Source organism: Capsicum annuum, chromosome 5 (assembly GCF_002878395.1).
Source record: "Capsicum annuum cultivar UCD-10X-F1 chromosome 5, UCD10Xv1.1, whole genome shotgun sequence".
Taxonomy (NCBI): domain Eukaryota; kingdom Viridiplantae; phylum Streptophyta; class Magnoliopsida; order Solanales; family Solanaceae; genus Capsicum; species Capsicum annuum.
The window spans coordinates 137,970,625-138,042,713 of NC_061115.1; the positions used below are offsets into that span (position 1 = coordinate 137,970,625).

General features: G+C 34.3%; 1 long non-coding RNA gene across 1 annotated transcript; it reads left to right on the top strand.

Annotated features, from left to right (window-relative positions):
- The first annotated feature begins 32,087 nt into the window (after positions 1 to 32,087).
- On the top strand, positions 32,088 to 51,538 carry LOC124898923. The gene is made up of 3 exons (XR_007055905.1): positions 32,088 to 32,244; positions 32,327 to 32,396; positions 50,572 to 51,538. It is a non-coding gene; the product is annotated as an uncharacterized LOC124898923 (long non-coding RNA).
- Positions 51,539 to 72,089: the final 20,551 nt, after the last annotated feature.

Genomic DNA, 72,089 nt, shown 5'->3' on the forward strand with positions numbered 1-72,089 from the left:
CATGTGAAAATCACCACTATTATCATGTATAAACACAATTCTAAGAAAGAACAAACATTACTCATCATTTGACAACAAAACCCTTTTTCATTTGATTTCAAAATCTCCAGGTACACTAATAATACAATTGTGAAATACATGGGTTTTTAGTTAATTAACAAGGAAAAGAGTTACATTCCTTATACAACTTGATTCTTTAAGAATCTTGACTTCCCTTTGCCCCATAAAGATCACCCTTGAAACGCTAACCTTCAATTCTTCAAGAATGAGTTTGAGAGAGTGTTTAGGGTATTTGATCCATCAAAAATGGATGTTTAGGATATTTGATCCATCAAAAATGGATGTTTAGGATGCTACAAACACTTATACAATGAGGGGACTTAGGTTTTTGGGTGTAGGAAATGAACATAAGGTCCTCAACTTAAAGCTGGAAAATGAGCCCGTGCAAGGATCGACTCACTTAAGGAACCATACCCTAGGGTATGAATAGTACCCTAACTAGTACCCTAGGCTTCTCCTAGGTCATCTATACTAGTTAGGGTACGACTACCTACCATTGAGTCATATCTAAAGGGTACGAATCATAACCTCACTCGTACACTTGTCATATACCAAAAACACCCCACTCCAAGTTAAGACCATACTATATACGATTGGGTTGTGTATGACTCGTACACTTAGATACAATTGGGAGGAGTCTCACTCATACCTAGGATAGTGAGCAACCCTTACCACACTGCCTAGGGTACAAGAGGGGAGGGAAAGGTGGATACGAATCGTATCTAAGTGGTACGACTCATGCCCTTAGTCATACCCACCCTAGTGACATCAAATGAAGAAATTTCTCAATGGTTCAAAGCCTAGGTGTTTCAATTCTCCCCCACTTGGATCATTCGTCCGTGAATGACGGGTAAGGCAATAATAAACATAACTTAACACATTTATTACATATCAAACCATCTTTTTAAACAAGTTAGGAATAAGCACACAACAAGGTACGACACATATCATGCTCATTATCAATCGACTATTCATTTTATTGACTTTGGTACTCAAACCCACTACTATCAAAGCACTTACTCATTTCACAACTTAGGGACTTTGACCCATCAACTTATCAAAGATTCTTGCTCAATTCAAGGACTAAGGACTCGAACCCGTCATATATCGAAGACATGAATCAATTCAAAGTACTAGGGACTTTGACCCATTACAACAAGGACACATATAATTTCAAGGCATTAAGGACTTGAACCTGTGGTCTAACGAGACCTAAATCAATTTAAAGCTTAGGGAATTTAACCCATTATCTAAACAAGGCATAACTCAATTCAAAACATTAGGGACTTCAACCCATTGTCTATCAAGATATAAATCAAGGTAAGAAGATTAACACATACCTTCATCACAAGTTCCCATACTGGGAAACAAATGATAATACTTGGACTTCATGTCCTCTTCCGCCTCCCAAGTAGCTTCCTTAAACTTTTGGTTCCTCCATAGAACCTTTACTGATGCCACTTCTTCCGTTTGCAATCGACGAACTTGCTGATCCAAGATCCTAACCTGGATCTCTTCATAGGACAAAGAGTTCGAGAAGCCAACATCCCCTAAGGGAACAACCAACGAAGGATCACCCACATATTTTTGCAATATAGAGACATAGAAAATCGAGTGAATGGAGTTCATGCTAGAAGGCAACTCCAACTCATAGGCAATATTGCCAACCCTCTTCACAATCAAGTAGGGAACAATATACCGGGGACTAAGCTTTCTATTTTTACCAAACAGTGTCACTCCTTTCATGGAATACACTTTCAGGAATACCCAATCACCAACACTAAACTCTAAGTCCCTAATCCTCACATTTGTATAGAACTTTTGGTGACTTTGAGCAATTTTTAATCTATCACGAATCACCTTCACCTTCTCTAAGGCTTGGTGAACTAAATCGGGGCCAAGTAACTTACCCTCTCCAACCTCGTACCACCCAATAGGAGATCAACATCTCCTACCATACAATACCTCAAAAGGGGCCATGTCAATACTAAAGTGGCAACTATTATTATAAGCAAACTCAATCAACGGAAATTGGTCATAGAGACTACTACCATAATCAATCAAATAAGCCTGCAATATAACCTCTAATGTTTAGATGGTCTTCTCTGCTTGCCCATCCATTTGCAGGTGGAAAGCAGTACTAAGGCGCACTCTAGTACCCAACCTTTTTGGAACGACTTACAAATGTGATATGAAAATGGAGGGCCACAATCCTAGATGATCAAAACTAAAGCATCATGCAACTTCACTATCTCAACAATATACAACTTAGCATAATCTTCCGTCAAGTAATTAGTACTCATGGGAAAAAAGTGATCGAACTTGGTCATTCTATCAATAATGACCCAAATAGAATTACATTGATTTCGAGATCGAGGAAGATCAGTAATGAAGTCCATATTAATTGCCTCCCACTTTCATTCGGGCAACATAATTTCTTGGTATAAACAATCGGGCCTCATATGCTCAACTTTCACATGTTAGCACACCATATACTTGGCCACATAACTAACCACATCACGTTTCATATTACCCAACTAATAGAACTCTCTTAGATCATAAAACATCTTGGTGGAACCGGGGTGAATAGCATAAAGGGATCCATGAGCCTCGTCCATGACCCTTTCCCTCAGTCCATTGACATTAGGAATACATAGCCTACCTTGGTATCTCAAGATACCATCACCACCAATTACAAAGTCCGTAACTATGTGCTGACCCACATTTTTCTTGACCTTCACCAAGTCGGGGTCCAATACTTGCTTTTCCTTTATCTCAATAACAAGAGATGACTGAGATACCGGATGCACAAATATGCCACCATCCTCGGAGTCCGCAAGTCAAACTCTAAGATTATCCAAACGGTGAATGTCCTTCACCAATTCCTTTTTATCCTTATCTACATAGGCCAAACATCCTATGGATAATCTACTAAGGGCATCGGTGACTACATTAGCTTTACCCAGATGGTAATAAAGACTCATATCATAGTCTTTCAATAACTCTAGCCACCTCCTTTGTTGGAGATTCAACTCATTTTGAGTAAACACATACTGAAGGCTTTTATGATTGGAAAAGATATCTACATGAATACTATAGAGATAATGTCGCCAAATCTTCAAAAAAAACCCACGGCTAACAATTCTAAGTCATAGGTAGGGTAGTTCTTTTCATGATCTTTCAATTACCTAGAAGCATAGGCTACCACCCTACCATGTTGCATCAACATATAACTAAGATCGATACAAAAAGTATCATAATGTACTATAAAACTATCATTACCCTCGTGCAAGGTCAAAACCAGAGCCTAACTTAATTTATCTTTCAACTTCTCAAAACTACTCTCACATGCATCCGACCATAAGAACTTAACCTTCTTTTGGGTCAACTTGGTCAATGGGGAAGCAATAGTTGAGAAACTCTCTACAAACATTCTATAGTAACTGGCTAGACCCAAGAAGCTCTAAATATCAGTTGGATTCGTAGGTCTAGGCCACTTCTTAATCACCGCAACCTTTTGGAAATCTACCATGATTCTTTCACTAGAGATAACATGACCAAGAAAAGTTATGGCCCTCAACCAAAACTCGCCCTTAGAGAACTTGACATATAAACAATGATTCTTCAAGTTTTGTAACACGGCACAGAGATAATCGACATGATCTGCCTCACTCTTAGAATAGACCAAGATATCATTAATAAAGATAATGACAAACATGTCCAAAAATAGATGGAAGACCTTATTCATCAAGTCCATGAATGTTGTTGGGGCATTGGTCAACCCAAAAGACATGACAAGGAACTCGTTCTGGCCATACCAGGTTCAAAAGACAGTCTTAGGGATATCTGCATCCCTAATCTTAAGTTGATGATAACCCATTCTAAGATCAATCTTAGAGAAACACTTCGCACCCTGAAGTTGATCTAACAAATCCTCTATCCTAGGAAAAGGATATTTATTCTTTATGGTCACTTTGTTCAACTGAAGATAATCAATAAACATACGAAGGGAATCATCCTTCTTGCGTATAAACAAAATGGGAGAATCCCAAGGAGACACACAAAGATTTATGAATCCTTTATCTATAAGGTCCTTCAATTTCTCCTTAAGCTCCTTTAGCTCCACCAGAGCTATTCTATAAGGAGGGATATAAATTGGACGAGTGTCCAGAACAAGATTAAATGCAAAATCAATTTCCCTAGCAGGAGAAATACCGAGAAGATCATTGGGGAAAACCTAAGGAAACTCATTAACCCTGAGAATGGATTCTAGAGAAGGCTTTTCCAAGTTAGAATCTTTAACTCGGACCATATGATACAAACAACCCTTTGAGATAAACTTTTGTGCTTTAAGATAGGAAATGAACCTTCCCTTAGGCACTAAAAAACCACCTTCCTATACAATGGCTGGCTCATTAGGGAATTTAAATATGACCCTATGGGTCCGACAATCTAAGGAAGCATAATACGAATGCAACCAATCCATCCCTATAATAACATCAAAATCAACCATGTCCAACTTCATCAAGTCTACAAGAGTATCTATACCACCAACAGATACAACACACCCCTTGTCGACTCTTTTCACAACCATGAAGTCTCTTATCGAGGTAAAAATAGAAAAAGGAACCGACATACTCTTGAGATCACAATCAAGATGCACAGTCATATACGAGGTCACATAAGAAAAGGTAAACCCTGGATCAAGAAAATAATATACATCACGGGAGAAAAGTCTCAACATACCCATGAAAATATTGGGAGATACCTCAGAATCGTAGCGAGTAGCAAAAGCATACAAGTGGTTCCAACCAGTGCCAATGCCAGGAATAAAAGCAGAAACAGACATAGAACCCTTTGGTACGAGAGTAAATAGAGTGGAAATAAGAGCCCTATTGTCCCAAGAAGCTGTTAGAGAGGCCCATTCATTCTACATGTGCCCGATCTGACCACAACTAAAACATCTATTTCTCCCCTTTTTATACTGGCCATGATAACTCTAACCACAAAATCTGCAAGGAGGGTAGGGTGAAGCTGCCTGAACACCATTAGCTTAACATTGGGCACCTGTGCCTAAAAAATACCACTAAACTGAGATCGATGATCACCCAACGACTTTGGGTAAGGAGAGTGAACACTAGCTGAGGAGAAAGTCCCCGAACTCCTCTATTTTTTTTGTGGCCACTTATCCCCATCTCTACCACTATGCTCAGAAGACTTAGACTTCTTCCCTTGCCTTTCACTAAACTCAGCTTAATTCTTTTTCTCTTTACCCACTTATTTCATATACATAATCAACATAGAGATGTCCATATTTTTAATGAACAAAGTTGTCTTGCTCTCAAGGACTAACTTACAGTACAATTCCGAAACAAACTTACACATTTTATCCCTCATTCTAGAAACTATCTCGGGAGCATACCTTGACAATTTATGGAATTTCAAGGCATACTCATGAATGGACATCCTCTATTTCTTCAAGTTTACAAACTCTCCCCCCTTTGTTTCCCTCAACTCTTGAGGAAAAAAGCAGTCTAAGAAAGCCTTGGAGAAATCCTCCCACATAGTGGTACTAGCATCTACACCTATACACAACTCCTACCCCTCGAACCATTGGTATGCTACATCTTTCAATTGGTAGGAAGCAAACTCAACGGCCTCAATCTTCGAAGCATGCATGATTCGGAAGATTTTCTCTATTTCATCAACAAAGCCTTAAGGATCTTCCTCAACCTTCGTACCCGTAAACATAGGAGGTCTCAATCTCATAAATTTGCTAATTCATACCCAAACTCATTGTTACAGCTTCTAGGCATTTTCCATACAACTTCTAAGGGTTTTTTGGTCCTTTTCCACTCCTTTAACCCTAAAACTACGACGTTTCACACTCCAAACAACAGTTATCAAGCATAAAAACTACCCTAATCAATCATAACTCAAAAATCATCCATCACAAAGAAAAAAGGGCAATTTCTTTCTCCGCAAAACCAACTAGGGTTCATCAAATTCGAGTTCAATACCAAGAAATTTATCCAAGGCTTTAATATTCAGGTATGTGGGGTATTCATCAATGGGTTTCTTTCACCCATTGAGTCCCAAAAATCCTTTTTTTTCAAGTATGGATTTTAACCTTCTTTTGAGAAATTATCCATGTAAATCATGAATTTAATCTATATCTTCTTAGAAATTTGAATTCAAGCTATGTTAATATGTCTTTCCATGTAAATTAGGTTACTCTATGTTTTAAATTTCAATTACTAACATGACGCAAAATTGGGACATATTGTATGGGAACCTCAAACCCACATGAATTGGAGGTCGCCCTGATAACCCAACCTAATCATCATATCAATCACAAGGATCGGGTAGATCCCAACCATATAATAAGATAGAGAAAAATATACTACAAGTAATAACTTAAACATGTCTAAACACTTCATTAGATTCGTCAAACTAACCAAAGTACCTAAGTCTACAATCATCTACAATACCTCTATATAAACCAACGTTTATAAATATATATATCGGGAAAAGCCCCCGATAATAGCCAAACTAAGTCAAAATAAGACTAAGTATAAAGGTAGAAGACCAAGAATAAATGTCTTCCAAAATAAGGAAGCTCACCACTCTATAGTCAATGCACGAACCACTTCAATCACCTAATCACTGTTCAGGAAAAGAAGATAATGTTCTAGCACCTATGTCGCATGGGGACATAGCGTTCGGAGATAATTAGCGATTAGAGCGCTAGCATATAACTAAAGGATAAGGATAAAGTAGCATCATCAATTAACAATAAGTCAATATATCATATTCAACCATATTCATGAACTTATCAATACATATAGGTATATCACATTCCAAACAAGTAAACAAGTCATAACAACATTCTCAAAGAACTCAATCATGAGACATAAAGTGGAGGACTCCGACCCTCCATACTTGGATTCAAACAACTCTTATTAGGTATAGGACTTCAACCACATTCACATATTACTTAGACGAAGGACTATAACCATGTATACACTCATTAAGCAAGGGACTCTAACCACATACACATCTATTTAAGCAAAGAAAATTTAACCCCACACACACATTTATTTAGGCAAGGGACTATAACTACATGCCCATACATTAGGCAAGGGACTCTAACCTAATGCCACATTAGATAGGGGAATCTAACCCAAGCCATTTCATTTGGAAAAGCACTTAAACCTCAAGAGATCTCATTGTGCAAGGGACTTTAACCACAAAAAATTTCACTAGGCAAGGGACTTTAACCTCAAACCCTTTAATTTGGAATGGGACTTTAACTTTAATCCATTACGACTATCATTACTCGACATTGAGACTCTAACCCTTTATCCGTACATCATCATATATTTAATTCAAACATCTAGACTTTAACCCATTTAGACAATTCAACATTATACATGGCCACATGGTGCTTATGGGAGCCTTTGTTGCTCAACCATTTCAATAGGACAATGCCATAATTTAATTTATCATACAATTTAATTTATGGTCATTAAGACCCTCACAAACTATTCATATTTCATTAGCAATCATATACCATATTCTTATAACACTTTTATTTAACACACAATTCAAGTTCATTTTCATGTTTAGGGACTTCAACCCCTTACTAGTCATTAGCCCAACAAAGTCATGAATTATACAATACAGGACTCTTATACCTTTACAATATCATTTATCAACCATTCATACATATTAGGCCATTTCCCTTATTCAAAAAATCACCAACATGTAACTAGACAATTCACTGAGACATTTTCACAACACCTTGACTACATGCCTTTACCAAGGCCATTTTCATGGTAGAAATCTAAATATTAAGGTTACTCAAGACCCACATGTTAAACCACATACAACAAGCACCCACATCTGCAAATCACCACTATTATCATGTATAAATAGAAGTCTACACAAGAACAAACATTACTCATCATTTGACAACAAAACTCTTTTTTATTTAATTTAAAATCCCTATGTACACTTATAATCCAAGTTTGAATTACATGGATTTTTAGTTAATTAACAAAGAAGAGAGTTATATGCCTTATACAACTTGATTCTTCAAGAATCTTGACTTCACTTTGCTTCTTGAAGATCACCCTTAAAATGCTAGCCTTCAATTCTTCACGAATGAGTTTGAGACAGTGTTTAGGGTGTTTGATCCATCAAAAAATGGATGCTTAGGAGGCAAAAAACACTTATATAGTGAGGGTAATTCGGTGTTTGGGTGTAGTAAATAACCATAAGGTCCTCAACTTAAAGATGGAAAATGAGCCCTTTAAGGTACAACTCTCTCAAGGAACCGTACCCTAGGGTATGAGTGGTACCCTAAATCATACACTAGGATTATCCTAGGTCATATATAATATTTAGGAAATGAATTCCCACCATTAATTCATATCTAAGGGGTATGACTCATGCCTTTACTCGTATACTTCACTCGTACCAAAAATAGCCCAGTCCAAGTTAAGACCTCACTCTATACGATTGGGTTGTGTAAGACTCGTAAACTAAGATATGATTGGGAGGAATCTCACTCTTACCTAGGATAGTGAGTAACCCTTAGCACACTTCTTAGGATATGAGAGAGAAGGGGGAGGAGGATACGACCCATATCCAAGGGGTAAAACTCATGCCTCTAATTTACCCACCCCAGTGACATCAAATTAAGAAATTTCTAAATGGTTCAAAGCCTAGGTGTTTTAATTACCTATGTCATGTTCAATTGATTTCAAGCTAAAATATCAGGTTATGAATTTAACCATGTAAATATATTTTCCTCTCAAATTCAACACATTCCCATGATCAAATTCATGTTTCTCACTCATTAGTTGAAATATCTTATATTTTAGGTCTAGGAACTATGACATTATATCACTATTTTAAATATTATTCTAATATTTTATTTGTAATTATTTTTTATTAGAGAGTTATGAATACCCAATACCTATCTATTTATATATGTCTTTATTCTCATGTTACAAGTCAGCCAAACCATGACTTTATTCCTATATTCAGAATATTATGTTCATGATGAGCACTCATGGGTATAGTACCACATCATGTTAGATCCATTATAATACCAATGTTATTCAGTTGGGAGTAGGATTTAGTAGACCGAGTGAACCTAGGTATGGGGGCTTACCCGCTAGTTAGGACTGAGTCCTTAGTTGTAGTCCCTAAGTTCCAGAACTATGTAGCTAACGTAGGATAATGAGATTTCATCTGCCAGATTAAGACTGACTCCTTAGTCCTTTGGGATATCATCCTTGTGGATCCACATCATCAGCTATGTGTTAGTACTCGTGGCAAAGTACTTGCACTTTTTTGGATGAGGTTACAGGTTGGACCTTGATTTGCTCATATTAGGGCATGCCAGATACTTGATAAATCCCACAGTTTCAGTCAATACTCAATCTATATCAGTTCAGGTTTGTATGACCAAGTAATTAGATTTTTAGTCATCTAATTAGTCAGTTTTGTAGATTATTTCAGTACATGCTTACTTGGTCTTGCATTCTTAATTTTACTTGTTCATGCAACTATGTTCAATTTCCACATGTATTTTAGTTAGTCTTTACCTCATGTACCAGTACATTCAAAGTACTGATCGCATACTTTTATCTTGCGCTATGATTTCTTATAACATAGGTTCAGACATATAGTTTCCCAACAATCCCTAGAAAGCTCACCAATTCCCCACAGCAGTTGTGGTGAGTTCTCATCCATCGAGGACATGACATATTATTTTAATTATTTTATTATTTATTTATGTTTAGTCAGTTGGAGTTAGTTGGGGGCTTGTCCTATCAACTCTTTATGTTTTAGAGGATTTCGGACAGACAACCTAGTTTCCAGTATTTATTAGATCTTCAAACATGCCATTTTATATATTTTAGTATTTTAATTGATAGCATTTTATTATTTTATCTTCCGTACATGTTGTTTTATTATTATTTTATTCAGTGCTCACAGTAGTTACCAGACCATGGGTTAGCTTGGGGTTATTTGTGGCCTTAAGCACCATGTCACGACTAGGGGTAGCCTCGGATTATAAAAAAACTTAGTATGAGAGACTAAGGTATTAAAGTATCCTAGGGTGTCTGGAAGTCACATTTAGTAGAGTCTTATGCATGGGTGTGAAGAACGCATGGACAAGAGGCTACGAGATATTTTTAGGAAAGTTTCCCTTCTTTCAGTATTCATGTCGTACGAAAGAGCATGAGCTCTATTGAATTCCTTTTTATCACTCATACTTTATCTTATTTACTAATAATGCCTTCCAGAAGAAACCACAAAAGAAGAAATAGGGGCTATCTTTACCACCACCTATTCAGAAAGATCCCCTGAATGACCATGTTTCTCACACTGAGTTTAGGGCTATTTTCACAGTTTTAGCCTATTTCGTGGCTACTTAGAAAAACTAGAAGGATATTGCTCTATCCAATCCATTGTTGAATACAGTTGCATCCAGGATTTGAGACTTCACTAGAATGAATCCCTCTTTTTTTTATATCCAAGTCTGAGGAGGATCCACAAGAGTTCCTGGATAGGGTGCATAAAGTGATTAACATCATGGGTGTCATTTTGAGTGAGAGTGCAGACATAGCTAGTTACCAGTTGTAGATAGTAGCTCATACCTGGTTCAAGCAGTGGAAGGATAACAAGGGTTTTGATGGAGGACCTATAGACTGGGAGGAGTTTTCTACGGCTTTCTTAGATAGGTTCTTCCCACTAAAGTTGAGGGAATCTAAGGTTCAAGAGTTTATAAATTTGATGCAGCGTGGCATGAGTGTGAAGAGTACTCTCTCAAGTTTAATCAGTTGTTAAGGTATGCTCTGACTATGGTGGCTGACTCTAGGTCCAGGATGAGTAAGTTTTTTTCTGGTGTATCTGAAAGTGTAGTCAAGAAGTATAGGACTACCATGCTTATTACGGAGATGGACCTTTCTAGACTGATGGCTCATGCTCAACAAATTGAGAAGTAAAAGCTCAAAGAGAAGGAAATAGAAAATAATTAGGCTAGAATAGGTAGTTTCAACTTCTCTCAGCCAAGGTCGGAAAGCAGTAACCATTCTTAATTTTGCCAAAAAAATTTATCCCCAGCTCCATCTTCATCCAGCGTGCTCATGCCTAAGTTTAGGCAGGACAGTCAGGATAGAGTGTCAGGCTCCAATTCTTAGGGTAGTATGAATAATGGTCATATTAATTTGCTCTGTAAAAAGTGTCGTAAGAATCATCATGGTGAGTTTAGGGCAGGTAGCGATATGTATTTTTTATGTAGCAAGCTAGGCCATAGGATCTGAGAGTATCCAATGGTTGCTTTGTGGTTAAATGACCCGCACCAATAGGTCCAGTATAATTTTTCATCAACTCCAGTAGGTCATCCAACTCAGTAGTGTGCTACCTCCAGTACCACCAGTGGGCAGCACCAGAATAGGTTGTATGCTCTCTAGACTTGGCATAATCAGTAAAGTTCTCCTGATGTGCTTATGGGTACATTACAGGTCTTTCATCTCCATGTCCCTAGAGCTTTACTTTCCTTTGTGACTTCTTATATAGCTATAGATTTTTGTATCAGTCCCAAAACCTTAGTAGAAACTTTCTTAGTGTTTACCCCATTAGGTAAGTTTAATACCCCAACTTAGGAAGGAGTCCTACATCAGGAAAATATAGAAGGGATGTTGGGTATATAAGTAAGCAAGCCTTACTTCCTAGTGACATGTTTTAAAATTATTTGGGCCTGTTCCTAGAGCAGATAATATTACTAGTGGGTTGAGGAAGATACTCGTCATGGCTAAAGCCTCGGGTCAGGTCATGACTGAAGGGTATCAAAGCTGCTCCTGTGTCAGCCTGTCAATGTGGGCCAGAGTTTAAACTGAGTATAGGCAAATCCTGGTAATGTGGGGCAAACCTTAGTCATGAGTTTAGAAAAATCCCATTCGGTGGGTCAAACCTCAACGAGGACACTAAGTCCATAAGGGGGGTGTATGTAATACCCCAACTTAGGAAGGAGTCCCACATCGGCAAAATACAAGAGGGATGCTGGGTATATAAGTAAGCAATCCTTACTCCCTAGTGACATATTTTAAAGCCATGTGGGCATGGGCCCAGAGCAAACAATATCACTAGTAGGTTGACTAGGATGCCCGTCATGGCTAAGTACTCGGGTTGGGTCATGACAGTAAGTCGATTGTATCTAGACGAGTATACAAAAATTTCCAGATCATAGTATCTCATAAAGTTACTTTGGTTGATCTTGGGATTTAGAGATAACAGATTTAAAAGTCATTCTACGTGGATTGGCTTCACTCATGGTATGCCTCAATTGACTATAGAAATAGAATTCCTTAGTTCCAATTTTCTAATGAACCAGTTATTGAATGGAGGGGTAGTACTTCAGTGCTTAAGGGCCAGTTTATTACATATCTTAAGGAAAGAAGGATGTTATCCAAGGGGTGTATTTACTATCTCGTTCGAGTCAAGGACTCAAATTCTAAAACTCTGAGTCTTAAGTCAGTTCTGGTAGTAAATGAATTTCCAGATGTGTTTCCTGAAAATCTTCCCAGAGTTCCTCCCAAAAGTAGAATGACTTCACAATAGATCTCCTTCCAAACACATGGCCTATCTCTATTCCACCTTATATAATGGCTCTAGCTGAGCTTAAGGAACTAAAAAAACAATTTAAGGATCTCTTAGATAAGGGTTTCATCAGGCCTAGTGTTTCCCCATAGGGTGCTCCAGTTTTATTCGTGCATAAGAAAGACGGTTCTCTCAGAATGTGCATACTACTGTCAGTTAAACAAAGTCATAATCAAGAATAAATATCTTCTCCCCTTGATTTATGATAAATTCAACCATCTTTAGGGTGAAAACTATTTATCTAATATTGACTTTAGATCCATCTATCATCAGTTTAGAGTTAGAGAATATGACATTCTAAAAACAGACTTCACAACTCGGTATGGTCACTTTGAATTCATAGTTATGTCTTTTCCACTAACGAATGCCTCTGCAGCTTTCATGGACTTAATAAATAGGGTGTTCAAGTAGTACTTGGACATATTTGTCATAGTCATAATTAATGATATCCTTGTGTATTTTCGTAGTAAGAGTAATCATACTGACTATTTGAGGGTTGTATTATAGACCCTAAAGGATCACTAGTTATTTGCTAAGTTTAGAAAGTGCAAATTTTGGCTAAGATCAGTAGCTTTCCTTGGTCATATTATTTTCGATGATGGCATTCGAGTTGATCCTCAAAAGACTGAAGCAGTGAGAAACTAGCCTAGACCCATCTCTCCATCAGATATCAGGAGTTTCTTGGGTTTAGCTAGCAATTATAAATGATTTTTCAAAGAATTTTTCTTTATTGCTTCTCCCATGTCTCAATTGACTCAAAAAAAGTGAAATTTCAGTGGTCAGATTCCTACAAGAATAGTTTTTAGGAGTTGAAAACTTGACTCACTTCCGCTCTAATCTTGACATTACTAAAAGGTACACATGGGTTTGTAGTGTATTATGATTCTAAGTTGGTCTTGGTTGTATATTAATGTAGATAAGTAAGGCCATAGTCTATGCCTCTAGACAGCTTAAACCCCATGAAGAGGATTATCTAACCCATGATTTTGAGTTGGCAGTTGTTGTCTTTATCTTAAAGATTTAGAGGCATTACCTTTATGAGGTTCATATTGATGTGTTCACGGATCATAAGAGTTTACAATATATGTTCAAGCAAAAAGACCTGAATCTTTTTAGAGAAGAAAGCTTGAATTATTGAAAGACTATGATATAAGTGTGCTGTATTTTTCAGTCAAGGCCAATGTAGTGGCGAATGCCCTTAGTAGATTGTTTGTGGGTAGTGTTGCCCATATAGAGGATGATAAGAAGGAGTTAGTCTGTAAGGTTCATCATCTTTCTAGGTTAGGAGTTCGGTTAGTTGATTTGGCCGAAGGTAGTATATTGGTTCAAAATGGTTCAAAATCTTCATTGGTTGTTAAAGTAAAAGAAAAGCAAGACAGGGACCCTAATTTGGTTAAGCAGAAAGAGGCAGTTAGAGGTTAGGAGGTGGAAGTTTTCTCCCAAAGGGGAGATGGTGTGCTTTATTATTAAAGCAGACTATGTGTTCCATGTGGTGATGGTCTAAGACAGCAAATATTAGCTGAGGTGCATGGTATGTGATACTCTATCCAACCAGGAGCTACTAAGATGTACTATAATTTGAAGAAAATCTATTGGTGGAGTGGTATAAAGAAGGATATTGCAGACTTGATGGCTAAGTATTCAAATTATCAGCGGGTTAAGGTTGAGCATCAAACGCGTAGTGGTACACTGTAGGAGTTTAGCATCCCCACTTAGAAGTGGAAGGTCGTGAACATAGATTTTGTGATAAGATTGCCTTATATCCATCGTCTTCATGATTTGATATGGGTCATTATAGATATAATGACCAAGTTAGCTTATTTCTTGCCAGTTCATACTTCATTTTCAACTGAGGATTATGCTAGACTCTATCTTAGGGAGTTGGTGAAGTTGCATGGGGTTGTCTATCATTTCATATAGAAGTACTCAGTTTATCTCTCATTTTTGGAAGGCTTTTCAAAAGGGTCTTGGTACCCAAGTTTACCTTAGTACAGTATTTCAGCTTAGACAAATAGTCAAGCAGATAGGACCATTCATACTTTAGAGGACATATTGAGGGACTGTGTTTTTTACTTTAAGGGTAGTTGGGATGACCACTTACCTTTGATTGAGTTTTCCTACAACAATAGTTATCACTCCAGTATTCAGATGGCTCCACTTGAGGCTCTCTATGGAAGGAGATGAAGATCTCCTATTGGTTGGTTTAAAGTAGGAGAGGCTATTTTGATAGGGCCCGCTTTAGCTTACAAGGTGATGGAGAAACTTTAGTTGATTTGGAAAAGGCTGAAGACAGCCCAAATTCATTAGAAATCTTATGCAGATATAGGGTAAAGAGATCTTGAGTTTGATATTAGTGACCTAGTTTATTTGAAGATTTCACCCATGAAAGGGGTGAAGAGATTTAACAGGAAGGGGAAGCTCAGTCCCCACTATGTTGGCCCATATAAAATTTTGAGTGGTTTTGGGAAGTTAGCTTATGAGTTGGATTTGCCTGTAGAATTGGCATCAGTGCATCCAACATTTCATGTCTCTTTATTAAAGAAATGCATTAGTGACCTAGCTTCAGTCATTCCCTTAGAGAGTGTAGATGTGAAAGATAGTCTCTCCTATAAATAAATCGCAGTTGAGATCCTTGACCATATGATTCGTAGGTTGAGGAATAACGAAGTCCCCTTGGTTAAGTTTCTATAGAGGAATCAGTCCGTTAAGGGAGCTACTTGGGAAGCACAAGAAGATATGAAAGCCAAGTATCCCCATCTCTTTTCTATAAATTCCGATTCATCTTGAGGTAATGGTTTCCCTTATTGATTTCTCATTTTCTATCTCAGATATATAACCAGCCTCATGTCATATCATGCATTCATGAATTTAGTTCATTCCCCGTATTATGTTTTAGATTCAGTTTTTTAATCACGATTCATCTCATGGGCATTTATGCACGATCTTAGCTTTCCTAGTACCTCAGCTCGAACAGTTTTATTTGAGGATGAATGATACCAAGGGGGAGATATTGTAACACTCTATTTCTAAATACTATTGTACAACATATGACTTGTCTTCTTAAGTCGGATAAACAACATACGAGTCGCATGCTGGAGTTATACCTATAATGGTGTAGAGTAGTTGAAGTCTATTGTGGATACAATTTTACCCTAGAAGTCATCAAGGCATGGTACGAGTCGTATGAAGTGGAGTCATAAGGGTAATAGCCTAGGTTCCGTATGTTTCTTTCCAGCTTACGAGTAGTGACTACAAGTCATATTGACTTGTTATGAGTCATAAGATATGACTTGTATCCTAACTAGTAAAGGATCCAAGAATCAAGCCTCGTGTTTTGATTGCTTTATAAGTTATTTGGACATATATTAAGTTCTCAAATGGCTCATAACTCATGAACAAGTCAAAACATCCCTTAGCTATTAAGTTCTTTTGAAGAATATAACTATAGTCATATTCAAACTATCACAACTTCTGTTTTACTAAGCATTTCTACGATCAAGACCTATCAATAGATATATAATTTAATTATCTTTCCAACTATACCAATTTTGCCTTAATCTGATATCGGGGTGAAAAGTTATGGCCAAATTACTGAAGCACTGTCAAAGCTACCAGTGGGTTCGACTTACTGATGATGAATCATAAGCAGATCATACAACTCGTTAGGAGGAGTCATAACCATGACATTAGGGATCAAAATTTAGGTTCCTAGTGATGACTCAAAGTACAACTCATACCAAAACTTATGAGTCGTACCCAAACTCGTCGGGATGGCTTCCAAACATTTTCTAGACGATTTATAAGGGTTTTTTTGGGGTCTTTTTCCACTATTTTAACCCTAAAACTATATCATTTCACCCTCCAAACAACATTTATCAAGCTTAAAAACTACCTTAACCTATCATAACTCAGAAATCATCCATCATAGAGTAAAAAAAGGCAATTTGTTTCTCCCTAAAACCAACTAGGGTTCATCAAATTCAAGTTCAACATCAAGAAATTTATCCAAGTCTTCAACATTCATGTAACGCCCCACATTTTAGAGCTAGAAATTGAATCATCGTCCCTACGTGTGTAAGCTCTAATTCAATGGTTTATTTTTAGATTCATGTGTCATGATCTTTTGCCTAGTATATGAAGTGATTATGAGGTGAAAAATGTCCATGGAAATGGCTTAGAGCAAAGTTGAGCTAAGAATCATTCATTCATTCAAAATTGGATATTCAATTCTACAAGGGTCTACTTTGAATATGTATAAATTTTGATACACATAGAATTTTTCAGCTCAATACCAACTAAATTGTAGATAATTGAATTAGCTTTCCAACGATACCTATTTCGCCAAAATCCGATGATCGAGAGAAAAGTTATGACATTTTTCGTGTGAGGCAGTAATCCGACGTGATGTCAACGTGACATGTCGGCCAACGCATTACATAACTATTTCACTCGTTAAACCAATTTCTAATGGGTCTAGGGGCATTTTGGTCACTTTTCCTCACCCAAAATCCATCCATAACATAAGATTTATGTCCCAAAAAACCATAATACGCTCTGTAATTCAGTTTTTCTCTCAAATCAAAACCCTAACTTCTTCCCCAAAGATCAAGAACTCATCTCTAGGATCAAGAATTCCAAGAAGACTGATTAAGATTTGGATTCCATTCTTCTAACTACAAAATCTAAGGTATGTTAGGTTTTCCTAAAACTACATGGGCTGGTTTAAACACTTTGAATATGATTTAAAGTTTAGAATTCATGAGCTTACAAAGGGGTTTTGAAATTTACATTTCGATTGTGCATTATGGACTCTTAAATGGAGTTATTGTTTTGGTCTTGAGGTCTTTCCCCCAAATTAATTTTTGATCTTATATATGTATGTATGAAATTGAGTTGAATATTTAATTGAGAGTATGACTATTTACGCTCCCTCTCATTTTGCAACACTTCTTGATTTTAGAATGCTATGAGTTGAAGAATATTATTTAGAAGCATGGTATCAATTTTCTTAACTATTGTTGAATGATTTAAGATTGATTTTCAAATTAACGAGAGGGAGTTTTTGCATGTTGATAAATGTTGAATACATATAATGAAAGAATTGTATGGTTTGCTAAAATTACATGACCACCAAATGTTTGTTGAAATGATTGAAAGGAATGATCTTTGCATAATTTGATAAATGCATTTAAGAATGAATCTTCTTGAATTATTTGAAGTAAACAGAAAACTGTGATATGATTTTATAGCTCAGAACATGACTTACAAGTCTTGGTATGACGATACCAATACAGGTAATGCCATGTGATTTAGAATAGAACAGCATGCAGAGTTTCAGATTTTGAACTTAGAACCATGCATGTTCAGAAAAGGTTTAAAATGGGCATAAAGAGATGTTAGGTGGTTACCCGAATAAGGCACGATTTCAGATAACTCATTGCCCAAAATGTTGTTTGGCCGATACGGGTTATTATATCCCCTAGAGGGATTATATACTGACCTAGTGCCCTGTGGCGTATTAGAATCAGAAACTCCAGCTCTTGCAGCAACTTGGGTTGGGGGCTTGGCCACCGAGTTAAAGGCAAACTACATATAGCCCTTGGAGTTGTAGAATTGTAGGGTGGACCACCTAACTCAGAAATAATACAAAGAATAGAACTGCATTGACAAGAATTTTTTATGATTATCAAAGAATTGCCCATGTACTTTAAACTATATCATGCATGATATTTTATGACCTTCTCTCATCTGTTTTATATATATAAATGCATTATTTTGGATTGCTCTGCATACCAGTACTTTTGTATTGACTCCCTATATTTCAGGGTCTGAAACTCAGTCCAGGGGTCCCACTAAATCGTAGATGTGTCAGACAACAGTGCGCAGTTGGTGAGCCTTCTTTCTTTCGAAATACCTATTCTAGAGCATGGTTATTATATTTTATTTTTAGGTCTGACTGGGGGCCTTGTCCCAATTTTGTTTCAGACTTATGATGGATCTTGTAATGTTAGAGATTTCGTAGACGGGTGTCATATGTCTAGAATATTCAGAACTTCTTTCAAATTGTTCAAGTTTATGAGTTTAACCATGGTACTGTTTTGTATTATTTTCTGCAAATTTTCTTATGCTATATGAATATTGTGCATGATTACCAGATTTAGAAGAGCGCTCGGGACTCTATGATTTGGGATGCTCGTTACGGCCAGGGCCCCGGCTAGGGTCATGACAATTCAGGTATGTGGGGTATTCATCAATGGGTTCCTTTCACCCATTGACTCCCCAAAATACCTTTTTCTTCAAGTATGGATTTTAACCTTCTTTTGAGAAATTATCCATGTAAATCATGAATTTAATCCATGTCTTCTCAGAAATTTGAATTCAGGCCATGTTAAAATCTCTTTCCATGTAAATTAGGTTACTTCATGTTTTAAATTTCAAGTACCCATGTCATGTTCAATTTATCTCATGATAAATCATCAGGTTATGAATTTAACCATGTAAATATGTTTTCCTCTCAAATTTAACACATTCCCATGATCAAATTCATGTTTCTCACTCATTCATTGAAATGTCTTAAATTTTGGGCCTTAGAACTATGACTTTATATCACTATTTTAAATATTTTTATCGTATATATTTGTAATCATTCTATCCTGGAGGTTCATGAACACCCAATACCTATATGTTTAAACATGTCTATATTCTCATGTTACAAGTCAGTCAGACCATAACTTTATTACTACATTCAGAACATAATGTTCATGCTGAGCACTCATGGATACAGTACCACATCATGTTAAACCCATAATAATACCAGTGTCACTCAGTTGGAAGTAAGATTTAGCACCGAGTGAACCTAGGAATGGGGGATCACCTGCCAGTTAGGACTCAGTCCTTAGCAGTAGTCCCTAAGTTCCAGAACTATGTAGCCAGCATAGGATTATGAGATGTCACCCGCCAGTTTAGGACTAGCACTCTCTGAGGAGACACCTGCCAGTTTAGGATTGAATCCCTAGAACTTTGGGAAATCATCCTTGTGGATCCAAATCATCAGCCATATTTTAGTACCCGTGGCAAGGTACTGATAACCTTCTAGTCGGGGTTACAGTCGGGGTTACAAGTTTGACCCTGATTTGCTCAGATTGGGGAATGTCGGTTACATGATAGCTCCATAATTTTAGTTAGTACAAATCTATATCAGTTCAGGTTTGTTTGACCAAGTAATCAGATTTTTAGTCATTTAATCAGTCAGTTTTGTAGATTATTTTAGTACATGCTTACTTGGTCTTGCATTCTCAGTTTTACATGTTCATGCAACTATGTTCAGTTTCCACATGTATTTTAGTTAGTCTTTACCTCACCAAAGTACTGATCGCATACTTTTATATTGCACTATGATTTCTTATAACATAGGTTTGGATGCACAGTTTCCCAACCATCTCTTGACATCTCAGCAGTTCCCCAAAGTAGTTGCGGTGAGTCCTCATCCATCAAGGACTTGATATGTTATTTCATTATTTCTTAATGTTCAGTTAGTTGGAGTTACTTAGGGGTTTGTCCTATCAACTCCTTATGTTTTAGAGGCTTTCAGATAGACAGTCTAGTTTCCAGTATTTATTAGATACTTTAAACACGTCATTTTATATATTTCAGTATTCCATTTAATAGAACTTTAGCAGTTTATCTTTTTCACATGTTATTTTATTATCATTTTATATAGTGCTCATAAAAGGTACCAGACCATGGGTTAGCTTGGGGTCACTTGTGGTCATAATCACCGTGCCACAAGGATAGCCTCGGGTCATGAAAAAACTTGTTATTAGAGCCTAAGGTTTTAATGTGTCTTAGGGTGTCTGAAAGCCACGTTGAGTGGATCCTTGTGCATGGGTGTGAAGCACGCCACATTTATGGAAAAAAGGCTACGAGATATTTTTAGAAAAGTTTCCCTTCTTTCAGTATTTATGTCATGCAAAAGAGAATGAGCTCTATTGAATTACTTTTTCTAATATACCCTTCATTCTATTTACTAACAATGCTCCCAGAAGAAATAATGGAAGAAGAAACGGGGGTCAACCCACACCACCACTAGTTCAGGAAGATCCCCTAAACAACTATGTTTCTCACGCTGAGTTCAGGGTTATTTTCACAATTTTAGCCCATTCTGTAGCTACTCAGAATAGCCAGTAGTTTGTTTCTCCATCCAATCCAATGTTGAATACAGCTATAGCCAGTATTTGAGACTTTACTCGAATGAATCCCCTCTTTTTAGATCCAAGTCTGAAGAGGATCTGCAGGAGTTCCTAGATAGGCTACAAAAAGTGACTGCTATCATGGGTGTCACTTTGAGTAAAAGTGCAGACTTAGAGGCTTACAAATTGAAGGGAATAGCTTACACCCGGTTCAAGTAGTGGAAGGAGGACAAGGGTGTTGATGTAGGACTTATAGACTGGGAGGAGTTTGGCATGGCTTTCTTAGATGGGTTCTTCCCACTAGAGTTGAGGAAAGCTAAGGTTTAAGATTTTATAAATTTGAAGCAGGGTGGCATGAGTATGAGGGAGTACTCGCTCAAGTTCACTCTGGTTGCAAGGTATGCTCCAACTATGGTGGCTGACTCTAGGTCCACGATGACTAAGTTTGTGTCTGGTATATCTGATAGTATAGTCAAGGAGTGTAGGACTGTTATGTTGATTAAGGAGAGGATCTTTATAGACTGATAGTTCATGCTTAGCAGATTGAGGAACAAAAGCTCAAAGAGAGAATAAGAGGACCATAATAGGTAGTTTTAACTTTTCTCACAAAAGATCGAAAGGCAATAATCGTTCTCAGTTCTGCCAAAAATTTTTAGCCCCATCTCCATCTTTAGCCAGCGCACCGTTGACTAAGTTTAGGCAGGACAGTCGGGATAGAGCGCCAGGATCTAAGTCCTAAGGTAGTGTAAATAGTGGTCATACCAATTTTCTCTGTAGAAAGTACGGTAAGAATCATTATGGTAAGTACAGAGTAGGAAGTGATACGTGTTTCAGGTTTGGCAAGACAGGACATAGGATCAGGTAGTATCTAATGGTTTCTTTGAAGGGAAAAGACCCGCGCCAATAGGGCCAGTCAAATTTTTTGTCAGCTCTAGCAGGTCACCCGACTCAGTAGGGTGCTACCTCTAGTTCCACCAGTGAGTACCACCAGAATAGGTTGTATTCTCTCCAGACTCGACATGATTAGAAATGTTCTCCTCATGTGGTTACGGATATATTACAAGTCTTTCATCTCCATGTTTATGCATTGTTAGACCCCATAGCTTTACTTTCTTTTGTGACTCCTTATATAGCTTCAAACTTTGGTATCAGTCCCAAAATATTAGTAGAGCCTTTATCAATGTCTATCTCAGTAGGTAAGTCGATTGTAGCCAGACGAGTATACAAAAATTGCTCGATCATAGCATCTCACAAAGTTACTTCAACTGATCTTGTGGAGTTAGAGATGACTAATTTTAACATCATTCTCGGTATAGATTGGCTCCACTCATGATATGCCTCAGTTGACTATATAAATAGAATTATCCAGTTCCAGTTTCCAACCAGTTATTGAATGAAGGGGTATTACTTCAGTTCTTAAGGGTCAATTTATTTCATATCTTAAGGCAAGAAGGTTGATATCCAACAGGTGTATTTACCATCTCGTCCAAGTCAAGGACTCAAATTCTAAAACTCCGAGTCTTGAGTCAGTTCTGGTAGTAATGAATTTCCATATATATTTCCTGAAGATCTTCCCAGAGTTCCTCCTGAAAGAAAAATTGATTATGAAATAGATCTCCTTCCAGACATACAGCCTATCTCTTTTCCACCTTACAGAATGGCTCCAGCTGAGCTTAAGGAATTGAAAGAATAGTTGAAGGATCTCTTAAATAAGGGTTTCATCAGGCCTAGTGTTTGCCTATGGGGTGATCTAATCTTTTTCATGCACAAGAAACACAGTTCTCTTCGAATGCATCGACTACCATCAGTTAAACAAAGTCACAATCAAGAATAAATATCCTCTTCCCAGGATTGATAACTTTTTTAACTAGCTTTAAGGTGAAAGTTATTTCTCTAAGATAGACCTCAGATCTGGCTATCATTAGCTTTGAGTCAGAGAATATGACAATATAAAGACAGCCTTCAGAACTCATTATGGTTACTTCAAACTCCTAATTAAGTCTTTTGGACTAACGAATGCTCTTTCAGCTTTGATGGACTTGATAAACAGGGTGTTCAACCGATCATTGGATATATTGGTCATAGTCTTCATTGATGATATCTTTGTCTATTCCCGTAGTGAGAGTAATCCTATAGACTATTTGAGGGTTGTATTGTAGACCCTTAAGGATCACCAGTTATTTTCTAAGTTCAACAAGTTCGAATTTTGGCTGAGATCAGTAGCTTTCATTGGACATAATATTTCCAGTGATAGCATTCGAGTTGATCATCAAAAGACTGAAGCAGTGAGAAATTGGCCTAGACCTATCTCTCTATTAGATATCAAGAGTTTATTAGGTTTAGCTTGCTATTATAGATGGTTTGTCGAAGGGTTTTCTTCTATTGGTTCTCCCATGTCTCGACTAACTCAAAAAAAAGTAAAATTTCAATGGTTAGATTCCTGTGAGAATAGTTTTCGGGAGATGAAGACTCGGCTCACTTCCGCTTCAGTCTTGACTTTGCTAGATGGCACAGATGGGTTTGAAGTTTAATTTGATTCTTCTAGATTTAGTATTGGATGTGTATTAATGTAGAGAGTAAGGTCATAGCTTATGCCTCTAGACAGCTTAAACCCTATGAAAAGAATTATCCAACCCATGATCTAGAGTTGGCAGCTGTTGTCTTTGCCTTAAGGATTTAGAGGCATTACCTTTATGGGGTACATGTTGATATGTTCATGGATCATAAGAGTTTACAGTATGTGTTCATGAAAAAAGACCTGAATCTTCATTAGAAAAGGTGGCTTGAATTATTGAAAGACTATGATATGAAAGTGTTGTATTATTCGGGAAATGCCAATGTATTAGAGGATACCCTTAGTAGATTATCTATTGGTAGTGTTGCCCATGTTTAGGATGATAAGAAGGAGTTAGCCCATGAGGTTCATCAGCTTTCTATGTTAGAATTTTGGTTATTTGATGCAGCCAAAGGTAGTATATTGGTTCAGAATGGTTCGGAATCTTCATTGGTTGCTGAAGTAAAAGAACAGTAAGACAGAGATCCTAATTTAGTTAAGTTGAAGGAGGTAGTTATAGGTTTAGAGGTGGATCCTTTCTCCCAAGGGGGAGATGGTGTGCTCTGTTGCCAAGAAAGACTATGTGTTTTGTGTGTTGATGGTTTGAGATAGTGAATATTAGCTGAGGCACATGATGTACGATACTCTATCCACCCAGGAGCTACTAAGATGTGTCATGATTTACAGGAAATCTATTTGTGTAGAGGTATAAAGAAGGATATTGCAGAGTTTATGGCTAAGTGTTCAAACTGTCAGCAGCTTAAGGTTGAACACCAAAGGCCTAATAGTACACTGTAGGAGTTTAGCATCCCCACTTAGAATTAGGAGATGGTGACCATGGATTTTGTGACAGTTTTCTCGTACGCGTCGTCAGCATGATTTGATATGGATCATTATAAATAGAATGACCAAGCTATCTTATTTCTTTCCAGTTCATACTTTGTTTTTAGTGAGGATTATGCTAGACTCTGTCTTAGGGAGTTGGTGAAGTTGCATGGGGTTCCCTTGTCTATCATTGAAGATAGAGGCACTCAGTTTACCTCTCACTTTTGGAAGTCTTTTTAGAAGGGTATTGGTCCCAAGTTTACCTTAGTACAACTTTTCATCCTCAGATGGATAGTCAGGTAAAAAGGACTATTTAGACTTTAGAGGACATGTTGAGGGCTTGTGTTATTGACTTTAAGGGTAGTTGAGATGAGCACTTCCCTTTGATTGAGTTTTCCTACAATAGTTATCACTCCAGTATTCAGATGGCTCTATTTGAGGCTTTTTATGGAAGGAGATGTAGATCTCTTAGTAGTTGGTTTAAAGTAGGAGATGCTATTTTGATAGGGCCAGATTCAATTTATAAGGCGATGGACAAAGTTCAGTTGATTCAGGAAAGGCTGAAGACAACACAAAGTCGTCAGAAATCTTATGTAGATGTGAGGAGAAGATATCTTGAGTTTGATGTTGGTGAACTGGTTTATTTGAAGATTTTACCTATGAAAGGGGTAAAGAGATTTCGCAAGAAGGGGAAGCTCAGTCCCCGCTATATTCACCCAGATAAAATTTTGAGTCATTTTGGGAAGGTAGCTTATAAGTTGGAGTTGCCTGCAGAATTGGCATCAATGCATCCGACATTTCATGTCTCTTTATTGAAGAAATACATTAGTGAACCAGCTTCAGTCGTGCCCTTAGAGAGTGTGGATATGAAATATAGTCTCTCCTGCAAATAAATCCCAGTCAAGATCCTTGACCATCAGATTCGTAGGTTGAGGAATAAATAAGTCCCCTTGGTTAAGGTTCTATGGAGAAATCAGTCCGTTGAGGGAGCTACTTGGAAAGTAGAAGCAGATATGCAAGCCACGTATCCCCATCTCTTTTCTATAAATTCTGATTCATCTTGATGTAATGGCTTTCTTTATTTGATTTTCTCATAATCTATCTCAGCTATATAACCATCTTCATGTCATAGCATATGTTCATGAATTTAGTTTAGTCTATGCATTATGTTTCAAATTCAGTTATTTAGTCACGATTCAGCTTTAGGGTATTTAGTGCTCAATCTCATCTTTCCTAGACCTCGGCTCAAACAGTTTCATTCAAGGACGAATGATCCCAAGGGGAAGATATTGTAATACCCCATGTCTAAAAGCTATTGTACAACATATGACTTATTAATTTAGGTCATATAAAAATATACGAGTCATATTTTGAAGTTGTACCTGTGGTGGTATAGAGTAGCTGAAGTCTTTTAAGGATACAATTTGACTCTAGAAGTCGTCAAGGCATGTTACGAGTCCTATGAAGTGGAGTTGTAAAGGTAACAGGCTAGATTCTCTAAGTTTCTATCCAGTTTCCTAGTGGTGGCTACGAGTCATATTGACTTGTTATGAGTTGTAAGATACGACTCGTATCCTGACCAGTAAAGGATCCAAGAATCAATCCTTATGTTTTGATATCTTTATAAGTTACTTGGACATATATTAAGTTCTCAAATAGCTCCTAGCTCATGAACAAGTCGAAACACCCCTTAGGGATTAAGTTCTTATGAAGAATATAACTATAGTCATATCTAAATGATCATAACTTCTGTTTTATTAAGAATTTATGAGCTCTCGACCAACCAACAAATAGGTAATTTACTTATCTTTCTAATCATATCAATTTTTCCTTAATCCGATATCGGGGTGAAAAGTTATGGCCAAATTACTGAAGCACTGTCAAAGCTGCTAATGGGTACGACTCACTGATGACAACTCATAAGCATACCATACGAGTCATTAGGAGGAGTCGTAACCACGACAGTAGGGGTAGAAATTTGGGTTTCTGGTGATGACTCAAGGTACAGCTCATACCTAGAACTTATGAGTTGTGCCCAAACTCATCGGTACAGCTTCCAAGCATTTCCAGACTATTTCTAAGGGTTTTTCTAATCTTTTTCCATCTTTTAACCCCAAAAATACATGGTTTTACCCTCAAAACAACAGTTATCAAGCGTAAAAACTATCCTAACCTATCATAACTCAGAAATTATCCATCATAGATTAAAAAAAGGCGATTTTTTCTCCCTAAAACCAACCAAGGTTCATCAAATTCAAGTTCAATACCAAGAAATTTATCCAAGGCTTCAACATTCAGGTACGTGAGGTATTCATCAATGGGTTTCTTTCATCCGTTGAGTCCCAAAAATCCCCTTTTTGTTTAAGAACATTTTAACCTTCTTTTGAGAAATTATCCATTTAAATCATGAATTTAATTTATGTCTTCTTATAAATTTGAATTCAAGTCATGTCAACATGTTTTTCCATTTAAATTAGGTTACTTTATGTTTTAAATTTCAATTACCTATGTCATCTTCAATTGATTTTATGCTAAATCATGAGGTTATGAATTTAACCACGTAAATATGTTGTCCTCTCAAACTTAACGCATTCCCATGATTAAATTCATGTTTCTCACTCATGCATTGAAATGCTTTATGTTTTGGGTCTCTGAACTATGACTTTATATCACTGTTTTAAATATTTTTATCATATTTTTTTGTAATCATTCTGTATTAGGGGGTCATGAACACCCGATACATGTATTTATTCTCAAGTTACAAGTCAGTCAGACCATGACTTTATTACTATATTCAAAACATTATGTTCATGCTGAGCACTCGTGCGTACAGTACCAAATCATGTTAAACCCATAATAATACCAATGTCATTAATTTGGGAGTAGGATTTAGCACTGAGTGAACCTGGGGATGGAAGCTCACTGGCACAGTTAGGTCTTAGTCCTTAGTAGCAGTCCCTAAGTTTCAGAACTACATAGCCAGCATAGGATTATGAGATGTAACCCGCTAGTTTTGGGCTGACTCTCTCAGGAGTCACTCACTAGTTTAGGACTGACTCCCTAGTCCTTCGGGACATCATCCTTATGGATCCACATCGTCAGCCATGTGTTAGTACCCGTGGCAAGGTACTGACACCCTTCCAACTAGAGTTACAGGTTGGACCCTGATTTGCTCAAATTGAGGCATGTCGGTTACATTTTACCTCCCACAATTTCAGACAGTAATTACTCTGTATCATTTCAGGTTTGTTTGACCAAGTAACAGATTTTCAGTTATTTAATCAGTTAATTTCATAGATTATTTCAGTATATACTTACTTAGTCTTACATTCTCAGTTTTACATGTTTGTGCAATTACGTTCAGTTTTCACATGTATTTTAGTTAGTCTTTACCTTATGTACCAGTACATTCAAATTACTGATCGTATACTTTTCTATTGCACTATGTTGTCTTATAACATGGGTTCGGACGCATAGTTTTTTTACTATCCCTAGACAGCTCAGCAGTTCCCCGCAGTAGTTGTGATAAGTCCACATCCATCGAGGACGCGACATGTTACTTTAGTTATTTCAGTATTTCGTTATGTTCAGTTAGTTGGAGTTAGTTGGGGAATTGTCCCATCAACTCCTTATGTTTTAGAGGTTTTCGGACAAACAGTCTAGTTTCCAGTATTTATCAGATACTTCAGACATGTTATTTTATATATTTCAGTATTTTAGTTGATTAGCACTTTATCAATTTATCTTCTACACATGTTGTTTTATTATCTTTTTATTTGGTGCTCACAGCAGGTACCAGACCATAGGTTAGCTTGGGGTTACTTGTGGCCTTAAGAACCGTGTAGTGACTAGGGGGTAGCCTCGGGTCGTGACATCTTTAGATTGAGAGTTTCTACTAAAATTGTGTACTATTATACTAGTTTTTGATAAGTAATTGTAATTATGTGTTGTTTGATATATATATATATATATATATATATATATATATATATATATATACATATATATCTGGTTAAGACCTCATTCTAGTATATTTTTGTATTTTGTATTTTAGTATAATGTAGCATTTATCACTTTAGAACGTAGAATTAAGTTGCAAAACCTTGAATTTCCCTTTTTAATTAAGATGTGCAAATGGTGAATTAAATGTATGTTAGTTTCAGTTTAGGTTTAGCATATACTTTATTTATGTCATTTGATTGTGAATTTCGGTACCACTTTAGCATTTGTTATGGTATGGTTTGAATTTTTATATTATAGTTTGGTATGGCTACTATGAGTTCCAGTTCGAGTCCATCATCTGATTGTAATGGTTTGGGAGTTTTAGTAGTGATTATGGTTATTCTGGGAGTTGTGGTTACACTGAGTTTCGATTTGAGTCTGGCATCTGATTATGAGTTCTGTTGTATATCACATATGTGGCCTATCATTATTACCTACTATTTTTTATTTGAATCTGGCATATGGCCTCTTGTTATTATCCACCACTATCGGTTTGAGACCGACGTCTGGCCTCGCACTACTGCCCAATGGTGCCGGTTCAAGTCCGCTGCACATCTGGATGACTACTATGATTTCTTTGGATTAGTTCAATTATAGATTCTTTACATTTATTTTCTTTAATTATTTCTTGTGTATCCCACCTACTTATGGGGGTACGGTAGGGTTAATTGTCTTCTTTAGTGTGCCTAGCGGGCTTATGGGGGCTTAGTTAGGTTATGTTTTATTTGTTTGTTATTACTGTGTTATTTATTTTCTGTGCCACTTATATTTATTCTTTTACTGCATTTGTGTAGCTTGATAGTTGTTTACTTTTGTATCACTGTTTACTGTTGACTTAGATTACACCCTCGCATTGAAGTTGTACTTTTTCTGCATTGAGTTCAGTCGGTCGATGATGCCTAATGAGTACCCATTGCTTTGGTACTCATACTACACTTCTGCATCTTTTCCCTGATGCAGATTCAGGTACTAGCAGTCGGCGTTAACGTGGTTCCTACATCTCAGTACTGGTTCGGAGCAGGGTAAGCTTACGGGCATCCGAGTCTAATCCTTCTCTATCTACTCTAGTTCAATCTTTTGTACTCGAGACTGCTTGTATATGTTGTGTATATTTTAAATTCTGCCTAGTACTCTGGGTATCTTTTAGTATTGGCTCTAGTACTGACCTTACCAGGTCTTGAGAGGGATTCGTTTGTATATTTGACCATTTTTCCTCCTCTTATTTTGATATATTATATATGTTCACTTCTTGGTTTTCACTTATTATTATTGTTGCTACTATTATACGTGATCTTTTCAGATTTCTGCCTGCTAGCCCGTTACCTATTATTTTGGGCTATGGCTTGGCTTGCCTACTAGTGAATTAAGGTAGGCGTCATCACAACTTGAGAAATCGGGTTGTGACATTATATTTCAAAGCTTATTTTTTAATAGTTTTTTATATCTTTTTAATTTGAATTGAAAAGTTTAAAAAGTTACTAAATATCTAAATAAAATTTGCATAGTGTTTTAAAATTCAGTTTTGGATATAATCTTTTATCTTTTATTCAATTCAAATAGTTATATGTTTCATTTTAAATTCAAATTTTAAACTTAACCTTTTAATTATCAATTCAATATTTGTGTTATAATTCAAAATAATATCTCCAACATAATTTCTACCATTTATCTTCGAGACCACATGCTCGATTAAGGATATATATATATATATATGCTCGAGCAAGGACATATATATATATCCTTGCCTCCGCCCCCTCTCCTACCCTAATCCACCCACTCTAACCATCTATACACAAAAAAAAATATGTTTCATATTTTTCTTTATTATGTTATTCACAATTAAATATATTAGATTGTTAATATTTTTATTAGTGTATCATTAAAATGAGATTAACGTCTCTTCCATTATCCTTACCACTATATATGTTGAAATTATTTCTGTAGACAAGACAATTTTTAAAATTACTAAAATGACATAAATCAACATAAGCAAAAGCAATTACAACCAAATCTAAATAGCAAATTCAATGAGTTATCTATTTCTGCACCCCCACATTACGTACAGGAATCAGATATTTATTATAAAAAAAAATAGAATTAAATTGAATTTGCAAGCTAAAGAAAATAAATAATAAAAAAGATGAACACCAAGTTAAATGGTGAAATATGATATGCAAAAACGAAAGGATCAACATTTCAATAAATTGATCTTAAATCTTATTCTAACAGTTATGATAATCTTATTAATATGACATTTAACTGAATTGTAGTTTGAATTCAAAATCAAAAAAGATTATCCCCAAATTCAAAAATATCAATTCAAAATTTGTACTATTAAAATTCAAAACTAATTTTTTATTTTTTTAAACTTTTAGTTTAATAATATTATCTTTAAAATCCTAAAGAATTTTGTATCAACAAAGTATTATAGTTAATAGATAATTTGAGTTCATATATCAACCCATGTTTAAGAGTTAACACTCTTTAATTTTGCCTCAAATTCATAATTTTCCTCGATAATATATTATCTCACTTATTTTAATTTCTTTATGAGATTAATTTTCTTTTAGTTTTAAAAATTATTTGATTATGTTTGAATAATTTTTAAAGATTTTAAACAATAAGATAACAAATTTAATTGACAATTGATTTGATCTAATAAAGAGTTTATCTATTTTGATATTTTGAATTTAAAAAATTAATATGCCATCTAATAGATAAACAAATAAAATTAAGTTTGATTGAATTTATAAGTTACCTACATGTTCATGGTGATAATTAAAACTTAACTTTTTATGTTATTTTTCTTACTTATGCTTCAAATTCGAAAACTTATAATATGAGAAAGATTACAAAAGTTAGCATTCCAAACGTTAAATATTGATGAAAATCCCAATACAAAGAGATTTTATTGTTCTTTTGCATAATGAAATGCATTTATTTTTATTGAAAATCGAACAAACAAAATCAGAATGACGAATATTGCTTACTTGTATTCAGATTTGGACGTAGTCAAAAAGAAAATTAGCTTTAGTTTAATAATTACAAATTTTAAATTTTATTAAAAAAAAAAGAGAAAAATTTGTGCATTAGTTGCTAGAAAGTAGGATTACATGCTATTATTATGTAACCATAAAATTCTGTTAAATGGTAAATAGAAGAAGTCGTGATTGTTGTTGTTGTTAAGAAATAGTTAGAGTTTATTTAGATTTTTTCAAACTACGGATTCCTAGTTTTAAGCTAATGATTTTTTTAATTCTTCTAAAAACTTAATATTTTAAAATTAAATTATTTAATATCCTTTAATTTAAAATATTTATTATTATTATTATTATTATTATTATTATTATTATTATTATTATTATTAGGACCTTCGGCATAAAGTCTTGATCAGAACTATCATTGTAAGTCTATGTCCAGCAACCTTAGTATCATTAGGTGATTTGATTCTTATTTATGTAATCCTTGTAATATTACACTAGTAGTTTAGTATGTTATAGTTCTACACTAAGTGTTTAGCCTATCATTTATACTAATCTAAAGTAAATAAAATAAAATAAATAACAAGAGAATTAAAATACCTTAAGATGTAAGGGTCTAACCAGTACTTGGAGAAATTTCACAAAAACTTTTATTCAAAAGAGGAATATATTACAGGGAGAGTATTAGAGAAAGGGGTTTCTAAAAACTTGCCTTCTATGCAAAACATGATATCCTTTTATAGAGGATCTTTGATACAAAATGACAAAATAAAAACTTTACAAATGACCTTTACTGTTTACAAATAGCCTTTACTATTTACTATTTTATAAAAGTTACTTTTAAAAAGCTACTTTATTAAAGTTGCTTTATAAAAGTCTTCCATCTCCACATGGTGTTGTAAAGTCTTCCATCTCCACATGGTGTTGTCCCCAATAATGCACTTCGTGGGGTCATGTGTGTTATTTTATATTTTCCCTTTTTCTTTGTTTTTTACTGATTTGGAAGATTTTTTCAATGTGTCTTTGAATTTTTTCAGGTATTCATCTAGGCCGAGTTCGTCGTTACTCTGGAATTTTTCTGCTAAAATGTCTTCTTCATTATCTGTGGTATGAACAATAGATGTTATGAAAATATCTGTTGTATTTTCTATATCTTGATTTCTCATTAAATCTCTTTTGACTTCTTCCATGTATGAGGCGATTATTTTTTACCTTGATATGATCCCCTTTTTCATATGAAGTCTTCAAGCAATACATTTGAAAGGATTGATTTCATCTTGTTCATGTGATGATGATATATCTCTTTGCTATTTGTACTTGATAATGGCTACTTTGATGGAGTCAACTATTCCTTGATCATGGATATGTTCATCTGCTGTTTTTTTGATTCAATTTGTTCCAGAATTTTGTATAGAAAATTCTTTTAAGGCATTGAAAGTTACTAAGATTAGGCTTTACATTCACAGACCATTTCATTATCAATGGGATAGAAAATTCAATAAAGAAATACATTGTAGATATTCCTTTAAAATAAATATTTTCTATCTCCAACAAGTGTCGGAGATACTTCTAACCAATTAGTGTACAAACATTTGAAAGGTTCCGGTAAAATTTTTACTGAAGGACTATAATAGATCCACCATTGTGCAAACCAATTCAAAATATTTTGTTTGAAGATATTTCCAAAAATTTTAATAAACCATGAATGTTTCCTATTAGGATTTTCATATTACAAGATTTTATTAAAATCTTTAACATAATCATAGTAATTGAATTTTACTAAGACTTTTTGGTCCAAATGCAGATACTCCTTTTCTTTAAGATTACTCATTGCCCACTCTTCTAGAGTGAAATATTTTTAATAATGATTTTGAAAAAACTATAATCTTTCTTGATATTATTAGCCATAAAGAAGTGCTGAATTTCAGTGGATCCAGTGTAAGATAAAATTGTCTCAAAATGCATCTTATATTTGTATGTTGTAGTGGCATAGGATGTATTATTCAAATACCTTTGCATTAACTGCCATGGAACATCTTTCCATTTATGATCATTTTGGTCTAAGATGAGGATAACTTCATCTATTTTATTTTGTTCATATAGATCAATACTCTCATTATTATCATCGATAAGAGTACTGCAGTATGAGCAGATGACATTCTCCCCTTTTCTGGATTCAATAAAATCCAAGAATTCTTGGTATACCTGTTGATATTTATTAAGATCTGAAGAACTTGCAATATTTATGGAGATTAGTTTTTGGTTTCCTATTTGAGCAAGGATATTTTCTTAGCCTCTTCCTCGTCCTCTTTCCCTTCCTCTATTAGAGGAGGTTAAAAATTGAGATGTCATCCTGTATAACAAAAAAGACATCAGTTCAAATACTCTCTGGTGAGAAAGTCGGGAAGACTATTGTCAGTTCCCTTTAAATATTGAATTTCAAAATCAAATGGAGCTAATAAAGCTTGCCATCTTGCAAACGTTTGTTTGGAAACATCATGTTTACAATCTTTATTAAAGATAAACTTTGCTGCTTGACAGTCAGTTTTTATTAAAAACTTTTGATTGTATAAATCTCCTTGAAATTTTAGAACACATTTTACTATTGCAAGGATTTTCTTTTCAACAGTTGCATAATTCTTTTGGCTAGTATTCCATTTTTCTGAATAGAATTGAATAATATAAGCCTGATTATCTTATGGGGAGTATTGTTTTAAAATTCCTCCATAGCCAATATCAGAAGCATCTATTTTGATTGTTTTTTCCGAATTAGGATTGGCCAATGTAAGACATGGTAGGTTATTAACCTTTGCCTTTATATTTTTGACAACTTGGGTATGACCGTCTGTTCATGCTTTTGGATTCTTTTTTAGTCTATCATATAAGATAGTTGTATCTTTAGCAAGTTCCTTTATAAAAGGAGAAATGTAATTCAGACTTTCTAGAAATCTCTTCAATTGGATTTTGTCAGTTATAACATTAGAAAATTTAGAAGCAAATTCTATGTTCCTACTTTTAGGGATTATTTTTCCCTGATCAATATTATGACCCAAACATCTTACCTTTTTCTGAAAGAGAAACATTTTGGGTTTAGATATTACTAACCTGTTTTATATAATAATCTTTCAAAAAAGATCCAAATGTTTAAAGTGTATCTCTATATTTGTTGAGAACACCAAAATATCATCAATATAAATAATTATGAAATTATTATAAGGCATGAAAATATCATTCATAATATTTTGAAATTCAGAGGGAGCATTCTTCAATCCAAAAGGCATAACATTCCATTCGAATTGACCCATAGAAACATTAAAAGCAATTTTATACTTATCTTCCTCTGCTATCTGGATTTGTCAATAACCTGATTTTAAATCAAATTTTAAAATTTTTATAGCATTATACAATCTATCAAGTAAGTTTTTTTATTGGGAATTGGATACCTGATCCATTTAAGGACTTTGTTGAGAGCTTTATAATTAATAACCAACCTTGGAACCCCTCTTTCTTGTTCAACATGTTTATTAACATAAAAAGTTGTGCATGACCAAGGAGATTTAGAAGGTCTTATAAGGACTTTATTTAAAAGAGAATCAATTTCTTTTTTGCATAATTTTAAATATTGAGAATTCATTTGGCATGGTCTTGCTTTTGTAGGAATATCATCCTCTTGAAAACTATCTTCATATGGAAGACTAACCACATGCTTTTTTCATTGCCACAAAGTATTAGGATGGTCTCCACATATTTCTAATAAAAATTGATCTTTCAAAATTTCTATTTTTCCCATTAAATTAGGATTTTACAAAGTTTCTTCCATTGTTAGACTGCAAATTTTATTTTTTAAAAAATCAACTTGTCTGTTTTTTGAAAGTATATTTTTTCTTATTTGATATATAAATCTAGTAAAGGGTGGTGAACACTATTCAAATTTTATTTCCTTATTATCAAAAGTACCAATCACACCATCTTCATTCCACCTAGTAATGGGATATATATGAACAAACCATAATTTTCCCAGAATAATTTCATCATTGATATTTTTTATCGGTATGAAAGTTTTTGGCATGCATGATTTGTCTTGGAAAATATATGCCTTGAAAATTTTATATTCAACTCCCATTCTATGACTGCTAGCATTTCTCAAAACATGAGTAGTTTTAACAAAATATTTTGAAGGTATTAGACCTTCTTGTATATGACTGTAATATGCCCTACTATCAGTGAGGGTTGTAAACTCTTTTTTATAATTATAATCAATTAAAAGTGTTACGTTTGCATAAAATTTATACTGGGTTACAACTTCTAATGTCTGAAGAAATCCTTCTCCTGGCAAGGTCGGGATCTTATCAGTGACAAAATCCTGATTTTCTAAGGCTGAGACCATCTAGAGTCTTATTATGATCTTTTAGGATGGAAATTTCCATTTTGAGATTATCAATCTCTATTTTTAGATCTTGGGTTGTTGCTGGGACATCAACCACTTTTTGTCTTTCTTTGAGAAGTCTCTGGACATTTGTCATGGTATAACAACCCTTCTGGGAGGGAATTTCCTCTGATTTCTTAGGAGAACTTGTAGAGGGTTGGTCATCCTCATGGCTCAGTAATCGAGATCTTAATGTAGGATCTTTTATAATTTCTAAAAGTGCTGTTAATTTGTCCTCTTTAAGAACATTGATCTCCAAATATTGAAATTGAGAATAGTATTTAGAAGACATCATCTTCTTCTTTGTTATTACAAGGTTGTCCTTGTTGACAAGTAGACATTCCTTTTAGAAAGATATATAATTTTAATTTTGAAGGAATCTGAGGTCTTCATCTGTCGATGATTGTTCTTCCTCAACATCACTTTGATCCGTGCTAGAATTTTTTGGAGAAGAGTTAAGCAATATTTTGCATAATGATTCTTTAATCTCTTCATCTATTCTGAGGATCTTAATTTTTTTCCTTAACCTTGAAATCCTTAGCAATCTGGCCTACTCTACCACATCTGTAGCAAGTATTAGGTTTTTTGAATTTGATAAAATCTTTTCTTGCTTTATAATCCTGTTTTCTCTTATATTTTCTCTCTATTCTTTTTGCCTTCCTATTAGGAGAATCCTGTTTCTTTTTATGCCTATAAGGCTCTTTAGAACTTCTAGGAATGTCTATGGCAAATTGTTCACAGGATTTCCCTAGTTGTTGTCTTTCATTAAGATTATATCTCTTAATTTGTTGGTTTAATCTTATTTCATTCCATAAGGATAGCCCTTCTTGAGTACAAACATTAATCAATTTTTCATATGTGTACTCATCATAATTGATACTTCAATAAGATCCTCGGAGAGCCTTTCTAACTCTCTCAGCAAATAATATTGGAAGATCATCTATAAATTTAGACTTCCAGTAAGAGCTATTACTCTTTGGTAATTCCATGACTCATGATAGAATAACATCTTTGTACCATCTAAAAGATGTAAGAGTCTTGCATCTCAAATTTTAGAGCATGGTCCTGATAGTCTCACTATTATCATATCATTTTCCTAAAAAGTATTCCATAATATTAAGAACTAAAGTATAAACGGCATTGAGAACAGGTTGACCTTGTTGTATCTTCACTGCTTGCAAAATTTTTGCACGCTGGTCTAGAGTGAGATAATTATCCCAACATTCCTTTAATTGATCAGTAAATCCTACATAATCATTTCTGCAATAGACTTATCATTATTTTCATGGACTTTGCAAATAGTACTGTACATCAGCATTCAATGTAGAAATCTGCCTTTCAGTGAAACCATCTATGTTCCATTCATAGATTTCTTTTCCACTAAAACTATTAGGAATAATCATATCTTGTTCCTCTAATAAAACATCCTGGGGAGTTGGTCTAGGATAGTAATACATCCTTTGGACTGGCTTCCTCGCATATTTTTTTGATATTTTATTAATCTCACTAGGACCTGTTTTGTTGCCCTTGATTCTATTATCACTGTGAATAGGATTAATTTTTAATCCACTAAATTTTTGTTCTAACAATTTTTGTATATTATCGAAGTCGTTACTTAGCTTGAAATCTCTAATATCGGGGGGGGGGGGGTTGAATACTAGTAGTAGCAATAGAAACTTGATCTTTCTGCTTAGTATTACTAAGTTCAATTTTCTTGAATTCAGATAAAATCTTATCAATTCTATCATGTATAGGGACAATTTATTCACCTAATATGCTCATATAAATGTTAGCATAATTCAGTTGTTTTAACATAATATTAACATGCTGAGCAGTAATAAGAGCAGTATCATTTTCAAGCAATTTAGCAAAATGCAGTAAAATATACTACTTTATCATCTTTTTCAATTGGAAAAGATTGTTGAGGAGGAAAGACTGATTTGGTGGTTTTACCATTGCTCAATTTGTAGTCTTTCATTAAAATGGAAATATAACTATCCATATATTTGGTCATAAACCATGAAACAAAAGCAATAATTTTATTATGAACAAAAAAATCTTTATAAAATTATTCCTGAAACAAATTCTTTTCTTCTTTATTAAAGTTTTTGGAAAAACCAATTTCTAAAAATTTCCCATGTTGGTTAAAGAACTCATCTGAGATCCTTTTTTTGTCGGTGATCCCAGGCTAAAATCAATTTTATTTTGATTCATTTCAAACCTGTGGGAAAATTCATTTCGGATTTAGCTGGATCCATATCAAGAATAATATTAGCAATATTATCTTTATCTAGTCTAATATTATTAAATCTAGTACTTTCTCTTATTTGATAAGTAGAAGCTCTAGATAGAGAGTTAATAATATAATCAATAGGAGAAATATAAGAAGATGTTGACCTAGTCAATCTAGATGCAACACTCATATTATCAGCTCTATTTATTATAGCCATGGGATCAGAAAATTTGATTTTAACAGTACCGTCAATGGTCTGTTCAACCTCTGTAATTTCACTATTAATATTATTCTGAGGAGGAGCTGCATCCTCGAGAATCCATTCTTTGGGAAAATCAATTTTATTCCATAATATGTCGTCCAGTAATAACTTTGTACCTACCAAAATTAGTTTCTATAAGAATAGTCTCATTTTTAAAATCCATCATTTTACACATAGGATTTAAAGTATAAAGAGGTTTATAGTAAATTCTATAACAAATACATATAACCTCGGTACCTGGCATATAATTATAACCATGAAATTTAATGCTCAATATTAAAGAATTTAAAGAATTCTCATCATTCAAAGATATCTACAAATTAGGATAAGCATTAAAGTAAATAGAGGCATAAGCCAAACTTGTTTGAACAGTCCCTATAAGAGACTTTTTCCAATCTTTGTTTCTACCATCTCGTAAAGCTGCTATGAAGCTCTCAGGTAGACCTCTTAAAGTGAGTGATTTAAAAGAAACTTGTATTAGACCAATATACATGAATATATAAGATTCCTTATAAGGAGCCAAAACATTTTCAGATAATAATCTGAAAGTAGCATGATCATTATCAACAGTAAGAGTCTCTTCAGTTATTTTAACAACTTGTTTTAGACCCAATTTTTCAAAAGTTCCCATTTGATATATCAACTTGGGTTGGACTTTAGGAATAGTCCATTTATTAAGAATATATAATTGTTGTGGCATATCATAGTGTTCTTTTCTACTATTTTTAACAGTAGTTTTCTTTCTCAGGATATTCATGAAAAAATTGTGTTGAATATATAATACCTATTATTACCAGTATTTCATGGCTCTACCTTTCCATCCCTTGGATAGATAGAGGGCAGAGCTTTTGGTTTTTTCATGTTATCAAATATTTGAACAATGAAAATAGATGGAGAGTGCCTGATCTAATTGATCAGGTCATATAGGAACAAAGTTCAAGTCTACCGGTCTGTTAGGATGCCTCAGCTGCATACCTCACTCCAGTTTCACTTGAAACCTACCATAATAATAAATGGCTCGTCTTATCGTGACCTTCTCTTGAATTCTCAAAAAACAAAATTGTCACTCCATCCCCTCAGGCGCAGAGAACCCGTCTCTATCTCGGTTGTGCTATTGGAAGCTCAAGGAAAGTCGGAATAGGAGAGCACTCATCTTGAGGTGGGCTTACTACTTAGATGTTTTTAGCAATTATTATTATTATTATAATTATTATTATTATAAGTTTTTGTAAATTTTCAAGTACTGGTCAGGCCCTTACATCTTAAGGTAATTTAATTTTCTGTTATTTATTTAATTTTCTTTACTCTAAATTAACCTAAATGATAGGCTAAAAATTTAGTGTTGAATATATAACACCTATTACTACTGATACCCCATGGCTCTGATACCAAATAAGGATTGGATCGCTTTAATAATATTTCAGGAACATTTACAAGCAAAACATAGACTCGTAGTAAGGCCAATTTAGTTTTGTCATTTTGTATTGAGTATCCTCTATAAAAGGATTTCACTTTCTTAGTTAGGATACAGGTTTTGAGAACCCCCCTACTCTTCTACTCTCTTTGTAATCATATTACTCTCTTAATAAAAATTTTTATAAATTTCCAAGTACTAGTCAGGCCTTTAAATTTTAGGTTGAAGACTGAGATGCCACCCTGTATGACATAAAAGGCATCAGTTCAGATATTTTCTAGTAAGAAAGTCAGAAAGACTATTATCAGATCCCTTTAAATATTGAATTTCAAAATCAAATGGAGCTAGTAGGGCTTGCCATCTTGCAAACATTTGTTTGGGTTGAAGTTAGGAGGGCGTTTAAGGCTGTGTTCTGAATTCATTTTGAAATAAAGCTATATCTATGAGTCTATGCTTTGCTTGTAAATATTCCTGGAATATCATTGAAGTGATCTGATCCTTATTTGGTATCAGAGGGAGGCTGGATACTAGTAATAGCAATAACAACTAGATCCTTTTTCTTAGTATTACTAAGCTCTAAATTCTTTAATTCAGATAAAATCTTATCAATTCTATCATGTATGGAAATAATTTGTTCACCCAATAATAGTAGTAGTAGTAGTGGTGGTGGTGGTGGTAGCGGTAGTAGTAGTAGTAGTAGTCATAGTGGTAGTCGTAGTGGTAGTAGTAGTGGTCGTAGTAGTAGTGGTAGTAGTAGTAGTAGTAGTTGTAGTTGTAATCGTAGTGGTAGTAGTAGTGGTAGTGGTAGTAGTAGTGGTAGTAGTAGTAGTAGTAGTGGTAGTAGTAATAGTAGTAGTAGTAGTAGTAGTAGCAGCAGCAACAGTAGTAGTAGTAGTAGTAGTAGTACTTCTTTTGTTGGTTTTGTCTTAGTGACTACGTCTAGCAAGCCATGACTCTTAAGCCCATTAAAGTTGAAGAAAAGGGCGTCTTTTTTCATGGTTAGAATCACTAGACACATGGGCTCAACTCATGTATTAAATTCTGATAGGCTTTTTGCTCGGGTAAAAGATTACTTCCATACAATAAATAGCTGTAAGAAATTCTCATATATTTTGGTTCTTCCAATAGTATAGGTCTGAATGGTCTCGTGGATTACCCCCATCCCTCAGATCCTATCAATCTGGTATCAAAGCCTAGGAACTTTCGTAGTAATTATGTAATAGATTTGAACTATTCAGCATAGATATGACTTATCTACTCATGGAAATAGGAGATATGAGTACTAAGAGTACTCGACTTGAAGAGGTAGATATACCTCAAAATCTTGACTTGTTAAACAAGTGGACTATACCAAAGGTTGATATAAAAACTATTTATGATTATGGTTGGTTTGATAAAGTTCTTTCTAAACAAATAATAAAGAGGACTAAACAGTCTTTAGCATTTAATTCATCTGAGCAGACAATTCATTTATTAAATAAATGTGATATTGATTTACATAAAAATCATTATAATTTTATGCATATTGGAATGGTTTAAATTGCCTTTAAACCATTAACTCTTAAAGGATTACCAGATACACTTTTAGCAGCTCTCAGAGATGCTAGAAATCTAAATTTTTGACACTCTGATGGGTTTAATTGAATACACTGTGGCCTGTGGTTCAGTTTATTTCAATACTTAGCCAAATTTTCAATTATGTTTGATTGATGTGAATATACCTGATGCTTTGACATTAAATGTAAAAATGCATGGTTATAATTATACTCCTGGATCTGAACTTATATGTTTATCATATAGGATTTATTATGGATTGTTGTCTACTTTAAATCCTCAATGTAAGTTATACTATACATCATATCAGACTATATTAATCGAAACTAATTTTGCAAAGTCTAAGGTCACTACTAGACGACCTATTAAATGGGATGAAATTGATTTTTCCACTACATGGACCTTAAATTCTATTATATCTCCAAGTCAAGTTACAAACGACCTGACAAATAGTGACCTTTCATATGTTACACGGGATTTGAATGGGTAGATTTTTATTCAGTTTGATGATATATATACTGTTTATAATAGACTTTCATTTTCTATGCCTAAATTATTGCCTGATATGCATCATATTTCCCCTGTTGAACCATTATATGGTCCAGCTAGAAGTCATGCTGCCTCTTTACATACAATTGATTCTACTCCTACAAGATTTGTAGAAAAATTTAAGATCAATCCTCTAATAAATTTTGTTCAAGATAATGATAATATCTTTGATAGAGATATCCCTACATCTTCTAAAATAAACTTTGATCCAAACGATATTTGATGATTCCACACCAAATTAATTTTAGTCCTAGATCCCAGGCAAGGAATTATATTCATACAGAATTTTTTAATAAAAAATGAAACCAGTTTAGAATGTGTCTTTTTAAAAGATTTATAGTCCCGATGAATTGCATAATATTTCTCAAGAATTCTATGAAGTTTGTGTCTTGCATAATCAAATTATGCATTTTGTTTCTTGGTTTATAACCACTTATTTACCTTTATACTTAAAGTTTTGGAATTATACTCACGAAAATACCTAAACTTCGATCGAATTTTCAGTTGAGCATACTGAACTTTGCGGAGGTCCTATTACCCCCTAGATTTTTTTTTTTGTATTTTAATGGCATATATCTGCCCACTTAGACCATTGCATGTAATTCACGCGCATTGGGCACGTGAAAGTGTTAAAAAATCATTAAAAAACTTTTTTTTGGTCAAACAGACCCTCAATTTTCTAATTTTTATAAATTCTATGTTTTTTTATTTATTTTTTCATTTATATCTTCTTTCTCTTCTCTCTTGTTTCTCTCTTCTCTTCAATGGTGCTCCATTGGTGTTCCATTGTTGAGTTGGGATTTAATTGAACATAATTTCATCTCACACACACACACACACACACACCAAATAAGTTATCTTTAACACACCTAATTCAATTATATCAATTTGACCCAATTTCAATACACACACCAAATGGGTCTTCTTCAATTCTTTCAAAATAGAAAAATTAACCCATCACTTCCATCAGCAACCAACACACTATTGGTGCCGGAATTTATTGGCCCAATCTTAATAGTAATTAAAATTTTAAATTCTCAAGAAATCAGTGAAGATAATTTTCTCAAATTATGAATTTTTTATTCTTTTTTTAAAATGATGCATTTTGAAGTTTCTTGTAGTTGACAATAAGAATAAAGATATTTTAGAAAGTTAAATTCCTTGTATCTGCATTGACTGATCCAACCACTACTAATGGTGGCTTTGATTCTTTCAAGATTGATTGATTTGAATTCTCTGAAGAAAAACAAGATATGGGTTTCACTTTTTTTGAAAAATTCTTGCTATTTTTTTCATTAAATTGAACTTGGGGAGTGTAAAGATTGAAACTTTCTGAGTTTTTGGTTGTTTTGGAATGTTGGATACCAATGTTTTGGTTGTAATGGTGTTGTTAGACCTCTCATGTTTGTCTTCTACACTGTCCCTAATCTTTTGTTGTTGAAAATTTTGGTCTTGTTTTTTAGTCATTCTTGTTTGAGTTATTGATGGAGATGGGCAGATGGCACATATGTGATCAAAATATTACTATTTTATTATGGATTTTGAAGAATAAAAATGGAGAAGAAATTAAATGTCCATTAAATTTTCAATTCATATTGGAGAAGAAAATATGAATGGAGAATGGAGAAGAATAAGAATGAAAAAAAATTTTTAATAAAAAATACACGTGCCAATATGAAATTGGCGCGTGTATTACACTTTCTACTTCAAAACTGGGTATAGTGTTTTGGGGGTGAATTAATTTCACTTTAAAAAAGTTAAGGGGGTAATAAGACCCCTGCAAAGTTCATTATGCTCAACTGGAAATTTGGTCAAAGGTATTTTCGTGCATATTATCTCTAAAGGTTTTAGAACGATCTTATAAAGATATAAGCGGTAATATTTTTAAAGCTATTTACCCACCACAGATGCCTTTTGTTTTACCTAATAATACAGGTATCACTTTCTTTGCTTTTCAGAAATTCATTGATAATGAAGTTGCGAAAGTAAGCATCACCTAAATTAATAATCTAATTTCTCAAAATAACTATTTGAGCTTGTATGTTAAAGTCTTAGGAGAACATATTAGTTCTCTTGATAAAAAACTTGATTAATTAACTAACTTGGTTAAAAATCTGAGTACTAGTTCAAAATCAGCTGATATTGCCTCCTCTTCAGGAAGTAAGTTAGAAGATTTAACAACCAATACTAGTATTCAAAGGCCTCTTGATATTCAGGGATTTCAAATCAGTTCGCCTTTAAAGGATTTAAAAGAGTTTCTTGATAAAAAGCTTTCTGGTTTGAATATTAAACCTATTGATTTATCAAATGATTTTGCTGATCAATTAGAATCAACTTTTGATTTGAAAATCATACTAAATCAGAGCTTAATAAGCTCCGATGGATGATTAGAAAACAACCGGGTAAAATTCCCAAATATACTGATTTACCCCAGATGGAAACTTATTACTATCAAAGACTGACTCCTCAAGATGTTCTGATAGAGAAAAGGAATTGGAATTAAACTAATACATCTTATAGTGGTTTTGATATATATGAATGGAATCTAGATAGCCTAACTGATAGGAAATTAACTATTCTAGTGAACCGCATGATGATGTATTCAATAGTGTGCAATGCGACTAGTGAAAGAAACACAGATAAAATTATCTATAAAATGATAATTGTTGGTTTAACTGGCCAAATTCGTGGCTGGTGGGACAATTGTCTAACTACTAAACAAAAGGATGTTGTTGTTAATGCATGAGCTATTGAGGCAGAGGTTGATAATCTAGGTAGAACCCTACCAGCAAATAGGGAAAATGTTGTTTATACTCTCGTTCTTACTATTTTAGAACACTTTAATAGTAGATTTACCGATCAGTATGAAACTATTCAAACCCTTCTAAACGGTCTTAGATGTAAAACTCTAGGAGAATTTAGGTGGTATAAAAACACCTTTATAAGTCGGTGTCACGCCCCAAAATCCCATCGGGCTGGACTGGCACTCGAAGCCGAGAAGGCCCGGGAGAACCCGTTCAAATACCTGTACTTTCACTTACATGTCACCAAAAATTTGGACAGCACTTCGTTGCATATAGAAGGGTCTAATTACCTGTATCAGCACAACACGCACAAATATAAATATATATAATACTTGGCCATCGGGGCCACCACATATACAAATATAACATCACTATATAAACTTCCATGACTTTACCCTTCCTTATGTCTACAAAGCCTCTAGGATATACATGACATAACTAGGGTCGTGACAAACCCCCGCCCACACATGACTCCTGTACAATAACAAAACATAAGGGACCAACTCGGAAAGCTCCGAAGCAAACTGGAGCTCACCAACAATAGCTGTATGACCTGGCTCCTATTTATGCTGTGAATGAGCTGAAGCATCTGTGCCTGCAGCATGAAATGTAGGTCCCCCGTGAGGGACGTCAGTACAAAATATGTACTGAGTATGTAAAGCTGTAAATAATCATATGTGGTATGGGGGATCAAGAAAATCAGACGCAAGTGAATAAATCATAATAGAAGTGAACCACACTTCATAAACACTTTTAGGATCATGTACATTATCTTATCATTAATCTGAATTGGTTTCTTGAATTCAAACACATTTGTGGAACGGTATACATTCGTTCATTTCATTCTTTACAATTATCATTCGCCATTACCTCCTCCTCCCGAACCTCCAACCACCTAAAAATAATCAATACTGTACCGTACTGTGACCATTAGGCTGCGCCCAGTACATATCAACTATAATCATATCAAATATCGGGATCGGCCCATGCTAGGCTTAAGCCCCTTAGCTACCACCCACACGTATATCAAGTAACACACATAAGAGATCTTTCTAATAACTTAGTTCAAAAGCTTTTGAGATTATTACATTAGTGTTCATGCCAATATAGTACCTTTGGAATAATGATACATCAATAGGAACCAAGTAATAGACTTTCTATACAATAACGATGTAATACAGACTCATTGGTACATCAACAATGTGTTTCAGAATCATCAATATCACAACAATGAAATAGGAGCCTTTCGGTATATCAATGAAACATTTTGACACTTTATAGAATGGAAACAACTTCGTTGGTAATGTAGAACAATACATGTTTTTGGACAACCTCGGAATCTTACTTGATGGAACATTGGTGTTTTCATGCCAAAGAACATCGTTAGAGTATGCTTTACATACCTCGTTGTAGATTCGGATACCAATTCAACACAACTTCCCGCCTTTACAAATCACTTATCTACAATAAAATGTTTGGCATCTAGTATTAGCAACCCAACACCACAATTCTCTTCCATAATTCCATACAACCAATATTTGCAAAGCATTCCAAAAATCAACTTGAACAATCGGTTTATGTGTATATATATATATAATCATCATTTCAATACCACATCATCACACCAAATCCCTTCACAATTCAACATAATCCAACTATGCACAAGAATAATCCAACATCATTTCCAATCATCTTTCAACAACAATCAAATAACATACTTCTTATGCTCACATGCATATATATATACATATCCATATAAATAACACCAACATAATTTACATTCTTACCATAAAATGGCCTTTTTGATTTCGAAGTCCTGTTGGCCCAAATAAGGGGTGCTTCTCGAAGCCCTCGAGACGGTGAACACAACTACGGAATCAATTTGGATTTTCTACGGTTGAATCACAAGATAATTGGAGTTGAACTTAGGCTAGGGTTTCTTATTCTTCAATAATTTGGATGATAAATGATGGATATGAGCCTAAGTATATGTATATAATGACCAATTTTCGTCCATGAGGTGATGGAAAATGACCATATTGCCCTTAAAATTTAAGTAAATCCAAATCTGTCCATGGTGGACTGTTTTGATAGGCTAAAGTAAATCGACCATAACTCTTTTCTACGATATCAGATTTGGGTGAAATTGGTATCGTTGGAAAGATAATTCAAAGGGATTTCATTTAATATAAAGTAGGCCACCCAGTTCGTCCTGTACAAGGAGTTATGATTGTTTGAAGTTGACCCTAAAAATCTGTTTTGAGAGGCTGAAATAAAACGAGTATAACTCATTACTCAGATGTCGGATTTGGATGAAACCAATTGCATTGGAAAGAAGACTCAAAGATCTTTTTTTTCATATATGGAAGCTCTCCCAATTCATTATATTAAGGGAGTTATGATCGTTCAAAGTTGACCCAAAAAAATGGCTGGCCTCAGTAGTTTGTGTGCAGGAAATTTTCCTGCACATTTACTATTCCCAATATCCCGGCCACCGTTTTATAGTTTTGAACGTACTCGATTATATCCGAAACCTATCCATTTTTGGAAATCTTTATATCGTTGGAAAGCTTATTCAATAACCTTCGTATGGAACCATCGACGGGCAAATTCCTGTATAAATAAAATAAAATAAAATTAATTCCATAAAAATAAGATCAATACACGTACTTGTATACGCCAATATATGTACTTCAATACGGGGTGTTACAGTCGGGTTATGGAATTACCCGAAAATAGGTATGCTCATTAGAAGACTAAGTGTATAGACGGACTTCCTCCATTATTTGTTGAAAAGATAAGATAGGCTCTTAGAGGTTCTTACAGTGAAATTCCATGGGAAAAATATACCTATGATAAATTGATAGGTGTATACACACAAAAAGAATTGAATTTGTGCAATGAATTAACACTATCTAGACAACTTAAGATTGATAAACTAAAGGAGCGATCTCAATTAGGAGATTTTTGTTCTCAGTTTAGTGAACTCGAACCAACCATTTCTAAGAAAATAAATCATAGATATTCTAAGGATGAAAAACCTTATAGGAAGAGAAGATCTAGATATAGATCCAAAGAAGAGTGTGAATCTAGGAAAGCTTATTGTAAATCTTCCAGATTTATGAAAAATAGATCTAAGCGAGATCTTACTAAAATTAAGTATTACAAATATGGTAAGTTTGGGCATATTGTTCCTAACTGTAAACTTGAAAAACGGAAGTCTTTAGAACTTGATGAAGACCTTCATGATAAATTTTATGGATTGTTATACACGTCAGAATCTGAATCTGATTATAATTCTGTATCTGAATCATACAATGAAGTCGTTTTGGTTAATTTATCTGATAATGATAAAAATGTTGATATTACTTGTTTCGATTATAAAAGACATACCTGCACTTGTGATGATGTATTTTATAAATTGCAATCCCAATTCAAAGATTTGAATATAATAACCATTACTTCTGATAGTGTTTTGAAACTCTTAAAATAATTTTTGGATTAGAAACCACGTGAAAAAAATTATTAATTTTTATACTAGTTCAAAACCTAGTACGTCTAAAACTGCTGATAGCAATTTTTTGAACCAGTGAAAAATTCTAATTATTTTATGCCCTATTCTTTAACAGAGATTAATAAGCGTTTTGCAATGAGTTCTACCCCTGATAAAGCTACTTCTCTTCATGATTTAAAAATTGAAGTTGCAAACTTGAAAAGAGAGATTAAATCTCTTAAACAAAATCAAATGATTTGTGATCACAAGATTTCGCAAATTGAAGAAGATATTTCTCTTACTAAAATTTCCGAAGGAAAAGAAAAAATTCCCAATGAAAATGAGGAAGATGATATTCTTCAAAAATCTCTTGATTTAAAGAATGATTACTTTCTAGGTATGATACAAATTGTTACTGCTTATAAATAATACATTAAATGTACTAATTTAATTAATAACTAGTTTTCTATAACTAATATAGCTATGACTGACAGTGAAACGGATGTTATCTGTATTCAAGAAGGGTTAAACCCTACTAAATATTTTCAAAAGACTATGTCGTCAAATCGGCACCTGGACATGCTCCTGATATAGAATATAAATTACCAAAAGCTCATATTTGCCAAAATAAAGTATGCATTCCACATTTCTTCTTTTTGGTGAAAAATCAGTTATACCCTCTAATTATACTTGGAATTCCTTTTACTACTGATATATACCCTTTTACTCATCTTGATTGTAATGAATTTACTGCTACATACAAGAATAAAGAGATATCTTATTCTTTTGTTACAGATCCCGTAACTAGAGATATAAATGATTTAATTAATATAAATCAATAACATGTTGATTCTTTACAGTTTAAAATTCTTAGTATGAATATTTGTGATACAATGAAATCTGATAAGATACAGAAAAAATTAAATTAATTTCTGAACAAATGGTTGTTGATATTTGTGTTGATCACCCTACTGCTTTTTGAAATCGAAAAAAGCATATTGTCACTCTTCCATATAAAGATAACTTTTTTGAGGATGATATCCCGACCAAATCACGGCCTTGTCAAATGAATACCGAATTGGTTGGATTCTGCAAAAAAGAAATTGATAATCTGTTACAGAAGGATTTGATAAAACCTTTGAAATTCCCTTGGTCTTGTACTGCATTTTATGTTAATAACGCTACCGAAAAAGAACGTGGTGTTCTTAGGTTAGTAATAAATTACAAACCCTTGAATAAATATTTGAAATGGATTAGGTATCCTATTCCAAACAAGAAGGATTTACTGGCAAGATTATATAACGCCAACATATTTTAAAATTTGATTTAAAATCTTGTTATTGGCAAATTCAGGTGTTTAAGGAACATACTTATAGATCTGTTTTCAATGTTCATTTTGGGTAATATGAATAGAATATTATGCCATTTGCTTTGAAAAATGTCCCTTCTTAATTTTAGAAAATCATGAATGATATTTTAAATCCTTATATGAATTTCATGGTAGTTTATATTGATGATATATTAGTATTCTCCAAGATATTTGAATTGCATATTAAGCATTTAGATATTTTTAAGAAAATTGTGATACAAAATAGTTTAGTGATATCTAAATCAAAAATGAGTTTATTTCAAACAGATGTTCGATTTTTAGGACATAACATTTCTCAAGGAAAGATTACTCCCATACAACGATCCATTGATTTTGCATCTAAATTTCCTGATGTCATTATGGACAGAACTCAATTGCATAGATTCTTGGGAAGCTTGAATTATATTTCTCCTTTTTATAAAAATTTATCTCGTGACTTAGCCCCTTTATATGACAGGCTAAAAAAGGATCAGAAAGTTTCTTCGACTGATAGTCACAAAGATTTTGTTAAACGTGCTAAAAAAAGTGTTAAAACTTTGCACTGTTTAACTTTAACCAATCCTACACGACAAAAAATTATTGAGACTAACGCATCTAATATAGGTTACGGAGGAATACTGAAATAGGTTAATACCCATGACAAATCTTAATACTTGATAAGATTTCATTCAGAAAAATGGACTGAAGCCCAGAAAAAATATGCTACTGTGGCTCATGAAATGCTTATGATTGTTTAAGTGTGTTTTAAAGTTTCAAGATGATTTATACAATCAAAAGTTTTTAATAAAAACTTATGCCCAATCTGTAAAATACATGTTTGATAAAGACTTTAAACATGATGTTTCAAAATTGGTATTTGCAAGGTGACAAGCTCAATTAGCCCCTTGTGATTTTGAAATTTATTATAAAAAAATTGATAATTTCCTCTCTGATTTCTTATCTAGGAAATATCTAAATTAAAAATGAATTTTTATACTTATTTTCTTACTGAAAAGACCATGATCACCATCTTAAAGGTAATACCGTTATACAGAGATTTGCAAAATCTTATAATTGAAAAAATTATCTATGATATCGTTGAAGAAGAATTTTATGTCTATGATTATGAAGAGGTCAGAGAAATATTTGATCTGCATGGATTCGATATATCTACCTAAAACTAATTATTTTATTTGCAGTATGGATCCTCAATGGCAATTGACCAAAGGAAGAGGAAGAGGCAAATCAGGAGGAAGAAAATCCTCTGGGGGAAGATCATCCCCAGGAAGATCATATTCTCAAGGATCATCATACAGATCCTCATCTAATTCTCCAGTTATACAAATGTGAAACAAGAGTTTGATAAACTCTAAAATAATGCAGAAAGGCAAATTATTGCCATCTCCTTCAATTCATCTGGAAGATATTCCAATGGACACTCCATTATATGGATATTTACAGGCATACCTAGCCTCATAAAAGAAAAGTGATACATTTGTTTCTATAGCTAAAAAAGAAGACAATGATGATATCAAGTCCTCGAAAAAATAGAAAACAAAGAGATGATATTTCTTGTTGAAAACTCTGAGATTCAGAGGAGAGATGAATCATGGAAGATATTCTAGAAATATTTTATGATTAACTTATATTTCCCAGATGAGTCATACAAAACCCGTACTTATTATGAAACTATTCTCACTTCTACAGGTAGTGTAGTTTTTTAGCATTTTACTGGGTATAATACAGAAGAGAATATTTATAACTTCTTAAAACTTATTATTAAATAGATTATATTCACTGAAGATTGGGGGATGACCACAATGACCGAAAGACAGATCAGTCTTAAAGAATCTTATATAAATTTTACTTATTGGGATTTTCCAGGCCATTGATAAAGTTCTTTATTATAATAATGATTGATATAAACATACTTGGTCTATGAAATTATGTGCAAAGATATTTGCAGAACTAATTCTTAATTGGTTTTTGAATAGGTGGTCATACCACGTCCAACTACCAAGAATTGCCTGATCAATTTCTTAAGTTATACAAAGAATGGACCCAAGTTTCTCCAAAGTTAAACGAGCTACATCACACAGATCATATCTGCAATCTTGAAAAAATCGATCAAATTTACTTCTTTAGTGAATTTTTCAATTCCATGGATACACAAATGGGCTCCAGAATTGGGATTCACAGAAGAGAATATCCCTTGTCTATACAAGGTATTTTACAATAATTTTGGGACAAACTAATGAGGACAGATCCCAAAACAAAAATTTTACATGGACAAGAATTTCTGGACTCTATTAAAATTAAAGTTCAGGAATATGCAGCATCCCCTCAAAAGGATATTATTGAGGATAGTGCGATTAAGAACATTGCTAGAAGGATTTTCATGCAAGACGGAGATAGAATTGAAATGATAGAAAAGTATTTGGAAGAAGTTAAAAGAAATCTTCTTCAAACTATTAACCAATATGATAAGTCAGACACTTCAATGAAGAGTGTCACCAGCGATGATATTACCGAAGAAGATATTCAGGACTCTCAGCTTATTCCCTCAGATAAGACACTATCTGACAATGCCATTAGACGAATGGAAGAATTCCTTAGGAAATAAAAAGGAAAATATAAAATATAAGTTATACTATTTACATAGTAATTACACTGTGCACGGGACCCGAATGTAGGACCCATATTACTGTTCATAGATTTTTTTCTTTTCTTATATATAGAAGCATTTATTTGTTAGGTAAGGTGGATTTTTTTCTTTTCTTATATATAGAAGCATTTATTTGTTAGGTAAGGTGGAAGAAAAAGTTTTTTTAGAATTCTCTCTCTACTTGTAAATTGCTCCTTTATTTTGGAGTGTGAATAAAGATCACTGTTAAATACTATTTCGGCCTTGCTTTCGGCCATTAAAGTTATTTTATTTGATCTTTTATTTTAAGTTATTTACTTACTCTCTCTCTCTCTCTCTCTGACTGTGACTATGTCCGGCTAAATAGCTTTCATATTTATGCTGGAGATCTAACTTCTCTTACATAATAACTATGAAAGATCCAGACTCTATCAAAATATAAAGAAATTTCTATATAGTTTCTTGGCTTGGTTTTGAGATGGTGGTACAGTCTAAGTTAGTATTGCTTTTGTTGGCTTTGTCTTAATGACTACGTCTAGCAAGTTGTGACTCTTAAGCCCGTTAAAGTTGAAGAAAAGAGGGTCTTTTTTCATGGTTAGAATCGCTAGACACATGGGCTCAACTCAAGTATGTATTAAATTCTGACAGACCCTTTGCTCGGGTAAAGATTACTTCCATACAGTCAATAAGCTGTAAGAAATTCTCGTATATTTTGGTTCTTCCAATAGTATAGGTCAGGATGGCCGCGCGGATTACCGCCAACCCTCAGATCCTGTCAATCTGCATATTATTATTATTATTATTATTATTATTATTATTATTATTATTATAATCATTATTATTATTATTAGTTAAGAAGACATTTATTATTATTACTACTACTACTAAACATAATTCGTACTACTATTTTTTTGATTTTCCACCCAGTGTCTGATCCTGTCAATCTACTTATTATTATTATTATTATTATTATTATTATTATTATTATTATTATTATTGGTTAAGAAGACATTTATTATTATTACTACTACTACTAAACTTAATTCGTACTACTATTTTTTTTTATTTTCCACCCAGTGTCTGATACTTGCATTGGAGCCGCAAATAATCTGAATCGCGCACTGCAAAGTTCATTTTGGGGGTGGCGCTTCTGATAGAATTTTTTCATACCCAGGGCTCGAACCCAAAATTTCTGGTTAAGGGTGGAGTAGTCCCACCGCTGCGCCACAACCCATGTTGGTAATCCATACTATTATTACTACTACTACATTTGAACAAGTGTATTATTGTTATATTATATTTTTATATTTTAGTTAATACTTAAATAAATACTACTTGGATATGTTTTATAACATTTAAATATTAAAACAGATAAAACCAAAAAATAGTAAAAATTTATTTTGAACTTTTCAACCATGAGTTTCTATTTTTAAGCTAATGAATATCTTTTCCTTTTAAATAAAGGATGATGCATTTTCAAATTTAAATATTTTCAATATATTAATTCAAAATTTTTATTACAGTAATATTAAGCTTTGTTTTAAAAGTGCAACATGACTTCTCAGTAAATTGTCACTTGGCTAATTGTGATGTTTTGTCCTCTACTTTATAATATATATACATATAAATATATATCCAACATTGTAAATTAACAAAATCAAATGCTGCAAATAAATAAATGTGTATATCTAAGAAATAAGAGTTAACTACCTACCTATAATATGTCTACTCAATTAGAAAAAAAAATAATAGAAGATACAAATATTAATGAACAGATTTGTGTGGGACAATAATGTCAACGGCTTTATAAAAATAACATACTCAATTTGAAATTTCATATGAAATGATTTAACCTGTAGATAAAGTTATATTCAAATTCAAATAACACTGTCATCATCCTATTAGATAGAATATGAATAAAAATTATTACAAAGTGATTATATATAGAGTAATATTATATTCATAATTATCTCCTAATTGTATTATGGTAATTACTGTGATAGGCAAAAAGAGGCAAAATGTGTTTAGCCATAAAAGAAAGTTATTAACTTTAAATTCAAAAAATGATTAGGCTATAATTGGATAATTACAAATTTTAAATTTTATAAAAAAATAAAAAAGAGAGAAAATTTTGTGCATTAGTTGTTCGAAAGTAGGAATACATGCTATTATTATTGTGTAAGCATAATATTCTATATGATGGTAAATAAAAGAAGCGTGATTGTTGTTGTTGTTAAGAAATAGTTAGAGTTTATTTAGTACTCTTCAAACTATGCTAGCTTTAAACTAATGAATATTTTTTTAATTCTTCTAAAAACCTAATATTTTCATATTCGAATCTTTAATATCCTTTATTTCAAAATATTTTATTATTATTATTATTATTAAAGGTTACTACTACATCCTATCACTATTATTAACTTTTTTGATTTGTCTTATCACTAATACTACTGCTGACATGTATTGCCACTACTACTACTTGGTGTTCGGTACCCACATTGAAGTCCCGACTAATCAGATCGTGCACTACAGGGTCCATTCTGGGGTGGCGCTCCCAGCAATTTTTTTTCATATCCAGAGCTCGAACCCGGGACCTTTGATTAAGAGTGGAGTAGTTCCACCACTACACCACAACTCATGTTGGTAATCCTACTACTATTACTACTACTATATTTGCACAATTATTTATTATTATTATTATATTATATTTTTATCTTTTATTTAATACATAAATAAATACTACTTAGATATGTTTTATAACATTTAAATATTAAAAGAGGTGAATGTATAAAAGAGTAAAAATTTATTTAGAACTCTTCAACCCGATTTTTCACTCGATGTTCGGTATCTGCATTGGAGCCTCGAATAATCTGAATTGCACACTGTAGGGTCCATTCTGAGGGTGGCGCTCCCGACAGAATTTTTTTCATATCCAAGGCTCGAACCCGAGACCTCTGGCTAAGGGAGGAGTAGTCCCACCACTACACCATAACCTATGTTAGTAATCTGTACTATTATTACTACTACTACTACATTTGTACAATTATTTATGATTGTTATATTATATTTTTATATTTTATTTACTACATAAATAAATACTACTTGGATGTATTTTATAACATTTAAATATTAAAAGTGATAAATCTATAAAAGAGTAAAAATTTATTTAGAACTATTCAACCATGAGTTTCTCTTTTTAAGCTAATGAATTTTTTTTTCCTTAAAATAAAGAATGGTGCATTTTCAAATTTAAAATTTTCAATGTATTAATTCAAAATTTTTATTATAATAATATTAAGCTTTGTCTTACAAGTGCAACATGGCTTCTTAGTAAATTATCACTTGGCTAATTGTGGTGTTTTATCCTCTACTTTATAATATATATAGATAGGGTGAAAATCACCTCCCCCCCCCCCCCCCCAACTTTACTTTAAAAATCAAACTTCCCCCTCAACTTTAAACTATAAGTTCTCTCCCCCTTTTTTTTCTACTTGGCTTTTTTAAATACCTATTTTATCCTTACACTATCAATCTTTATTTTTCTTTACCTCTTTAAAATTATTATATTTTTTATTTTTAATATATATAGTAAATTTTGTAAATAAAAAAAATTATTTTCTAGACAAACAGAAGTGAGAAACATATATTAAGTATATAAGCTAGTGACGTTCTAAATGAAATAAATGACCATAATATGGAAATTTATTTATTAATAATAATTAAAACTGTAATATCTATTTATACTAGTGGAAATAACAAACAAAAATAATTTTATAAATATATTTCAATGCATGTAATGTAATAACATATAACAAAAATGGAGATATATTTATACTAAATTAATTCAAAATTTTACTTATATTATAAATATATACTCCCCCTGTTCACTTTTACTTGTTACTATTTTACTTTTTAAGGTCAACCTACGTGAACTTTAACTAACATTTTAAGATGTATAATTTAATATTTAAATTTAAAATTTAGATGATCAGAAAATATATGAAAAATGCTATAAGTTGCAATCATTCTTCATATTAATAAAATGAAAAAATATATCTTAAAATATTTGTAAAGATTTATACAGGTTGACCTGAAAAAATGAAAAAATGACAGGTAAAAAAGAACAGAGGGAGTATATCAAAACTCATGTGCATATATCTATAATCTATAATTTATATTTATAATATATTAAAAGTGTGAAGACCCTTAGAAAAGTGATTTGAACTTTTTACCCTTCACTAAAAGACTCTTCAATAGATAAAATTGTCTTTTTAATTTTTTCTTTAATTATTATTTTATTAAATTAAGGATTAAGGTCTCCTAAAATATATGAAAAACTGATAATAAAATAAATCTATGAAAAGAAATTAAGAGTTCTAAAATATGTAAAATATGAATATTAAAATATATGAAAGGAAATTAAGAATCCTAAAATATGTGGGGGAAATTAAAAGTCCTAAAATATAGAAAATATATTATTTGAAAAAACAAAAACTACCATAAATGTTGCTATTATGATGTAACATAAATTACCTATAACTTGGTAAGCTAATATTGCTTCTTCTTCTTTTTTTCTGAAAAACTACGTCTATTTTGAAAAAAATAAAAGTTGTCTACTATATTAAAAAATTGTCATACAACTATAGACATAATCTATATCTATAATATATTAAAAGTGTGAAGATCCTTAGAAAAGTGATTCAAACTTTTTACCCTTCATTAAAGCACTCTGCTTTAGATAAAATCATCTTTTTACTTTTTTATAAAATTATTATTTAATTATTTGTTATCTTGAAAAGGAGTCCTAAAATATATGCTAGGAGCAAAGTCCTATAATATATAGTAAGAGAAAAATATATATTAAGCCACATAAGGATCATGGGTTTCAACTAACAAACACACATACTTCATAAAAACACCTTTAGATATCATCTTGACACTTAAACAACAATCATCAACATGTACATGCTCATATCACAACAAAACAGTTGCAAAATAATATTTAAAACATGGTTCTTGAGCTCTATTAATAAAATGGATCCATAGATGAACACTACGCATACCTGACTCAAGGTTCTTGATGTTTTTGAACTTGAAGAATTTGAAATCCTTTGATTTTTGAAGAAGATTGGATTTTTTTATTGGAGAGTAAAGTTAGAGAGAAACCCTAGTTTTTGTTTGTGAAATAATAATGAGAAAAATAGTTGAATTTAGACTTATTTGGGTATATATAGGTGAGTGGTAAGTGATGAAAATACCCCTGTTAGAACGGCCTGGAAGTAAACTGAACGTGGCGTGTGACGACCCAACTGACAGTCCGTCATTTCGACTGTCATACGTGGACCAGAAATGGGGTTCACTGGATAAGACTTGATGGCCTGGATGACGGTTTGTCAAAAATCTGATGGTCCATCAACTCATCTGTTAATCCTTATCCAGAACGTCGCCCTATTGCCTTGCTGTGACGGTCAAAGTGGCGGTCCGTCAACTTGGTCATCGTACCTGGGCGTTTCAGTCAGTTCGGAGTAAAACATCCATAAATTCCTAATCTAGTGTCGGATTTGAAAAAAATTGATATCGTTAGAAAGCTAACTCAATTTTCCACGTGATAGAAATTAGAAATCTCAAATATAACACGGGTACAAAAATAGATTTGTATTTCAAAGCAAGTACTAGCATCCTTGAGATGATTTCTATCTAGGAATAAGCACGAGTATTAAATATCTCTCTCTTGAAAACATTCATCCTCGAATGAGACTAACTAAGAGGGAAAATAATAAATAAACATGAACTGAATATGAGTGACTGAGACATGACTTCATGACTGAAATGCTAGATATACTGAACTCATGCACATATGATGCATACTAACTGAGTGTTCTGATAAACTGAGTTTCTTAAAATGAGAATGCATAGCTGATGCATGATTTTATAACTGAACTGATACATGAATGCATGATAGAGTATGAAATAGTAGTAGATACCACGTTTATAATGGGAGCATGAATATGAAACTGAATAAACTTAAGGCGAACTATTATCTTGAGCTTTATCTGAATCAGCGGAGAAGAGGTAAGGATACTTGGTACGCATATCTGCTTCTGCTTCCTAAGTAGCTTTCTCGACGGACTGATTTTGCCAAAGAATCTTAACTAGAGGGACCTCTTTGTTCCTCAATCGACGAGTCTGATAGTCTAAGATTTCAACTGGAATCTCTTCATAAGAGAGACTGTTCTGAACATCAACGCTCTGAATAGGGACTACAACTGCTAGGTCACCTACGCACTTCTTGATCAACGATACATGGAAGACCGGATGAACTGAGGTTAAATCTGAAGGCAATTCGAGCTTATAAGCTACCTTGCCTAAACGACTGTGAATCCTAAAGGGATTGATATAGCAGGGACTGAGTTTTCTTTTTTTGTCGAACCTCTTCACTCTCTTCATGGAAGAGATCTTGAGATAGACATAGTCATCGACCTCAAAATAGAGTCCTTTCTATGAACATCGGCATAAGACTTTTGTTGGATCTGAGCAGCCCAGAGTCTCTCTCTGATCAACTAAACTTTCTCTAAGGTGTCGAAAACCAAGTCAGGACCTATGACTGAGGCCTCACTAACTTCAAACCAACCAATTGGAGATCTACACCTCCTGCCATAGAGAGCTTCGAATGGAGCTATTTTAATACTGGAATGATAGCTATTGTTGTATCCAAACTCAATCAAAGGCAAGTAGTCATCCCAACTTCCCTTTAAATCAATTGTACACGCCCTTAGCATATCTTCAAGAGTCTGAATGGTCCTTTATGCTTGACCATCTGTCGTAAGATGAAAGGCTGTACTAAGATGGACTTGGGTACCAAGACCTTTTTGGAACGCTTTCCATAAGTGAGAGGTAAACTGGGTACCTTTGTCTGAAATAATAGCTAATGGAACACTGTGTAATATGACCAACTCCCTGATATAGAGTTTGACATAATCCTCGGCTAAATAAGAGGTATGAATTGGAAGGAAATGAGCTGACTTAGTCATCCTGTCTACAATAACCCAAACTGAATCGTGCTGATGATGAGTTCGAGGCAAACCCATCACGAAGTCCATGTTTACTTCTTCCCACTTCCACGTAGGAATGGTGAACTCCTGCATGGGTCCACTAGGCTTTTGATGCTCTATCTTAACTTGTTGACATATAGAGCACTTAACCACAAACTCTACAACATCTCTCTTTATCCCACTCCACCAATAGATTTCCCGTAGGTCTCGGTACATCTTAGTAGCCCCTGAATGAATAAAGTATCACGCGCCATGCGCTTCTACAAGAATCCGCTACTTTAAGTCATCTATACCTGGAACGCACAAACAACTCTGACAACGAAGAACCCCATCACCCCCTTAGGAGAAATCCTCTACTCTATGATTCTGAACTAACTCTTTTAGCTTGACAAGGCTAGGATCCCTGTCTTGCTTTTCTTTTACCTCAGAAACTAGAGATGAATCTAAACTACTGTAAACACATACGCCACTCTCTAAAGAATTGAATAAGCGAACACTTAGTCTGGCGAGCTGATGGATTTCCTAAGCTATCTTCTTCTTGTTGTCCTCGACGTGAGAAATAATACCCGTGGAGAGTCTACTGAGAGCATCATCCACAACATTGGCCTTGCCTAGATGGTAAAGAATACTCATGTCATAATCTTTTAAAAGCTCTAACCACCTTCTCTGATGAAGATTGAGATCTTTCTGAGAAAAGACATACTGGAGACTCTTATGATCCGTGAAGACATCTACATAAACTCCGTATAGATAATGCCTCCAAATCTTTAAGAAAAATACTATTGCAGCTAACTTAAGATCATGAGTAGGATAATTCTTCTCATGGGGCTTTAACTGTCTGGAGGCATAGGCTATGACCTTACCATGATGTATGAGAACATAACCTAAACCCACTCTGGATGCTTCATAATATACCACGAACCCATCTAAACCATTTGGAAGAGCTAGAACTGGAGCTGAGGTGAGTCGGGGTCTTCAATTCTTGAAAACTCTTTTCAAAAGGATCTGACCACTGAAACTTGACCTTCTTCTGAGTCAATCTGGACATGGGGAATGTAATATAAGAAAATCCCTCAAAAAACCATCTGTAATAGCCAGGCAATCCCAATAAACTCCTGATATCTAATGGAGAGACGGGGCGAGGCCAGGTTCTTACTGCTTCGGTCTTCTGAGGATCTACTCTAATGCCATCACTAAAAATAATATGGCCAAGGAATGCTACTGATCTTAGCCAAAACTTGCACTTACTGAATTTGGAGAATATCTGGTGATCTCTGAGAGTCTAAAGAACAATCCTAAGATGGTCTGAATAATAACGCTCTATGCGGGAATAGACCAGGATATCATCTATGAGGATTATGAAAAACATGTCTAAGTACTGCTTGAACACACAATTCATTAAGTTCATAAAAGTGGCTAGGGTATTGGTAAGACCCAAGGACATAACTAGAAACTCAAAGTGACCATACCGAGTACGAAAAGTTGTCTTCAAGATGCCATATTCTCTAACTCTAAGTTGATGGTAGCCTGATCTAAGATCTATTTTGGAGAAATAACTGGCGCCCTAAAGTTGGTCAAATAAGCCATCTATTCTGGGAAGAAAATACTTGTTCTTGACCATAACTTTGTTGAGCTGATGGTAATCAATAAACATCTTGAGAGAACTATCTTTCTTGCTCAAGAATAAGATTGGTGCACCCCATGGGGATACACTGGGCCTGATGAATCCCTTATCTAAGAGATCCTTCAACTGATCTTTCAGTTCTTTGAGTTTTGCTGGTGCCATTCTGTATGATGGAATAAAAATAGGCTGAGTATCTAGAATAAGGTCAATGCCAAAGTCTATTTCCCTTTCGGGAAGAATTCCTGAAAGATCTTCGGGAAACACGCCTGAATACTCATTTACAACTGAGACTGATTCAAGACTAGGAGATTCAAAACTTGAATCTTTAATATGCACGAGATGATACACACCCCCCTTAGAAATCATTTTCCTTGCCCGAAGGTAGGAAATAAGCTAACCCCTAAAAGATGAAGAACTATCCTTCCACTGTAGGAAGGGCTCATTTGGGAACTCAAATTGAACTACCCTGGTTCTACAGTCGACTGTGGCATAGCAGGAATGAAGCCAATCCATGCCGAGAATGACGTCAAAATCAGTCATCTCTAACTCGACTGAATCTGCTGATGTGGCTTTTTGAAATATCATAATCAGGAATTTCCCGTATACCCGCTGAGCTATAATGGTTTTACCCATTGGGGTAGAGACTGAAAAGGGCTCTGCTAAAATTTCAGGACTGATTTTGAAATCGCCTACTATATAAGGAGTAACAAAAGACAGGGATTCACCTGGATCTAGCAAAGCATAAACATGAACATGAAAAATTGGTAACGTACCAGTAATGACATCAGGAGAATTTTCCTGATCCTATTGGGTCTGAAGAGCATAGAGTCTATTTGGGCGTTGCCCACTAGTAGCACTTGAAGTGGCACTCTACTGATTTAGGTGATCGGTTTGGGCTGTGGAGCGATTTTGCTGACCCTGTAGACCTGACTGCATACTCTCTCTAATCTTGTGTCCTAGCTTTCCACAACCAAAACAAACATTGCTACCAGCTCTAAAGGTACCCTTGTGGTTCTTAGCACAAGTCTGACACTGGGGATTAGTTCGGGCACTGCTGACACTTCCCTGAGACTTAGAGCTTGGTGCTCGATCTCTGTCGCCATCTCTAAATTTTGGCACTAGGGCTCTGGTGGAGGAAGGAACTGGAATTGCTGGCTTAGGATGAAACTGCGAACAGTTTCCTCCTTCTTATTTTGGTTAAACAAAACTGAAACTGCATAACCTTGCTCTCTTGTTCTGCCTCTTCCTAGTCCTAATCTTCTGCTCCTATATTTGTTGAGCATAAGTCATGATCCTTGCTAAAGTTATATCACTATTCAGTATTGCAGACCTACACTCATTTACCATGCTATCATTCACCCCTGATATGAACTTGCTCATCTTAGCCCTGTTGTCTGCAACCACATGAGGGGCATATCTGGCTAGCTGAGCAAATCTAAGAGAATACTCCTTAACCGTCATATTTCCCTACCTGAGGTTGATGAACTCTAGAACTTTTGCCTTCCTCAGCTCTTGGGGAAAGAATCTATTTAAGAAAGTCATGACAAATTTCTCCCACTCTATAGGACTTGCATCCTCTAACCTCTCAGACTTCTACTGTTTGTTCCAAGTGTGAGCAATATCCTATAAATGGTATGCGACTAACTCGACACTCTAACAAGAAGTAACTCCCATGATGTCTATGACCTTCTAGACTTGGTCAATGAATTTCTGAGGGTCTTTATCAGACTTAGACCCAAAGAAAGATGGAGGGTTCATTTGGGTGAATTCTCAAATCCTAGTTGCGGCTGAGTTGGCCACTGGATTGGCTGGAATAACTGGTGGCCATTTATTTTAGGCAGCCATAGACTGAGCAAGTGTGGTGAATGTGACCCTAAACTCCGTATGAGAAATATGTTTGCTCAAAGGATCTTCGGGCTGAGGAGTTGGCTGGTTTCTTCTCTTTAGACGCATATCTGAAATAAGAGAAGAATGAATTAAACTGAGAGTTTAACTTGAGGTTATTCTCACTAGCACGATATGAATACCAAAAGAAGGGAAACTGTTCCTAAAACATCTTATAGCCTCTTACACATAAATGTGGTGCGCAACACACCCATGCACAAGACTCTACTAGATATGGCTTTAAGACTTCTTAGGACTCTATTGAACCTTAGGCTCTGATACCAAGTTCGTAACACCTCTGTTTTCTGAACTGGATCACTACACGGTGCCCATGATCCCAAGGGACCACAAGCTAACCCATGACTGATATCTGTACCTATATACTGCAATATATGATGTAATAATGTGGGAAACATGAACAATAGGCCATAAGGTTTAACTGAATAAAATATTTGACAAATCATAACATCCATATGGGGTAACGAATACCCAAAATGACTGAAATCTAAATCAAATATGAGCTAAATCTGAAAGACTCTAAATACTGTTTGAATAAGAAGTTGAAGGAACATGTCTCCAACTAACTCCATCTAGCAAAACTGAACTGAAATAATAAATGAAACAAATAATATCATCCTCGAATGGATAAGGACTCACTACAACTCTGCGAATGGAATGCTACTGCTACTGCTGATATGGAGCTCCTATCTGTGAACCTATGGTGTAACGTGAAAGAAAGCACCATAGCGCAAATACGTCAGTACAACTGGGAGTATTGAGTATACGAGTGAGGTAGGCTAAATGCAAAAGGGTTTACAAGCATGAACGATGCTAACTGACTGACTGATATGAACGTAAGAGTGCAAACATACATACATAGTAACCGAGATCATGATTATGTGATATCTAGATCTGGACACTAATGCATGATTTACTAATATCTAGCATGACAAATACTGAAATTCTGATAACATAGATGATTGTGTCTGACAGTTCTGAATCTAATGGAACTATCTATGTTCTATTTTGTAATTGAATTAACTGTATCTGACTGTCCTGATATACTAAAATCTGAAGAACTATCTGAGTTCTTTTATCTAGAATGGGACTAAAATTATGGGAGATAGTTGTTTGACCGAGATGCCCCAATAACATATATAACTAAGTTGGGGTCCAATCTCTGCCTCGATTGGAAGGGTGTCAATACCGCGCCACTGGTAAGGACAATTGTGAGTAACCGTTAGCTGGCAGGTACTCAAAATAAGAATGGTGGGAACCCTAAACTGATGGATTAATCTGTCTCATCAACCCTAATATGACAGATTAAGATGTCTCAACCTACGCTGGCTACATAGTTTTGAAATATAAGGATGACTACTAAGAATCACACCCTAAACTGACAGGTGAGTTTCTATCCTTGGGTTCACTCGATGCTAACTTCTACTCCCATATGAAGAGACTGAATGTGATTTAACTGATGGTACATGGACTGAGTAACTGACTTTCGTTGACTGATGGATTAGTGATACTATTTGAGAATTAACTAAGATCATGAAATTTCTGACGTTTCCTGAGTCACATGCCCGACTGAGTTCTATCGATCATGGATTGACTAAGATTATCATGATAATATGATATGGCTCTAGGTACACAACCATATTTTTTTGGGTACAAGTACCCCCGGGACTCAATAGAAGGAATCTGACACACATGACTGACTTGATCGTAAGAATAGAGTCCACAATTTACCATATCATGAGTAGGGGATTTCACACTAAGCATAGTTCTCAACATCTTATACATGAAAGAAAAATTCATACAACATGTATATACTTGCATAGCTTCAATATCATGGTCAATCCATTTCACAATAACAACGCATATCATTCACATGGAATTCATGGGAAATCGTAAAGTATAGAGCATGGACTTGTCATTTAAGCACTATTAAATCATGGGACTTGAATTCTATCATCCTAGGCATATTATCAAACACTTTGCGTGCATTCTTTTAGCTTAAGTGTGTTCATGAATTTCACCATATTAAGCCACATAAAAATCATGGATTTCAACTAACAAACACATATACTTCATGAAAACACCTTTAGATATCATCTTGAAACTTAAACAACAATCATCAATATGTACATGCTCATATCACAGCAAGACAATTACAAAATAATATTTAAAACATGGTTCTTGAGCTCTATGAACGAAATGGATCCATAGATAAACACTACGCATACCTGACTCAAGGTTCTTGATGTTTTTGAACTTGAAGGATTTGAAATCCTTTGATTTTTGAAGAAGATTGGGTCTTGTTCTTGGAGAGTAAAGTTAGAAAGAAACCCTAGTTTTTATTTGTGAAATAATAATGAGCAAAATGGCTGAATTTGGGCTCATCTGGGTATATATAGGCGAGTGGTAAGTGACCAAAATACCCCAATTAAAATGGCCTGGAAGTAAATTGAACGTGGCATGTGACGACTCAACTTACGATCTGTCAGAAACTTGACGGTCCGTTATTTTGACCGTCATACGTGGACCAAAAATGGGGTTCACTGGATAAGAGTTGGCGTCCTGGATGACGGTCCGTCAAAAATCTGACGGTCCATCAACTCGTCCGTCAATCCTTATCTAGAACGTGGCCCTACTGCCTTGCTTATGATGGTCAAAGTGGCCTTCCATCACTTGTTTGGCGGTCCATCAACTTGGACATCGCACCTGGGCGTTGCGGTCAGTTTTGAGTAAAACATCCATAACTTCCTCATCTGGTGTCAGATTTGGACAAAATTGGTATCGTTAGAAAGCTAACTCAATTTCCCACTTGATAGAAAGTAGAAATCTAAAAAATACCATGGGTACAAAAATAGATTTGTATTTCAAATCAAGTACTAGCATTTTTGAGATGATTTCTAGCTAGGAATAAGCACGGGTATTATAGACGTCCACGCTCATGACTATTAGAATCCTCTTTGCCTCGGTCCAGCTCTTACCGTGTGGATTTGACCTCTCCCATCTAACATATTTTATCATTTCTTGTTCATTCCAGTCCAATGTAGAAACTAAAAAATCAAATCCCACGCCATAGGCTGACGCTTGATTATTTAGTTGATCGTACTTATCCTTGAGATTCTTGCAAAAGTCGAGGTCCATTATCTTATCGGTAGCGTCATAAAATTCTAGGTATGCTAATTGCCTTTTCCTCATGAGGCAGAGAATTTTGTCAACATACTATGATATAAGAAGTCAATTTTTAAATAGGTTAGTAATTGTAAAGATACAACGTATGGTCCATATATTGCATAGGGTTCTCTAAATCAATGATCGAACACAACTTATGGAACAGATGAATAATAATTGGAAATAAAACCACTACCAATTACACCAGAATACCCAGTTGTTGCAACAGATTTCTCATCTGTTTTGTAGCTTTTTCTTCATGGAGTAGATAAGAAGGCTAGGTTAGGAAAAGTAAACTTACTGTGTCCTCGTACCGCATACGCATATATGTTATAGTCTGGAAGTCTTGGGGGAAAAAAGATGCGTGGGGTAATTTGGTGTACCTCGCTCGACATTTTTGGCCCGTCACAAATCTCTCTTCTCTTTGGTGCCAAGTTCCACGTACATTTACACCTTATTAAATAGCCCCTGAACTTCAACAGCTTTTGGGAAAGGAAGGAGTTATAATTTTTTTATTTCTGAATGGAGAGTACGTTGCTAATTGCTCTTTTCTAGGAGTGTATGACTCTCTTACCTTCTTGGATAGTATGACACCCCTCTTTGATTAGAATTCCTCGACAGCTTTAGAGATAGCCTCTACTTTTGTAAAGAGTTTATCCTGGTTGTCCTTGCACTCTTTACATTTGTAACGAGAATACAAGGGTAAAGACGGGTGAGAGGGTCCTGTGGAAGGGGTGTTTTCAAACATATTTATTTTTTATTGAGCATCAACATGCTCATCATCATGAGTGGTAGCTGTATCAGCAAGCCTGCTACCAACACCACTAACTCTACCAAAAGAAGCTTTTGGATCTGCCTTAGTAGGTTGGTCATGAAGAGCCTCAACATTAGGCTGACCTTGCCTAACTACTCTTTCTATGGCTGTTGCTCCAGCCAATTCCTTCTTTATTAAATCCACCATTGGGTCTGCTATAGTATCAACATGACCTAGAGTAATAAAAGAAGTCATCACCAACTCCTGCTCAGTAGGCATGATCCATGGATGCATAACCTATAAAAAAAGATATATTTAAATCATATAATATAATAATTTTCACAGTTAGGTTACATGTTAACACAGTCAACTTCTATAACAGATTAATAATATATTGCATCAGATTACCCATCTGTTGCATAATTTGCAGTATATGGTTAAAGTTTATTTGAGTCGAGTTTAGAGAACTAGAGCAACACATGGATAATCTGATGCAAAATATCAATCATATGTCATAATCTATTACCAATCTGTTGCACTAGTTACAGAAGACGGGTAATCTATTTGGTTACATGTTATGCAACAGATGATCTGTATGTCATAATAGATTAACAATATGTTACATCAGATTACCCATCTGTTGTATAATTTGTAGTAGATGGTTAATCTGTTGGGAGACAGGTATAGAGAACCAAAGCAATATATGGGTAATATGATGCAAGATATCAATCGTCTGTCGCAATAAATTATCCATCTGTTGTACCAGTTGGCATAGAACGGGTAATCTGCCACAACAGATGTACCATATGGTGCATCAGATATAACATTTGTTGCATTAGATATAACATCTATTCAATATCTTTCATTGAGTAAAATTATTTTACTTAAAAAAGACGTACTGCATCATCCGGAGGGTTAAAGAGATCAGCCTCCTTAATTTTTGGGTTGTTCTTTGCAGCCAACCACCTAAACATCCTTGGATAAGAAACCTCGTCCAGATAATCCATTACCTTCTTTCGGAGGGGAGGAATGGCTTCAAATGCCCAAGCCTAAAAAATGTAAACACAAAGAAAGATAAAAAAAGTCATACTCTAATAACTATATTCAGTATAAATTAATGGATGAGTAAAAATAACAACTAATTTTACCAAGAAAGCCCAAGAAAAGTCGTATAATATGGTCATCCTTGAGGATAGCTTTGTTAGTAAATATTGGACAGATAAGTAGAAGTTTTTGTATCCCCAGGGATAATTGTTGAATTTATCAAAATCCTCAACACGCGTCAACAAATCATCTTCTATGACCTTATTGATGCCTCTTTCCAATATAACCGAATGGGCAAACCAAACTAAGCACAATTTCTCCCTGTACTACTTTGGTATAATTATATCCCTGAGATCTATCAACAAATTCGATGCTTTGTAGCCACATCGAGCAATGTCCAACAACCCATCTATTTTTTCCTTGTGTTTGTTGGTTTTGCTGCTTGCCTTGGATCTTTTGCGGGGTATTCCCTTAGCAATAGTTGGTTTTCTGGAAGATTATATCTCAAGCCTGTCACTATGACAAACTCTTGCAAGCCAAAACAAATTGGCATGCCATAGTAGTTGATCCAAATTTTATCCATCTTTTTACCTCACTCCTCAGAATCTTTATTATCCCCTATGTACTTGATCCTGCACTTAAGAAGACCATATATCATCCTCATTTGAAAACAGGCAGGGGGGTCCTCAGGCAGCTCAAGAAAGCGTCCAAAGCAACTCCTCTTAAAAGTCCGTCTATGTTTTCCATCTTCATAATTTTCCTAAAATAATTAAAAAGTTTCCCCAGCTGACATTTAAGTATAAGTTCACCAGTTAGTTTTAGTTTATTTGCAGGTTCATTATCTGTATCGCAACTTGAAACTGGTTAATACTAAAAGTTTTGACAGGATGATGCTAGGATGTCCATATTAATTCACGCCCCATTGGTGATCCATAATCATCATGTCAATGATCATCCTATTTCTCACTCTCTAATTCCTCCTCTTTCTCACTTTCATTTTATTCATCACCATCTACAGACCCTTTTTCATTTCCCTCAACATTATTTTCATATCTCTTCTCAACTTCACTTTTCCCTAACTGAGATTGTTCAGGAAGATCTTCCAAATCTCTTTGTATTGTAACTTTTTTTGTTGGGTGGTCAGATATTGATCCGCTTTCACTTTCTTTTATTTTGGAAGACATATTTTACCTACAAACAACAGAAAAATAAAAATTATATTACAAGTGATGTATGTATAAATTTTTAAAAATACATTATAAACACCACTAATATCGACATACCATCAATCATTACCACAAAAACACCAACCAATGCCACAAACACCATGAATACCGACACCACCGACAGCCACCATAAACACCACCAACTAATGTCACCATAAACACCACCAACTAATGCCATCAACAGCCACCACCAGTGTCACAACGACCATCACAAACACCGTCCAACAATACCATGATAGTCAACGGAACACTGCAACATAAACTAGGGTTTTCTTGAGTTCTTCCTACGATTTTACCATCAAAACTCAAAATTGTAAAACTCATTCTCAAAGATAATACAACTAAAAGTTTTATTTTTTATTATTAACTTAAAAACCCTTATTTTTTAGAAAAAATAATAAATATAAAACTCTTCTCGAACTTTGTTACCTATGAAGATAGAGAAAATAACTAATACAAGCAAGAATGAAGTCAAAAATAACACCTATGTGGTCGAAAATGAGAAGAAAATCAATTTATTGTGAAGGGTTGAGCAATTTATTGAGTAGTTATTGTCTGTACTGTATTGTTGAGAGAGAAAAAAGAGCGAGAACTCGAGATTTGAAATGATGAAATGTTTTTCTCGCAAATGGATGATTTGTAATTTGGAAAAGAATGATAAGTTTTGAAAATATTAATTTGGTTCGAATTGATCTTAATTATTTTTTAAAATTATAAAAGATATGCACAATTTCTAACCCTCTCATTATGTAATTGCCAAAAAACTCAATTGAAGTAGTAGTTGACCCTATGAGAACTCACCCCTAGTCCTAGTTTAATTAATTAAGGTATTAGTCTAACATATGAGCTCAATTAAAATTGTATAAAAACAAATATTCAACCTGTTGTAACAAGTTAACCATATATTGTAAATTATCAATCAGATTAAGTCATTTGTTACAACAGATTACCCATCTCATTCTTTAGAGACTACATTTATGGATAGGTAGAGGTGTGACTCGATAGCAGCGGATGCATCATCCAATAGTGTACCACCACCACCACTACCTCCGCCAGCTTATATGCCCCCATATGAGAAAGCCCCTAACTCATGGGCTTAGTGAATCCCAGGTATGTTCTCACTTCCTTATGTTTTATTTCATTTTAGTGCATTAAGGACAATGCATAATTTTTAGTTGAAGAGGGGGAATACTATACCATCGTAGGTTTTTGTTGCCGTGCTTCTTTTTTTATCTGTTATGATATGATTATAGAATTGCATGTCTAGGATAATTATGTGTCATATTGTATTTTTCTTCATATTAAGTTGTTTTTGTGTAATTAGGAGATTGTAAGTATTTAGGGTAGTAGTTAGATTTTGACTGATTTTTGATAACCTTATAAAATGTTATGTCTTAGAACTATGTTGATGTCCTGTATGTACATATGTATGAACTTTATGGATCTTTTTATGGCATTAGAATTAGGGGCATGATAACAATTTGTAGACTATTGAATGAACTGAATAGGTAGTATTTGGTGATATTGACTCTGTGCTATGTGTGTGTAAGATACTACCTAGTTCCCTTTATATATTAAATTCAGAACTTGCCTGGTTAGTCTTGACTAGGTTGAATGATAGTAAGTTAGGAAAGGATCATAGGCTGTTTTTTATTTTAGTCCACTTTTATCCTAAATAACTTCCATGTACGAATAGTATCCCTTGATCTTTATTTTGAGCCTTGTAAGCTAATTTTTCTTATTTTAACCATTCACCTTTCTATTTATATTATAATTTACCTATTTTAGCCCTGTTCCTCCTTGGATAGTATGAACCTCAACACAGGTAGAAATCTTAAGTTGAGGGTGGCTATCATAGGGGTGTGTAGTGTAAAATAGGTATGAAGAAGGGTAAGATAGGAGAAAAGAAAGTAGGGCTGGGAGTAGTAATGAAAAACAGAGAAAAATTCTGAAAAGAAAAAAAAGAAAGAATAAAAAACCACACCCAACCTGAATGTGCATAAAAGAATGAAAGAGAGAAATAAGGGTGGAATGAAAAGAATTGGCTAGTAAGTGAGACCCCAAAGTTAGTGTACTTCCAAGGAGGCTTAGTCACTTCATATGTCCTTATGTATCATACCAGCCCCCAAGCCTACATTACAGGCCGAGAAAAGTCCTATAGTGATCCTTACTTGACTATCTGAATGCTAAGGTAAAGAAAATAAGGGCAAGACTATGGTATTTGACATGTATTGAAAAGAGATTCTTTGTTGAGCATAAGTGTCTGTTGATCGTCCCTACATTAACATGCATAATTTCATATGAGTGAGTGGGTCATTCTTGTTATGAAGGCACTTGAGTCATGTTGCAAGCTATCTACTTGCTTCGGGTAGTGTAATTTGTATTTATGAGTTGTTGTCTGTTGCTAATGTAATTGTCATAACTTGATTCCCTTATGTCACATTGTTGAGCTTCATGTTTATACATAGTTGGATTTGAAAAAGATTTATACGAGGGGATGTTATGATTCGAACTTAATGTAATGTCTAACTGCCTTAAATATCTCAAATTCTCTTAGTTAAGCATCATTTTTTCTTTGTTGTGTTTTTGTTGCCTGAGGACATACAAACATTATAAGTTGATGGTGTTGATGTGCTATAGAAATATAACACTTTCGATGCTCAAAATGAGGAAAATATGCAAGTTTCTGAGGGATTTTTGTTAGATTTGATCTTTTATAGGTATTTTTTGCAGGAAACCATGTTTTGGATGATAAGTTTGTGAAAAAGGTGCTATTGGTCACTTTGGAGAAACTATGGATGATTGGGATGTTTTCCAGTTTAATTTTGATTAATGCATGTTCGAGAGTCAAAGAAGAGCTAAAAAACTGACTCCCCACACCTACCAAGTTAACATGTGGCCGCAAGTAGGACCTACTGACCACATGTAAACAAAACCTGCGCCCTGTGCCTAGGCCACAGGTAGTACCTGCCTCCTTCCAGACCACAGGTGTGGGGAGTAGGTGGCCACTGCCCCAGTTTTCTCCTATTTCAGTCGAGCTTAGTTTTTAGGGTTTTCTCTTGTACTATAAATACCTTTTATGTATGTTTTAGTCAGAGATATATAATTTACACACTTAGAAATATATTTTGATTTCAAGATCTATCATTGATCTTGGGATTTCATTATATTGACTTTGATTGATCATTAAGTTTACTGTTAAGGGTTTTCTTTCATCTTATCATTGTGATTTCATTTTTTGCATTCCAATATGAATGTTATTGATTTCTCCCCCTTGTGATCATTTATCCTCAAATGAAACTAGCT